Raw genomic sequence first — 60948 nt, 5'->3', positions numbered from 1 at the left:
TTATGTTTAGCACTCAGCCAGGGATAATCGACAAACCAGGGCGGGCTCACAAACTGCTTTTTTGTTTGTTTGTTTCTTTTTGTCAGTGGTGTATTTTGACAATAACACACACACACACACACACACCGGCACTTATAACACTTCAACGCCCCCCCCCCTTTAACGTGAGGGGAGCGCCTTTCCCGCCGCTCCTCCCTGAGGGCGGGAGCGCCCGGCAGGGGGCGGTAACCGCGGGGCGGGGCGGCCGCGCCGGGACCGGGAGGAGGAGGAGGAGGAGGAGGGGGAGGAGGAGGAAGAAGAAGGAGGGAGGAAGGAAAGAGGGAAGGAAAGAAGGAGGCGGCGGCAGCAGGAGCGATGGTGAGCGGGGAGTGCGCGGGCAGAGAGACACACAGGGGTGTCCCGGCGCGGCCTGTGAGGCTGCGAGGCCGGGGCCTTGTCCGGCGCGGTGGCGTGGGGGCGTCCCGGTCGGGCCTCGGCGAGGCCCGTGCCCTTCCTCTAAACCTGGATTGTCCCTCTTGTCCATGCACTGCTTCCCTTATATCCCACAGGTATCTAGTTTCAGGGCGGGGGGGGGGGGTTAGGAAGGGCGTTTTCGCCTGTCTCTGTGTATTCGCTGCACCCAGCTGGGGTGGAAATCGTGTTTTCCTCTGAGATTTTGGTGAAGATGCCTGTCTGGCTGATAGACATCCTGTCTGCTTATTGATTATAATTTTTTTAGAGGCCCTGTTTGCTTACTGACTCCTGTTTTTTAGAGACTCTGCTTATTGACTATCTTTTTTTTTTAGCTAGAAGCAAACTTCACGGTTGCTTGGAATACAGCCGGCTCCGGCACGCCGCGGCATGGCATGTGCCTTCCAATTCCTCAGACCTGGAAAGGGCACTAGTTTGTGTTTTTTTAAATCCGTCAGGAGGGTACTTTGAAATCACAGCTGCTGCCGAGTGATAGATGAAACAGCATTATCTGCGTCCTGCTGTTTTTTCCCGCTTGGTCATGGGAAACAAATTCCCAAACACTCAAGTGCTGCTGCTTCTTCCCACTCTGGCGTGGAGCTGTGCCTGGGACAGCACGGCTTGTGTTCAAAATTTGGAACTGGGTAAATGCTGCGCATCTTGTGCACGGGGTGGTCCAGACTGGCCTGGGGCTGCTGGAGCCGTGCTGTGTGGTCAGGCTGTTCTCCTTAGTCCCTCCGTGCCAAGGCTTTGCAGGGAAAGCTGCTACTTATTGCACCTGGAAGACCTGCTCGGGTCTGCTCTTTTATTCATTAGATTGGACAGTAGCTATTGCACGGGATTCCTGGTTTCTGGAAAGCTAGGGAAGTTGGCTTTGTACTCAGGGGCTGAGTGTTTCTCTGGAGAGACACTAACACATAACATTTTTCCTAAACTGGGGTTTTACTCTGCGATCCTTCCCACAACCTTAGCAAAACAGAGCACGAGGCACTGGGAATCTTACCTAGGTGGAGAAAAATGTTGCTTCTCCCATGTGCTGCTCACTTCCAGCCCTCTCGGAGTTTCCCACCCTCTTACTCCCCTTAGAATTCCTAGCTGAACTGCTGACCTGAGCAGGGGGGAGGGTCTGCTGAGGTGGCTGACGCCTTGCTCCCTGCCCTGGATTTCTCCAGCGCCGTTTGGTGGTGTGGAGATAACCCCAATCACAGCGTTTACTGTGTGTGGTTTGCCTGCCGTGGCAGCGATCACAGCCTGGCTGTGACTCCTGTGGTAAAAGGGATTCAGTAGGGCCCCTTTCTGTGTAAGGAGTTTGAGGTGCTGCTCGTTTCTTCTTCCAAGCACACAATTCTGGCAATAAAAAGGTGTAGCTTCCATCTGATCTCCTCCTGCACCAGCTGCTCCCACCACAGACCCCTGGCACGCACTGGGGGTTGTCTCAGAAGGCCTGATCTGTTCACACAGTGTTTTTGGAAATGGAATGATGTGTTTTTTACCTAGAACTGCTGAGAAGGACTTGGGGGTGCTGGTGGGCGAGAGCTGGACATGCCCCAGCTGTGTGTGCTGGCACCCAGAACCCCACTGCCCTGGGCTGATCCTACAGCAGGGGCAGCAGGGCAGGGGGGGATTCTGCCCCTCAGGTGAGACACCCCCCCCTGCAGAGCTGCTCCAGCCCTGGGAACAGCGCAGCAAGGACATGGAGCTGCTGGAGCCAGTCCAGAGGAGGCACCAAGATGATCAGAGGGATGGAGCAGCTCTGCTGGGAAGAAAGGCTGGGAGAGTTGAGATTGTTCACCCTGGAGAAGAGAAGCTTTGGGGTGACCTAATTGTGGCCTTCCAGGGCCTGAAGGGGCTGACAAGAAAGATGGAGGGACACTATTTCCAAGGGCCTGGAGTGACAGGACAAGGGGGAATGGCTTCCCACTGACAGAGAGCAGGGATAGATGGGATATTGGGACAGAATTCTTGGCTGTGAGGGTGGGGAAGCCCTGGCACAGGTTGCCCAGAGAAGCCGTGGCTGCCCCATCCCTGGAAGTGTCCAAGGCCAGGTTGGACAGGGCTTGGAACAACCTGGGCTAGTGGAAGGTGTCCCTGCCCATGGCAGGAGTGGAATACTTAAGATAATGAGCTTTAAGGTCCCTTCTAACCCAAACCAGTCTGTGATTCTACGATTCTATTGCTCCAATTCCTTACATCCCAGGCAGTCCAAGACATTCCCTTTCACGTAGCAGCAGACCTTCCTCCTGGGGTGTTTAGTACTGAAATGTTTATGTGCTGGCCAATGGCTATGGCCTGTACTGGTTGGTGTACTGAGAGGGGCTTTGAAGTATGCCTTAGTCCTGTCCTTAGAGCGTGGTGTGGACTGAGATTTAGGATTCTGTCACTTGATCCAGTAGCAGGCGTGCTGGTCTCTTTGCTGTCGTTATGGTGATACAGTTATTGTTTCTCAGGGAAGATTTGTGTTTCCTAGAAATTCACAGGTAAAAGCCGCTTGGAATCCTTTGTGTTCTGAGCGTTTCCTTTGCCTCTCTCATGGAGATCCACCTGTGCCACGTGAGGAAGGGCATGGGGTGAGGTATCACGGGGTCAAAAGGTTCTGCGTGTTGGTGTTGATGAGATAATTTTTGAGGATCTTGCCCTGTGGCCAGACTTGCCCAAGAGCAGGGCCCTTAACGTATAATAGCAGCATTCAGTTTGTGCTGATACTGGGGGCTTTGTCAGAGGCTTGCATAACCCTGCTGGGAAGCTGTGCCAGGGCTTGGTGCTGCCTTTGTTCGTGGATGCCCGTCTCCAGAACAATTGCCATGCCATGCTCTGCTTCCAGACAGCTCCCACCAAGGCTTTATCCTTTAATACTGCGTGTGGCCCTGTGTGGCACTGGGCTACTCGCAAAATGTTTCCAATAAACACCCTTTTTTATTCTCCAGAAGTGATCCACAGCTGAGAGGATGCCAAGTGGAGGGATGAAATATGTCCAGACGAGTCCCAGCACGCAGGGAACCAGGCTCTTCTTTTATCCTAATTATCACGGGTGCAGTGAGAGGACGTTTCCTTGCACATTCTTGGACCTGGTGGCCCACAGAGATCCACGCTGGGTTTATGACTGTGTGAATCCTTGTCTCTTGTGAGGTCTGTTCTGCCTCCAGCGTGCCCAGATGTTTGCAGGAACTTATATAAATTGATTTGTTGTAGTGAGCAAAGAACACACACAACACCACCTTGTGCATCTTTTGTGTTAAATGAAATTTGAACTGGCACTGATTTTGGAGTCCTTTGGATTACTGTAGAACTGTCCATTTTTTGAGCCTCGAATCAGCCTTGCTCCATCTTGTTTTGATAGTTTTACATTCCTTCTTTGCAGTGGAAGCTGGAATGCTGCCGCTCTTACTCTGAGCTGCTGCCTTGTTTGTTTATGTGCTGAAGCTATAATTAGCCATTGTTTAGCCACTCCTCTTGAAATCTCAGGGCTGGTGGGATAGTATATACATACCTTCATTTTGCTGACACTGTACATGGCAAAAAAAACCCACCCCAAATTGCTGTTGTTCTGGAAGAAGTTTCAGTATGGCAGTGGTGGAAATAAATGCAACACAGACAAAACTGGTGGTATTGGGGAGCTGTGGTAAGACATTAGCGTGTCCTGACTATGTTTTTCTTTCACTTAGTTCAGCCCATACAACTGAAAGTTCATGATTTTTGATTCCTGAGAGGTCCTGCATCCTGTGTTGCTCCGTGTGCCCACATCCTTTGGTGACGGTGGGGGGGGGGGGGGAGGCAGCACGTGGTCCAAACCTCGAGCTGTAATTAGGAGCTGACTAACAAATATTCTCTGCCTGGTGCTTGTGTAAAGATATTTGTCACGGTGGGGGTGGCGGGGAGGGAGGAGCAGAGTCATTACCGGGGTGCGAATCAAAACACTGCAGGCACATGCAGCACCCTCCGAGGCTGGGGTTGCTCAATCCCATTCCCTGGCTCTCCTGTAGGAAGCTGCCAGGCTGGTGGCTGTGAGTCCAGTCCCTCCCTGCGGCCAGGCCACTTACACCGTGTAGTTACACCGTGTAGTTACACCAGCCTGACGTGCCTTTTGTGGCCAGAGCACGTGCAGGCAGCAAGGTGTCAGCTCGGGCAGGGCTAATTGGGCTCTTCCTTCTACTTAGAAGCAGAATAAATAAGTGAAGCTGCTGTGTGGTTGCTGGCTCTGTGCAGTTTGTTTCCAGTCAGGAAGCTTCTCCTTGGAAAAACTTGTTGTATTGGAGCAGAGGCTTTAATTACAGTGGCAGTGCCAGTATTCCATGTGTTCCCATCCTCAGGGTTGACCTGGCTGGTGCTGTCTCTGAGCCATCTCTCTTGGCCTTGATTTACTATGTACTGAGTAGTGTGACATGTCACCTTCTTCCTTGGCTCTGGTGATGTGAGGGAAGACAGATGGCAAACACAAACATTAAGGTTCAGCATGGGGAGGTGTTCAGAGTGTCCCTGGCTTGGGAATCTCTGTGGATTCAGGTGAAAGCTGAGAATGTGCTGTAAACTGACAGACAGTAGGTTTAGGTTGGATATTGGGAAGAAATTCTTCCCTGTGAGGGTGGGGAGGCCCTGGCACAGGTTGCCCAGAGAAACTGTGGCTACCCCTGGATCCCTGGAAGTGTCCAAGGCCAGGTTGGATGGGGCTTGGAGCAACCTGGGCTAGTGGAAGGTGTCCCTGCCCATGGCAGGGTGTGGAATGAGATGGGCTTTAAGGTCCCTTCCAACCCAGGCCATTCTATGATACTAGCAGTTCCTACTTGCACAGTCAGCCTGAGACTCATGATATTGCATAAAATAAACTTGCCTTTAAAAGCTACTTTTATTCTGTGGCCCACGTTAAATGCTCTTCTGGTGAAAGGAAGATTGAGCTGATAAAACCTTTCTTCCTGCTCTTGCCACAGGTAAACTTCCACTTTACAGTGTCAGAAACAGGAGGCACTTGTAACAAAACTCTGGGGTCCTCCAGTTTATTGCCTTTCTGTTTCTCTCTCTCTCTTTCTTTTTTTTTTTTTTCTAAGCTTATTCGAGTCCTAAAGCTCGCAGCCAAGGAAATGCTGTTCTGGCAAAACTGCAAAATGTGCTCTCATTAGCTTTGGCATTTCCCCCCTCCCTCTCTTTTCTGTCATCTGGGACAGAAGAGCATTACTGCAGTTAATTTGTCCTCTTTTGTAGTGGCATAAGGGCTATCCCTGGAACCAGCTCAGCAAACTAATGGCTTTTAGAAATAAAGTACTGAGGATGTATTTCTAATCTGTGGAGCTAAAAATTCAATATGTAAACTGCTTGGGTTGCTAAGTGCATTAATATCAGTACAAATGAACACTGCAAGTCCTAATGATAGCAGTTAGTATTTTATCTGATACCTGGCTCTGTCCTGCTGCTCTCAGAATTAAAAACAAATCCTCCAGTGGAGGTTTTTTTTCCCCCCAGCATTTTAGTGTGCTCATAAGTTGGGTTTTTAAACTGCTTCTGAAATAATCCTGTGTCTTGTGAAGCTTTTGAGCGGGGAAGGTTCTCTTGTGGAAATAAAACCAGCTTATCTACTCTCCTGTAATGGAAAGGGAAACATATTTTTTGATGCCTTCACAAATAAGCAGGTCACTGTCTTACATTAAATGCTGTCCTGTAGGCAGCTTTAAAATCAGGTCAGCTTGTTTTCTTTAGGCCAGCTGAGGAAGCAGTAGTAGTTTTTCACTCTGTTATGAGCAGCACCTCCAAGGCTGCAGGGGAAGGGATTCCAGTGGCTGGGCTAAACAGAGGCTGTTTATCCCCCCTGCCTCCTCCCTCTGGAATGAGGAAGTACTTTGGGACTGCAATCCTATGGAATCCCAGAATGAGTTGGGTTGTGGGGACCTTAAAGCTCATCCAGTCCCACCCCTTGCCACAGGCAGGGACACCTCCCACTAGCCCAGGTTGCTCCAAGCCCTGTCCAACCTGGCCTGGGACACTTCCAGGGATCCAGGGGCAGCCACAGCTTCTCTGGGCAACCTGTGCCAGGACCTCCCCACCCTCACAGGGAAGAATTCCTTCCCAATATCCCATCTATCCCTGCCCTCTGGCAGTGGGAAGCCATTCCCCCTTGTCCTGTCACTCTGCCTGTGTGAAAAGTCTCTCCCTCTTTTTTATAAGCCTCTTTAACCCAGCATGTTCCTGGATGTAATAAAAACATTTGAGTGCAACCTTCTGGTTTCTGCAGGATTAAGTTAATAACTGAGAAAGTAGAGGTCTCTTGTACCTTGCTGGTACTTTGGGGCAAAGAAGCACTTGGAAAAAAACTGAGTTCATAGTTAGCTGGGGATCTGGGGAGTTGTATTTCATTGCTAACTTGCCTTCCATGCCAATTTTCACTGGGTTTTTTAATCCCTGTTTTTAATATCCTCCTAAATTGATCAATCTCATCCTTCAAACTCTTGTAAGTATGAAATGACTGAAGAAGGAAATTGAGAAAAACAGAGAAAATTACCTGGTCAAACTGCATTATTTAGGGATTGATTTCAGATTATTTTTTTTAAAGCAAGAAAGAGAAAGAAACTCTTCAGTGGCTTGGAATTAACATAATTCAATTCTTCTCTTATTTGTTCAGAAACTTGGAAGTACCATTGATCTACCATATATCAGTGCTCAGGGGTTTCAGTGGGGATTGTGTGATTTGACAACAAAATATGCTGTCAGCTGGGATCTTCTGCCCAGAACTTTCTCCAAGAGCCACATCAATCTCGTGCCAGATTTATTTCTTTTAACGTGGCCATTGACTGAAGTGACTTTTGTCTCGAAAATCATGTTCCATTTTGATTTGAGGGCTTACAGCTCACAGTATCCTCCATATTCAGGAAAAAAACCAGCACAGCCCACTTTATATTTGATGCCACAGCATTTTCTTGCCATCAGCTGAGCACAGCTCTTGAGACACTAGTAAATTAGTGGCTCCATTTCCATCCTTTAAGTGCAGTTCCAAAACTGAATGATATTCTGGCATCTAGCTCCCAGGCAGTGAACCAAAGTCATTGTTGCTGGCTTTCCAGGGATTTGCCAGAGAAGATTGTTGCAAACTCGCTGAAACTTAAGTACAACCTAAGTTAAGTTAGCTGGAAAAGGTGGCTCTTCCCTTAAATTCTGGGGTTAAATCAGCTTTGTGGTGAGCGGATTGGAGGACTGGGCATTAGCTGGGACGTTGCCTAATTGCAGTGGTTGGTGTGGCTGCCTTGTTTCGGAGGCTGAAGTGCCTGGTGTGTTTTTAAATTGCCCTTTGCCAAATGAATAGGTGCTAATTTGCCTCCTCACAGCTGAGTGCTGCCTGGTTTTGCCTAATTCTGCCGGTGTCCCTTCAGCCCGTGCTAAGACGTGGGTGAAATTATTCCTTTGTGATGGGAAATGCTGTTGTTTTGCTGGAGTTTACGGTTGGGTTGCCTAAATTCTTTTAAATTCTGTCACGTTATTTGCATTTTGTTGCTTTTCAAAGTAGTGAGTATTAATTAGTGTTGTTTTTTGGTAAGGAATCCTGCCTTTCTCCTTTGATTATTTGGAAAAACGTGGCTCCTTTTAGGCTGTTAGTAGCCTCTCCAATTGTTTTGGAATGACACCTTACCCCCTAAAAAAACCCAATTAAATGCTGCTTCTGTTGTTGGCTTGATCCAGAAGTGAGATCTGAAAAAGGTCCTGAGAAGGAAAGTTTTAGCAGTTTTTAATTTAGTGGCTTATTTATATTCACCTTTGCAAATGGCTCTAATCCCACCCACAGTCCAACAGCACAGCTATCAAGGATCGATCTGTTCCTTCCAAAGTTTAGTAACAAATCTTTTGAAAGGTCCCATGTACTTTCCCTGTTGTTGGGACAGTGAAGCTTTGTGGTGCTGGAAATCTCCCCTGGAAAACTGGGCAAAGCTAGGCTTCAAGGCTGGTTAAAAGAGAAGAAGGATTTGGAAGAGGGCTCTGAGGTCAGCTGATAAAGCTTTAAAAACTGAAGTAAAATGCACAAGCTTTCATTTGTAGCATGCAACACTCCCCCCCAAAAATTGTCATTATTAGTCATAGCTCCAAACAAAGTGTGGGTTCTTCTTATCTCTAGAAGCCTTTTTCCAGGGAATTGGATGGAAGACTGCTGTTTAGATCCCTTTCCTCTTGTGCACACCTAATTTCTTCACCCTGTTCTGATGCTCTTGAAGAGCATCTGGTTTGAAGCTACTGATGATGCACTTGGGTTTAATCCTGATGGTAATTCCTGTTTTGAGGATGGAATTGTTGTTGCATCACTCTTTTCTGGGGTTTATTTTGGTGGAAGAGTGTTTCTCCCTTCCGTCCTGCCTTGGTGTGCAACGTACTAATTAGACTCTAAACTTAAGGAATTGCTGAGTGTTTGCATCTTCCTTAAAAATCCAGCCCTAGGTACTTAATAGACCTGTTTTGGTGGTACCTTCACTCAGCACCTGATAATTCCTTGGCAATAAATATTAACATAGTTACTTCTCTTGGGCCATGGTGAGATCTGGTGGTTCTTGGGACTGTGCAGAGAACCATATTTTACTCATCTGCTCTTGGCACTTCTCTCTCAATATTTGAAGTCTCTCAAGGTGTGTATTTTTATCAGTGACTCTTAACTGGAGGTGGCTGAAAACTTATCTCCTGCTTGCAGGAATTAAGGAGAGCATTGGGTCTGCATGCTGGAAAGCACCTTTTTAATCAGCAGTAGACTTTTTGATTTGTGTGCATTTAACCTTTTCCCAATGTCATTGTGGTTTTCCTTTGCACAGGATGCTGTTATTCCCTACAAGGAAGTCCTCCAGATGTACTGGGAGAAAGCAACAGGCTTTGTGAATGCCCGATGTGCTGGACTTGAACCCTGGCAGCTCATTGGCTTGACCTTTTCTTCTACCCTTCTGAGTGTGTGGCTGCATGGCTTCCTCTTCCAGCCTGAGAGTGAGTATTTGAAAATGAGGGATTTTCCTTTGTTTAGAGGGAAGGAAGGGGCATCAGAGTTGTTCCCAGGTAGTAGAAGGGAAAGGGGGTGAAACAAGGACAAACGCTTATTAAAACAGACTCTCTGCTGTCAACTAATATTTACAAACCCCTCTTCCAAATTAAGGTGAAGACCTGTCTGATCAATGTAACACCTCCATTCCTTCAGAGGGTGCAGCAGCCCAGCCTGGAATGTGCCTGTGTCTCCTTCCCTTTCCCTTGTCTCTGTTTTTCTTTTGGCTGGACCATTTACTTGTCGCAACACTCTTGTTGCTCAAACCCTGGGGAGGTTTATCCCAGAGCCGGGTTCCTGTGAGCTGAGTCACTGCTGCAAAGTGTCTGGATAACCCTTGGTTGCTTCCCTTCCTGCTGGGGGAGGAGATGTGGTTTTGATTTGGCGTTGGAGGCGTGTTTCATCTTCAAGATGTTCAAGATAATTGCATGTGGTGGTGTGAGTTTTGTTTGGGGGTTTTTTGCTTGTTTTTTTTGTTTCTTTTTAAATTTTATTTAATTTCTGGACCCTCTTCCTGTTTTGAGTGATTTCTGATGTTGACAGTGGGATCTCTTCTGGTGAACTTGCAGTTTCCCCTGGTTGTGCCATGGCCAGAGATCACTACCTTGCCCTCAGAGAACACAGTGCTTTTCATTTCCCACAGGCCTTAGGGATACACTCCAGTGGCAGCTTGTTAAAAACAGCCAAGTTTGTAACTTGATGTCAACCTCTGTGTCTCTGTTTCTCAAGCAGGCCTTTGTCTTTCAACAGTGGGAATGTCTGTAAGGAACAAATTGGTGTGAAGCTTTTGCTCAGGACAGGGTTATGTTATTTTCTTGGCTAGTATTTGTACTGTTGCACAGTGTATTTTTTTAAAGTATTGACTTAAAAGGTTGTCTGAATATTTCAGGAGTTTGAAGTCTTTACTCACTGAGAAAATTGATAATGAAATTGTGCACAGTGAGATGTGCAGCAGAAACAGTGTCAGAGCATTGAGTATTTGCTACAGGGTGTTCCAATTAGTGTCCTTAGGTAGCCTTTCAAATTGTGCATATGAAGTGAAATATATATATGAAGTGGGAGGGGAAAATGTAAATAAAATTGCCAAGTCTTGAAAGGGTCGATTTTTTTCATCTTTTGTTGAGTTATTTCTTGGTGTAAGTGTCCTGTGGGCGTGCAAGTGAAATGCCTGCAGGACTTGGCAGATGTTTTTGGTGGCTATAAAGCATCTGTGTCATCCTGATTTCATTCCTGCCTATAGAGCTACCCTAGGAGTTTTCCAGTGCTTGTCATCAATGGCTTCTCTCGTTCATGTGGTGCAATTTCTGCTTTTCCCTCTGTCCATCCCCTTTCCCTGAGTCACCTCCCATTGCATCATGTTTCCTATCTCTGGTGGACACACATGGGGCAAATCTGTGTTGTGCCCCAGCTGACATGGTCACAGATGTCACTCTTTCCTCCTTTGGTCTGGGAGCCTGTTTCACATCTTAAGTGTTTTTGTTTTCTAGTACTATTCTGGTTCGAAGAGGCAGAAGATAATTTCAAAAAGTACTTTCCCTTTTTGCTGGAGACTTTTCCTCTAGCAGACCCTGAAATCCCTCTCTTTCCTGTAAAATTCCACAGGTGGGTGTGAACTGCTTTGTAAGAAAGTCAAATTATGGATTCCTGTTCTGCAGTCCAGACGTTTCCATAGCATGGTCCACTCCTGAGCCTTGTTCTTCCATTTGCTCATCTATCCCCTTGGTCACTGAATTATTTTAGCTTGGATCAGTGATGCTGAACCTGGATCATGGTCTCTGTAAGAAGTACTGTGCTCAGAGTCCCTTTTTTTTTCTTGACTCATTACAGGTTCATTTTTAACTTTTCTTTTTCAGGTTTGACATCCCGAACTAAAAAACAGTTCTTTAAACTGCTGAGAAAAATGCCACTTGTTGGAGCCATAGTAAGTATTGGAACAACTACTTCTGGTATTATCCCAGGTCCTTGTTTCAGCTGTCTTGGAGAATATACAGTTCTGTGCATCTTTTTCATGTCAGTGTGATCATAATGATCCAAGGATATACATCTGGGATGTCTTCTGCTGCCACCTGGTTGAATGACAGATTTAATTTCTACCTATTCTTTTTGTCATAATATCACCCTCATAAAATGGAGGTGCCACCTTCTTTTAATTTTCTTTTATTTGTTTTAACCAAGAATCAGTGTGGTAACAGAATTTTCCAGTAACGTTTCCTCGTTGTTAGATTTCAAGAAAATAATTTTAAGTCTGGGAGAAGGAGGACAGGATTGAACTTGAGTTGCTCTTCTGAAACAATGTGAAGTGTGAGATAGCTATGTTGTGCAACTTGGAAGGATATTTATTTTAATCAGGGAACTGGCCGTGATTAGTTTAGGGTTCAGATAACTATTAGCAGTAATTAGCATTGTAGCACAAGGCTATCAGAACTTTGTGTAATCATTAAAATGACATGAGCTGTGGTTTGGGAGATTCTTTTCTTGCAGGGAAACTTGCAAGCACAAATGTCAGCATGTTTTAGCACGTTAACAACTTAGTGATGAAGAAATGCCCAGCTGGGTTTGTTTTACCTGGTAAATGATGGTATCACACTTGATGGCACTGCTTTCTGCTTAATGTGTTGGCATATTTGCACATTGACTGAGGGGTCAGATCTGTTACAGATAATTTTATCAAGAGAGTAGGGCAGAGGAACTCTTTTTCCTTTTGCTGTAGACACAGAAGGAGTTCTCCAATTCTCCCCCAGCCCTCTGGAAGGGAGTAGCATCCCCTCTTTGTTATGTAAAGTACCCCAACTTTCACCTTCTCACCTGAGTAGCCCTTGATCAGATGAGTTCTCTTCTGCTTGTATTTTTTGCCTACCTCTTAGAAAAGGACACCTTGTACAATTCCTGTTGTGTCCAGGCTTTCCCTCCTTGGGGCTGACACTGCTCTCCTGTGCCAGAGGACTCCTGCTGTGCCCTATCTGTGTGCTGTCCTTGCTCTTTGGTAGGTTGATAGCTGATAACCTGTCAGTCCCTTACTGTGAGGCCCTGACTTTGAGGCATTCCAATGTCCAAAAGTCACTATCCCAACACCTGTGTTGCCTGGAAGAAGAATCTTTACTTTGGAATGTTCTGTGAGAAAAAGTCTTGGGTTTCTTGGGTGTAAGGTGTGAGTGAGAAGAAAGAAATCTCTGAACTGTGCCTGTAGTGGAGATTTCTTTGTTGTGTCTCTGTTTTCATGAGTTTCTAAACTCATGTGTGTGGTGGCAGAGGAGGCAAGGTACAGACCAGAAGGCATCTGAAGGCTTCTGCAGATTAAAAACTGTGACTTAGAGAGGTTTGGTGGATAACAATGCAGTTTTCTCAAGCATTAAGGGAGGGTCTCAAAGCTCCTACTGCTCTTCCATACCCAGCAGAGAATGTCCTGTGTCTGGATGTTGCAGTGGTGGTGTCGAGCAGCTGAGCAGGGGCCCAAGTGCCACTCTGCAATGGCTTAATGGGCACAGTTCTGGGCTGTGCCAGCCACCATTCCCACAGGTTTAGAGCCTGGTGTATGGCAGTTTGCTGTTCCAGGCAGCTTGTTTTCAGAGGGAGAGGTTGGCAGGAAGGAGGCTGTGGCTCTTTGATCACAGAGCTGAGGCAATTCCTGTTCTACTCAGCACCACTGATGTAACCAGTAGGTTCTGTCCTGCACACACTCAAGTATTTATAATATGGCCAGTGCCACTGTTTCATAGGTTTTTCCTTTCTCTTCAGATTCAAAAGAAGATTGATGAAGCCTTGAATGATGTCACGTCCAGTTTATCCTTCCTGAAAGATGAAAAGGATTATATCAAAGCACTGCCAGAACAAGGCATGAGCCAGCCCCAAGTGCTGGAAAAGATGAAAGAGTACAGCTCCAAAGGTGAGTCTGTGCTGCAGCAGAAGTGGGTCTGTCAGACACCTGATATTACACTTGCTCTCTTCAACGAATTCTAGTGACTCCTGCACATGGCTTCCCCTTAAATATTTCATCCCTGATGCTCTTTGCTTGCAGGTTTTTCTGTTTACCTTCTGGAAGTGACTAAGGTCTGTGTTTATGACTTTTAATGCTGTATTTGGGTATTCACACTGAAATTCCATTCCTTCTCCAAGAATTCTAGACTGATGGAGAGGTGGGAGAGCTGAGGAGAATAGAAATAGGGAGGAAGGTATCTGAATGCATTTTGGTTTGCATTTCTGAGCAGTTGCCTTGATGTTCGACTTTTACCAGAAATGTGTTTTCTGTGAAGCCCCAGGAAATACTCATAATCAAAAAAAGCAACTTCCAAGTGGGATTTTTAGGGAATTTCCGAGACTGTCTCTCTTAATTGCAGTGACCATAATGGTCTGCACCTTGAAAAAACCTTTTAAGGAAGGAAAAGTCATACTGTTGTTCTGCTGGCTTGAGCCCACATAAGCGGTGTTTGACACTTGATTTGAGTTGCCTCTCTCCTGTAAATATCTCCACCCTGATTTGTGGAACTCTTACTCCTAATGAGCAGATCTGGGTGACTTCCTGTCCAGAGGAAAAGGTAATGACTGCCCTGCTCCTATCCCAAATTTGAGAAATGCCTTGAATTTTCTGTTACAACAGTGCATCTGCTCCAGATTCAGAAGCAGATTCACAGCAGAGTATCCTGTAACAACTTCCTTCTTTTCTGCTGATGTGTATTGCTAGTGCTGCTTCTGTCTGTGTTTTCCCTTAAATTATTGTTTCCTTCCTTCACTGGGTTCTTTTTTCTTTTCCTGAGGTCTCCCCCTTCGCCCCCCACATGCTCTCCTTTGGAAGTTGCCTGGAAATACTGGTTGAGGTGACATTTGATTGAGGTGCCTGGTGTGCTGTAGGTTTTAGCAGTGTAAACTTGGCCTTTCCATCTCTTCTCAGCTTACAGTGGTGGTGGGTGCTCTTTGAAAGTGGCTTCAGTTTTGCCAATTTAGTGTTCAGTTGGTTGAACAGCAGTTTGGGGAGACTGATGGGGATTAAGTGGATTACATATTAGTATAACTGCTTGCTTGCTATGTGTTATGTGCTGACTCTTCAGTCATTGTTTACTTGCTGTTTGCCAAGTTCACACAATGCCAGGGGCTCAACCCGACACACAGCTGCCTCTGGGGCACAAAACCCAGGGAAATCTCAAAAGCTGAGTCCTCATCTGTAGAACCAAGGGTGGAACTTTTCCATGCACTTTTCCACACTCCCTGAGAACGGCTGGGTTTGTGAGCAGCGTGCTCTTCCTTCTCTTTCAGGAGACGTACGCTGGCAGGATGGGAAGGTCTCTGGGACTGTGTACAGTGGTGAAGAGAAGCTCACCCAGCTGCTAGTGAAGGTAAAGTGCAAGCAGTCCAACTTTGCAGATACCCTCTGCACCTTCAGGGTGACCAGAAACCCCTTAATGCTGTTCCAGCACCTCAAAAGAAATAAGGAAGATGAAAAACTTAAGGCTGCCCAAGTTTGTAAACAGCCTGGACTAGATGTAGGAGGAATTAGTAGCAAAGCATTTGAGCAGCATAAATCTGGCCCCATAACTGTCCCTGCAAAAACACCTTGTAGAGATAACTGGGCCAGTCAGGTGAGATGTTTTGAGTGAGAAGGTAAGGAGCTGGTTTCAAGTGAACTGGAAACTGGTACTGGAACAACTTTCACTGAGCAAAACTAAATTCTTCTTGATTTAAATAAAAGAGAAGTTTGTAAAGTGTTGCTTTTTTTTTTTTTTTTTTGGCTTGGCTGAGTGGTCCAAATCTTAAACAATGGAGCACTGGCATGTTTCAGTGGTGTCTTTGTTAGGTCTGTTTACCTGCTCAGGAACTTCTCCCTTTGAGGAGGCTGGAGAATAACCTGGACAGCCTAAAGGTCTGTTTACTAGTACATTTCCTACCAGAGTTCTTTTGCTAGGAAAGGAAGTTTTACTCCTGGGAACAGCTTTTGTAACAAGTGTAATGAGCTCTGTTTGGTGGTTTCTATTGCTGTTTTCTTCCTCCTGTTGACATTTTCTTTGCCACTTCAAGGGAAACATAAAGCTCAGAGCAGCCTTTCTGGAGGGGCCTCAGAGTGTTGTGGAAACATTCCCTCTGTTTGTGCTGATTATTCTGCTGTATTTCTTTTAACATCCCTGCAGTTGCTTTTTGATCTGGACTGCAGGAGATTGGAACTGGCCTGTTCCAGCCTTATATCCTGTAAGTCCACAGTTGCAGAAAAGCATGAAATACTGGTTTCCACATCCACTTTTGTTGTGGTGTGGGTGGCCATTTGTGCTTTTTTTTTTTTGTGCTTCAGAATTCCCCCTTAATAGTAAACTTGAAAACTAGTTCTGCAAAGGAGGTTTTTTGGCCTGTTTTGTGTAAAGCGATCTCAGAGTGCGTGTTGTTCTTTTTTAAAAATTGTCTTTACAGCAAGAGCTATTGATATGTTATAGAATCAATTCAAAGGTCAAAATGCCCTAGAAAAACGTTGGTTTTTTTTAAATTTTTTTTTACTCATCAGCTTGTGGCATTTACTTGCAGGAGCAGTTAAGTCCAAGGAGATCCGCAGTGTTCTTATGGTTAAATGCAGCTAATTTACTTATACAGTGCACATGGGGAGTTCTCAAAGCTGCATTGATAATCCAGTGCTCCATCTGCAAGGCTGACTTTCTGTCTTTGTTTCCTGAAGGTGTATGAAGAGTTTGCCTGGAGCAACCCTCTCCATCCAGATATATTCCCTGGCCTGAGGAAGATGGAAGCAGAAGTAGTGAGGATTGCCTGTACACTCTTCAACGGGGGCCCCAAGTCTTGTGGTGCTGTAAGTAGCCTGTCTTAACTTCCTGGACATTTTGGATATTTTTAACTCTGATAAGTGCAAAGGCACCTTGTGCTCTGCAGATGAGGCTGAGGTCGAGCTCACTCTGGGATATTCCATGCCGACATATCTGTGTGATGGAGGATGGTTGCTTTATTCCTCTTCTTGGTGAAGCTTTATGAGAGACAATTTAACTCAGGGAAATAGTTTTCTAGACAAGACTATTTAGATCAGCTTTTTTTTCTCCACTTTTAAATGACACAGGCTCGATGGCAGTTGGAAAAGAGAAGTGGTGTAATGCAGCCTGGCTGGTGGTCCGTGGGGGATGGTGAACAGAGCAGTGTTACTTTGAGTAGCTCCCCTCAGTTTTAGTCTCTGGACTGGAAATCTGTAGCCTGGCAGATTGCTGGGATTGAGGGCAAGGCCAGCTGGTTGGCTGGTCACCAACAAGCAGGCATGGCATGTATTGTCAGCTGTCCAGCTGGAAAGCTGTATTTCCAGGCTTGTGTGGCCTTCCAGTGCACTACAGCGGAAACCAGTTTTACAGCCTCGATAAAATTCCTAGCAGGAGTCCAAATGGGTGTTCTTAAACTGATTCTTTCAGTGTTGGTCAAAGAGCAAAAGATAAGAAGTTGCACGGTGAAATATTGTTATAAAAATAAATCATGTCTTCTTCTCTCTCCTTTTGGTGAGGATCCTGAACTCCTGAGGGCAGGTTCTCTCCCTGTTTACATGGTGTGTGGGACAGTGAGGTCTTATCTCCTGGCATGGTGGTTAGGTGCAGCTGGCAGACAATATTTGAGAAGAGTTAGTTGAGTCTGTAAGAAGAATCCAGATGAGGTTTTCCAGAGACTGGCAGAGGTGCTTGGTGTAAAATGTGCTGGGGAGGGGAGAAGGCTGGCAGTGGCTGGTCACTTGGGAAGGCAGTGTTGACACAAGAGCTTAGGAGATGGCCTTGAATGGGCTTGAATGGGCTTTATCTGTCACTTGGAGGCTTGGTTGTGCTAAGGAGTTAAGTACTGGAGTAGCCTTATAGTAGGTGTAGTTGGGATCAGACTCCAGCTGCATTGAAGCTGAAACTCAGCAGTGCACTGCATGGGAGTATAAGATGTGATTACCTTTGATAGGAGGAAGTGACACCCTGTGACCTGACTTGTCTTCTCAGGACTGTATTCCTTGTGCCACCTTCAAGTGTACAGAAGGAATGTGCCTCTTTGCTTTTATAAGAAATGTTTAACCTCACCTCAGCTGCCTCCCAGCTTGCAGCGCTGAGAACGGGGGTGAGATTATCCCTAGAGTGGGGAGGAGGCTGGGGATCAAGCTGTTGAAACTGGTTTTTATCACCAGTTGGGACATCAACTGATAAAACAGGCAGATAGCTGTGTGCTGCTGATGGATGCTTGGAGAACTTTGCTTGCTGAAGCCTGCAAGGAGGACATTCGGGGTTTGTTTCGTAAAATGTGTTGTAAAAGCGTCACCTCGGCCCCGTGTGCTCCTCCACTGAAACTGAAAAGTGGAATTGCTGGAGAGGAGGTCAGAACAGGTAAAAAACTGCTCCAAAATAGGAAGACTGTGACACAGCCAGTGTGAGACCTTCTGCTTTTCCCTCAGTCCTCCCCTCCCTCCTGAGGATGGTGCCATAAAGCCAAACAAAGGAGCAAAGCAGACACACAACCTGCCGTGGAGTTACATCCCAGCTGGATGAACAGTCCCATTTGCAGGGTGAAGGGGAGGGCTGAAGAGTTGATTGGCTGGAAACAGAAGATTAATTGCAGCCCTGTAATTATCATGTCCAAACAAGTGTCTCCAGTGGACTTTTTGTCTTCCTCCCACGTGTCCCTTCCTGACTGGGAAGCATCCAGAGTTGCTAATCATTGACAGAGAGATGTGGGTAGGTGTATGGAGGTCACATGCTCTTTAAGTAGTTGGCCTCAAAGACTTCTTATTTTCTTCTTTCCAAAGCAGAATTAACATTTCACAGTAACTTCTGGAGACTTGGACAGTTACAAAGTCATTTAAAAAGAGCATTTTTTCCAACTGATGCAATGGTTTCTCAGGAAGGCCCTGCCGTAGCTGGTGGCTCAGACTGCCACAGTTACACTTCAGTAGCTGGTGAGGCTGTAAAACAGAGGCTTTAAGGCTGAACCAGGGAGGGTGCAATGCCCTGAGTTATCTTTAAATTGATCTGTTCATGAGGGGCTGCTGGTGTGTTCTGCTGAGAAGGCTTCTGGTTTACTTGGTTCCACTTTTGCGGTGTTGAAAATTAATTTCTCTGAATGTCACCACTGCCTTCTCTGAGAAGCAGTGTGTCATAGTGCCAGGCCCCCTGGCCACTGGATTTAAACAGCAGGGACTGCTTGGCCAACTTTTTGGTGCCTGGTTGTGGTCCCTGAAGGCAAATGGAGCTTGCTGGTGTTTCTGGATAGTGTGTCTGTGCTGCATGCTGCGTGGAAAATGCCAAAAGTTTCTGTCTGGACTTCTCAGTGAGGCAGTTTCACTTACCCTGTGCTCTGATTTCCACAGCATGTTGCAAAACAGCATTTTGTGGGACTGATAGTCTGCTTTTCAGTCTGGGAGGAGCAGCACGGTGCCACATTTGTGCTGTTCCTGAGGTTTTCACACATCTCTGTGTGGACACCTTCCTCAGCAGGATCTCTGGGGAGCAATCCCCTGCTCCCTCTCTGAAGGTTTTTGGTGTGTTTAATAAATGCTAAGATGAAACCTATCTTTTTTAGGTTTCTGAATGTTAAACTAGATGAGCAGGCTGCATTATTTACAGGAGTTGCCTTTAGCTGAGCCACGTGGGCTGTAATTTTTCCTCTTAAACACAGGCATAAAACCTCTAACAATGCCCTGGTGGTGGGGGGTGCAGACATGCCTTTGCCTTAAATTGCTCTGAGAGATGTTCCAGGTTTTTAGGCAGTTTTAAAAGCAATCATTTTCAGCAGTGGATGGATGTTTCCTATTTCTCACTAATTACTACTATTGTTCTTACTTTTAATTGTGTTAGGCAAGAGCAAAGAGACAGCAGTTGGGGAGTTTTGGCACCTGGGAGATTCTAATCACATTCTTGCAATGATTTGGAAGGACTAATTAAGCTCAGCACTGAGAGGAGGAACTGGGGGATTCATTCCTGTCTGCTGTGTGCATGTGTTCGTGTTCACAAGGTGCTTTGTTTTGCAGTGCTGGCTCTGTGGGTTTCACCTGTAATTTGGGGAGAAATCACCTCTTTTATGCAAGCTTCAATGATTTGTGTGTTCTAGGCAGTTTTTTGACCTTTAGAAAGAAAGGGCAGCTTTGAAGTGTAGGGAGAAACTGTGTTTGGAGGTGTACATGTGTGTCTTTGATGTCAGTCTCTCTGTGAATTCCACTTTTTCAACAGCTGAGGGCAGAAGTGGGAGACGAAATCAGCAGACACAAACCTAAACCTCCTGTAGAAACCCATTTTATCTCTTCTCCCCAAACTCCAGGGCTTCCAAACTTTGTCCTGTTGCTGGCTGCACATTTGAAGTAGGACTTGAACAGTGAAATGTAAGTGATGTGTCTTGAGGGGAGGCTTAAACTGTGCAGATCCGTCAGATTTTATCTGGAGTGATGAGCAGGTCACCTTGAGACAAGACACAACTAGTGGAATTTACAACCTGCAGGTTTACAGGGGTTTTATGGGAGGCTACCACAACATTATGACCATGCAGTGGGTCGGGGTGTATTTTTTTATTCTACTGCTACCTTAGAAATAAATTATAGTGTGCTTTTTTATTCATGGGGTAATTCAGCTCAATGAATTTTTTTTCGTCAGCTTTGTCTCCAGGGCCCGAATGGAGGCATTTCTTAAGGTGAAAATGCAAACAAAACTTGAGAGCCCACGAACCAAAGTGGTTCTTTTAATGTCTGACAGCTTAACAGTGACACACCAGGGAAATCCTTGAATAGGGGCTGTACCTCTTACTGCTGTTTGTAATGTCGAGGGTCCAGAGCAGTGGGATTTGGAGGGAGGGAGCAACAGATGCGATATACCTGGTTGAGAAAGCAGGAGGGATATTTATTCCCTGTGCTCTCTCCTCTGCCCTCCCATTTGGAAAACAATAAATAACTCAGGAACACAAAAAGTCTGTTTACTCGCCTTTTCCCTCACACTTTGCCTGGCTCTTGAAGATAGCACAGGGTTGGAAAGGCGCTTAAAACAATGCCTGTCTCCAGCCCCTTTTTCCCATGGCACGGCTCGAGCCTGTGGACTTCCTTTGGAGGAGGGAGAGGGATGTGTGCGAGCCCTGGGTGGTGCTGAATCACTGCGTGCTGGCGGGTGCCGGCTGCCCCGGGGCTGGGGAAGTGCGATCCCGTGACAGCGATTTGGGCTCTGGCTACAGCAGAACGGGTTTGCTGCGGGTAGCTGAGCTGCCAAAGTCTCCTTACAAAAGAGCAGGCTCCATCCACAGGTACAGTCTGTGGGGACCAGAAGGACTTGGCTGTTGCAGCTGTACTTGGCTAAAGGTGCTGCCTCCAGGTCGAGCTGCTCTGGGACTTCTCTCTGGCGGAGACTTGTGATGTGCTGGCTGTGGGCCAGTTTAGGAAGCTGAGCTGGCTGAAATTTAGCCTTTTGGGTGGATTTTCAGCTGCTTGAACAAGCTTTCTGTGTGGTTGTCTGCATGCCAGTCCTGCTGCCCCGGGGGTTAGGATCCATCCTGGATGTTGTTCCTTATCCTGCACGTGACCGACTGCTGACAACTGTTGACTGACCTACCAGAAACTGAGTATGGCTCAGCCTTTCCATGCAGGTGATAAGCCAGGCTTTGAGGAAAGGTTTGTTTATGTATAGAGGCAAGATGGTGGTGTTTTGGTGGAAAGACTGAAATATGAGAATAAGGCTGTTTTTTTTCAAGAACAGATTATCTAGATGAGAGTAGGGAATGCTTGCCCAGCAAGGAGCAGGCCTGATAGCGTGGAGTGCCTGGGGTTCAGTAACATGAATCCCAAGATCCCAAAGTCCTTCCTGGCAAAGTTTTCACAATCATTGCAATATCTGTGTTGCAAGGAGTGTTACAAGTACGCAGTAATTCCTCTTCTCCCACCCAGTAGGAAGGAAGGCAGTCCCTGTTATACCAGCTGGGCTTTTTTCCCCAGTGGTAATAGCTGACAGCTTGACAGATCTTTTCATAAGGAGAGTTGAGAAGTGAGTGACACAGCCCATAAAAAACTTAAGACGTTGTGTTCCTGCTACCATCCATTTGCTTCACAATTAATGCACTGATGTCTTTATCCAGTGTGAGGCTCTGTTAGGTTTTATCTGTGACAGCTGTTGCTTTTAAACTACCAAAAAAAAGCAGAAGTTGTCTGTGGTGTGACATTCACTTCCACACTTGCCTGTGCCAGCAGCTGCTGCTGGCTTGGGTCCTGTTAGGAACAAATGTGGCAGGCTGGTTTTTGTGCCCATGAACTTTGTTCCTTGTCTCTGTACTTAATGTTTAGTCACTGTCACACAGTCACACCTCTTTTTATTTTGGGGGTTTTCAGCTATGTCAGCTGGGAAAAAACCCAAGGAAACCCCAAACTTAGAGGTGTCATAAGACATAAAAATGTGATTGCATCCTTTTAATGTTTATTTCTGGGAGGAAGAGGTTAAAAGGGGAAGTTGCAGTTGGTTCAGCAGATCAGAGGATCAAAACTAGTCCCCCATATGCCCGATAAGCAGCTTTTGATTCCTCTTTCGCCTGCACTTCTGTGTAACTGTCCCAGGTACCCCCTTGCCTCAGGTTATGGTTCTCCCAGTAAGGGAGTCCAGCTGGCTGCTGGAGAAACCAACCTCATGTTTTTCCAGGTTAAAATTTTACTGTGGAAGGTTTGTGCCCAGTGTCCCCTGTGTGTCAGGAGTCATAAAGCCTGGCCAAGAAGAGACAGTCCTCCCACTTGAGGAATCGCTTCTTGTAAAGAGTTTAATTTATGTATTTGCAGCAGCTCTTGAGTTCCAGTCTGCAGCAATAAACCTGGGTATACCTTCCCCTCTTCTAACTCCTAATGCAAACCCCCTTTGTTCTCCTCTGGTCAGGGTAAAGAGGGCTGGGACAGCACAGCTGGTGGGTTGTGTGGATACTGAGGGGCTTGCTGGGGAGAGGAAGACAGAAATTCCTCCTGGTGGGTCCTTGAGGACTTAGAAGCCCTGGTGTTGAGGAGGCCTAGGCTGGGCTCTGCAGAGAGAAGGTGGGAGAGAGCTCTGTGTCCTGCAGTTCTCCAGGTTATGGGAAGGTTTTGTAGCTCGGGAGCAGTGCCAGCTCTGAGCCCTGAGCTTGACTCTGTGTCTCAGTGTGGCACTGCTCCAGACCTAATAAACCGTGCTGGACTGCAGTTGACTTAACACAGAGTCAGCTTTGTTGTTTCCGTGTACGTGGCATAATTAATCTGTAACCCTGATAAACAATCCCCAGGTAATCAAGAGCTTAAGTACGTACTTGCAGTTTTGTGAGGTGGAGTGTGTTTGCCAGCTAGTGACTATACAGTGTGGTCCCCTCCTGTTGGGGAGGTCTAACTCCTGTTAGACTTTGGAGTTGAATACTTTATTTTGTTTTCCCTTTCCCCCACCCCATTTAAATGGAGAATTCAACATTTAAATGTGCATTTTCAAGCTGAATGTCAGAAAGCTGCCTTGTGCTGTTCAGTGGCTTCTGCTACCTTGAAACCCCGAGTTGTCCTGTGGCTGAATCCCTATGTTTTTGCTTTTCCCTTCTGCAGCATGCATGTTAAGCAGTTGTTTTAACTTGTTTACTTCTTTCCTTCCTGACAGATGACATCTGGGGGGACTGAGAGCATCCTGATGGCCTGCAAGGCCTACCGAGACCTGGCGTACGAGAGAGGCATCAAACAGCCAGAAATGTGAGTGGTACCTCCACAGCTCTTGGCTTTGGGGGCTTGTGGGATTTACTGTTCCTCTTGAGTTGAGGTGGCTGATGGACCTCAATGATCCTTCATTTCATAGCTCATTACCACCTCCTCCTTGTCCATCTCTGTCTGGAGGAGAGAACCCTGGGTGGAAAGGAGTGGTTCAAAAATGGCTCAAAGGGCACTTTAAGCAGCCTGGGGGGCACAAATGTTGCTGGGGGGGTTGTGATGAGCAGATGTATTTTGACAATACCTGTCTGCTGCTCTAGACAACCTGTCCATACCAGCTTTGGGCCTCTCTTGAGCAGAGATTGTCAGGCCCTTTGAAGTATTTGAGGGTTTTGATTTATTCAGATCAAAGAGGGTTTAGCCTTAAAATGCTCGGACTGGTTGGAGCTCAAATGAGGAATTGTGCTAATCATTACACTGCTAATAGAGGATTTGCTGTCTCTAATGTACTGCTTCTTTTCTAGATGGTGCAGCAAAACTATTTCTCTGGTTAATTGCTGATGAGGGGAAAATGTAAAAAGAAATTAAACACTGGTGTTCATCTTCTGCTGAATTCCTGTGGTTCTTTTCTTCCCTCTCTGACGTTTAAGGCCCTGATAATGATATGAGGCCTTAGAAAACAAGGTTAATTAAAGCTGTTCAAACAGCCTCTGCCATTTGAGATGGGAGACACAAATGTTACATTCATTTGGTATATTTATGTTGCTCCTTCCTTTTTGTATCATCTCCTCTCGGGGAGGGTGGCCGGGGGAAGATGGAGATGGTACAGTACTGTTTGATATGACAGGAAAGTAGATTTCTTGGGAATTCTAGTTCCTGGTTGACAGAAGGCCATGCAGAGGGTTGTTCAAGATGGAGTGTCCATCATGTTAGTCCAGACTAGGTGTTGCCTGGGTTGACACACACACTCTGTTACTTTTCCAGGTTGGTCCCGGTGAGTGCCCACGCGGCATTTGACAAGGCAGCACATTACTTTGGGATGAAGCTGATTCAAATCCCATTGACCAAGGCTATGGAAGTGGATGTCCAGGTATTGCTTTAGGCAGCACGTTGCTCTTTCTGTGAATAATTAGCACTGTACAGCAACTAGCAAGAAATCTACCAATCCAGGTAGCAAGAGGGATGAATGCTTTCTGGAAACAAGGAAAAAGGGCATGAGGGAAGTGCCTGTCACTGCACATGAGACTTTAAGTTAAAATAACTGGATGTAAACCATCCCTTTGCCTTGTTTGATTAATTCAGGATCAAGTAATTTACATATTTCAGAAATAGCTCCAGATTTCAGATGGGGGTGAACAAAAATGTTCCAGGATTTGTAGGTGGATGAGTTAATGCCTGCTGGTGCTTGTGGCTCGTTGCTTTGCTCTCTGTCTGCTTTTTGTGTGTTGGTTTTTGGGACCAGACTCTGCATGTTTTCACTTTTTGTCTTTTTTGGCAGGGTGGCACTTGGTAAATGGAATGTGAGCATCTTCTCTCTTTAAATCTTCAGGCAATGAGGAGAGCTATCTCGAAGAACACAGCCATGCTGGTCTGTTCTGCTCCCCAGTTCCCACATGGAATTATGGACCCTATTGAAGAGGTGGCAGAGGTAGGATACCCCTCCCTCCAGGGACTTCTGTGTGTTGTAGGAATAAAGCAGCACAAGAAGAGCAGAGGGGGCTTCCAGGATGCCAACCAGTGAATTTGGTGGGAGAAGCACACTGGTTGAAGGGTAGTACTGTCCTCAAATGAGGTGTTGACCAACAGCAGAGTGTGTAGGATGCAATTTGGGAGTGATATTCCTGATATTCCTTGATACCTGAAACAAAAGAACAGCTAAGTAGTCCACCTGGTGAAAAGGCTTTGTTTTAGGGCCTGATGGTTGTGTCAAAATTGGCGTGGAAGTCTGAGAAATTGTGTGGAGGGAGTTAGGAGTCAAAGGGCTGAGATTTTATTTTTCAGACACAGCTCTTGATTTCTTCCCTCTCTGTGCTCCAGTTATTTATTTTGTGTGGAACCAGCCAGGGCCTTCTGTTCGTTTGGCTCACGCCCTTATCCTGCATCGAGGACACTCCTTTCAGACCGTGTTGCCATATCCCTTTGGCAGACACAACAAACTACCAAAATGCCTTGTTTTTCCTCTGTGCAGAAGGCAGGAAAAGGTGTCCCAGAGGTAGCCAGCCCTTCCAGATCTCCTGTCCTCTTGAGATAGGCTTGAGAATGGCACGATGCTCCCAAAGGCTCCAGTGAACATTTATTTGTGAAATGGCAAGTATATCTTGGTGACTGGAGTTTGGGTGCCCCAGCCACATCATTTTCTTCCCTGGTCTCTTGTTCACACACAGCTGGCAGTGAAGTACAAAATCCCCTTCCATGTGGATGCCTGCCTGGGTGGATTTCTCATTGCTTTCATGGACAAGGCAGGGTTCCCTCTAAAGCATCCCTTTGACTTCCGTGTAGAAGGTGTGACCAGCATTTCTGCTGATACCCACAAGGTAAGAAGAGGGTCTTCCAGTGCTTTCATTTTTGGGGTGTGATTCCTGTTGCCATCCCTGCCTTCAGGCATTTCTTCTCTGTGGGAGGGAGCACTGAGGTGCAGGGGTAGGGGCTGCTCTGTTCATGTGCTTTGTACAATGGGCCAAAGTACAGAATCACAGAATCATTTAGGTTGGAAAATACCTCCAAGACTGAGTCCATCCTTTGACTGATCTCCACCTTGTTACCCAGACCAGAGCACTGAGTGCCATGTCCAGTCATTCCTTGAACACTTCCAGGGATGGTGGCTCCACTACCAACCTGGGCAACCCCTGCCAATGCCTGACAACCCCCTCTGTGAAGAAATTCCTCCTGATGTCCAACTTAAACCTCCCCTGGCACAGCCTGAGGCCGTTCCCTCTCCTCCTGTCCCTTGTTCCCTGGCAGCAGAGCCCGACCCCCCCCGGCTCCCCCCTCCTGGCAGGGACTTGCAGAGCCAGAAGGTCCCCCCTGAGCCTCCTTTTCTCCAGGCTGAGCCCCCCCAGCTCCCTCAGCCCCTCCTGCTGCTCCAGCCCCTTCCCAGCTCCGTTCCCTTCCCTGCACACGCTCCAGCCCCTCCGGGTCTCTCCTGTTGAGGGCCCAGAACTGGGCCCAGCCCTCGAGGTCCCTCAGCGGTGCCAGCACAGGGATGGGCACTGCCCTGGGCCTGTGCCCACACCATGGCTGGCACAGCCCGGGGGCCCTTGGCCTTCTTGCCCCCCTGGGCACACCCAGCTCGTGTCCAGCCGCTGTCACCAGCACCCCCAGGGCCTTTCCCAGCTTTGCAGCCCCTCTGCCCCAGCCTGGAGCTGCAGGGGTTGGTGTGACCCAAGGGCAGGACCCGGCACTGGGCCTTGGTGTCCCTCAGCCCACAGATCCAGCCTGTCCAAATCCCTGTGCAGAACCTTCCTGCCCTCCAACAGATCAACAGTCCAGGCACATGGTGAGTGCTTGGCTGTGTTCCTGTGCCCTTTTGGTGCCCTCTGACACTGTCTGTGCCCCTTGCAGTATGGCTACGCCCCCAAGGGTTCCTCGGTGGTGCTCTACAGCGACAAGAAGTACAGGAAGTACCAGTTCTTCATAGCCCCCGACTGGCAGGGGGGTATCTATGCCTCCCCCTCCGTGGCAGGCTCCAGGCCTGGTGGGATCATAGCTGCATGCTGGGCAACTCTGCTGCACATAGGAGAGTCAGGCTACGTTGAGGCCACGAAGAGGATCATTAAAACAGCCCGTTTCCTCGAGTCAGAGTACGTGTCTTTGCGTTTGGGTTGTGCTCTTCAACCCTGTGCTGCACTCCTCCTCCCAAACTGCTCCTGTTTCTGTTTCCCTGGAGGAGCTATGGCATGGGACCTGCTGGGTAGGGACCTGCTGGGCAGTTCTGGGAGAAGATGCTTTGTTTGTGCCCAGAGAGGAGGGGTGCAGGCACCTTTATTCAGCTGGCTTTGCTTGGAGAATTCCTTCTGCCTCAACCATGGCTGAGGAGGGAATCTGGAGGGAGGACAAAAGAAGGGTTATACTTTCTCTTGTTTGGGGTATTTGTGTGGCTGCATGAGAGAAGCTGGTTTTCTCTGATAGTCTGTCTTCCCTTGCCTTTCTGTCTTCCCTTTTTTCCATTTCTTCCTGAATTTACTTGACTTTAGGGTATGTCATGACCTGGGTCCTCTTGCAACTCCCACTGACCTGGGCTGGCTGCATGATTTTTGGGTGGGAATGTGCTGTCATCTGTTCCCTTCTGTAGCTTTTCCCTTAAGGCTCCAGCTAGGTGGACAGAGTGTCTGAACCCTGATCAGTCATTTCTTTTCTCCTTTTTCCATCCAAGGTTGAGAAAAATTGACAGCATCTTCATTTTTGGGAAACCAGAGGTGTCTGTGATCTCCATTGGCTCGGACACTTTCGACATTTATCGATTATCCAATTTTTTAGCTGCAAAAGGATGGAACTTAAATGTCCTACAGTTCCCACCAAGGTGAGTGTGTGGAGGCCAGGATATGCAAGAGGGTGTGCAAGATAGGCATCTTCAGGCCACACAGCTATTATGATTTGCTGAGTGGTGTTGTCCATATCTGGTAAATTGTATGTAGACTTGTCCTCTGCAGAGAAAGAATTACTTCTGTAACTGCTGATATACAGCAGTGAGGATAAAGCAATAGTAATTTTAATGAGCATGGCAGAGGAACATATCTGAGGCTCGCTTTCTATTTACCTCTAATGCAAGCAGAAAAATATAAATAACCAAGGCTTTATCTCACGTTAGTTAACTGAGGGTTTAGAGATTTATTTTTAGTATCTTCCTGCTGCCCATTGGAGATGAAGGTAATTGAAAGAACAGTGAAGGGCTGATCATTTTCAGTGATGTAAAATGAATGTTTGCCAGAGACTTTCCTTAAGTGGGTAGTTGGGTTTTTGTGGGTAAAAGGGGCCGGTGCTGTCAGGTGTAGCTGCACTGAAAAAATTTTTGACTGGCCACACGAAGCAAAGTGTAGGGAGCCTGAGGTGATAGCTCAGAGGTGCATGTAGCCCTGTTCCTTCTGGTGGATGCCAGCTTCCACTCTGGGGGATGGTGATGGCTTGAAAGCTGCAGAGGAAGGAGAGGGAAATGATGGCCAGGATTACCATCCTTGCAGGCAGCTGCATTTTTCTCACCAGAGGTCCCTGGAATGAGGTGAGAAAATGATAGGCCTTTAATGTAATGGTGAAGTCAGGAAGGAAGGGAGGAGGAGCTGACATTTGCAGAAGAAGAGCTGAACTCTCCAAGCTTGGTTCCTGTAAGTATTTTGCAGGGATTACCCTTAGTGGTGCTTAGGGAATGCTTTTTTAGGGAGATACACGGTTATCACTGCTCACAGAAGGACTAAAGTGCTGTCAGTTGCTTGGAAAATAGGGAGCTGTACGTTCTGGAGGTGGTTAATCTGTCCCTCTGCCCTGCCTACCCAGCATCCATCTCTGCATTACTCAGCTGCACACGAAGCCTGGCGTTGCTGAAGAGTTCCTGAGGGATGTCAGAGACGGCATCGAGGACATCGTGAAGGACCTCAACGCCAAGACCACAGGCATGGTGAGGAGGCCAGCACACAGTGAGGGGATGTTCTTGGGGGTGGGGGCATGTTTCTCCTTTGTAACAGCCTGCTCTTCTCTGCTTAGGGAGCTATCTATGGAATGGCACAGTCTGTCCCAGACAGGAGCTTGGTAGCAGAGATTTCCCAGGCGTACCTGGACGGCCTCTACAGCACAGATGTTCCTTGCAGTGAAAAGCACATGAACGGCTCTCCCAGCCACCACTGACTGTACAGCAACAATGGATGCCTTGCCAGCTGGCACTGGAGTGGATCAAAAAGTTTCCTAGGGAAGAGATTGCAGTAAGCCTTTGTTCCTACAACTGCAGGTCTGAGCGTGGCTTGATCTGGAAGAATTCCTTCCCTGTCTTAGTCTGTTCTGAAATCCACATTATTTTCATGCCCAACTTCATTTTTAGGGATTTTCTTCCCCTCCCCCTGCCTGTTTTATCATGGCTGTTGATGGTCAGTTGAATGTCCATTCCACAACTCCAAATTCCTCAGGTATTCTGCGTGTCACTTCATTCCTTGCTGTTCCTCCTCCTCAGACCTGGTATTCAGCCAGTGTCCAGCCAAGTGTTAGATTTGAGTTCTCATGTTGTGTTCCAAAGCTTCAATCTTCCCAGAAGTTAAAGGTAGAAAATAAATTGAAAATTTTGTTTTGGTTTCAGTATTCCTCTAAGCTACTGCATTTAACAGACCGTGCTGGGAGCCTTATATCTGTGTAATGCAGAACTGATAAATTGGGAAAGGGAAGATGGTCACGGACTCCTTTTGAAATCCCCTCTGGAGATCTCAGTGAGACTGCAATCAATATCTGCTGAGGGGGAGAAAAAAACAACACAAAATCCTTTTCTGGAGCCTCTTGAGTAGGAGCAGAAATAGAAACCCAAGCGGGTGGTGTAGGGAGAGGAGCTGGATGGTACTGAAAATCCCGGGTACATCGTAGCTGTTTTGCTTCCCTGCCTCTTCCAGAAGACGTGCATTTACCACCTGGAGGGCTGTTTTTTACCTTGCACAATTCCGGAGGGAGGTGCAAAACCAGTTTCCCTTCTCCTAACTTGAAGGTTTTCCACTGTCCCCTCGTGATGCTGTAGCAGAGCTAGCCAGGCCCTGGATGTCACGTGCAAACGGACGGTGCCAAACCTGACGGTTCTTTTTTTTTTTTTTACCACGATCTTTTAGTATCAAAAAGGTGACTTTTGTATTAGCAGTAATCTTTGCACTGATTCTTTTAAGGCACATTCTCAAAAGGGCATTCACCATTGTGCCTTGATGCTTCTCTGGCTTTTTTTTTTTGGTTTGTTTTTTTTTTTTGTGGGATGCCAGGGGGGGCTGGAGGGTTCAGCTGTTGGCCGTGACCTCGGCTGCGGTCGTCTCTTTATGGTACTATGCTGAAAATAAACTGCAAAGGCAGGCTGGCCTCAGAGGAAGGACACCTGCCTGTAAGGTAGGGTAGTAGTTGTATTGAGCCAAGTCCCTTCACAGTATTACAAAGATGCTGGGAGAGCTCTGCAGCAAGTTGGAGGTGCTCAAGCCTTGGGCATAGGGCTCAGCCTTCCTATTTTTCTCTGTTGTTTTTATGGTGAGATCATTTTCCCAGTGCAGCTTGTGAGGCAGTTGTAGCCTCAAGGCCAAGCCAGAATCTCCTTAAGTTATTAAATACCAGTGGAGTTACTCCTGCAGGGCTTTCCCATGTTTCCTCTGAGCTTTTTGCTTGGAACAGAGAGTTTTCCAGGCAGAATTCCACACGTGGGCAAAGATTTCATGCCATATCTGCACAGGGGATCAGAAGACATTTCTCTGCTGTAGAGGGCCTGTTGCCTGAAGCTGACCCTTGCTGAAGCACACACTTGCACAGTAATTTTACAGAATGAGAAAGTCACCAGCTACTGCACAAACCAGTGCAGCCCTGGGCCCAGCCACTGTGGCAAGAAAACTGGCTTTCCAACAGCTTTATTCTCAGTGCTGGGAGACAAAAGTATTTTGGCCATCTGCCCTGAGATTGATGACTTGATGCGTGTCTCTGGGCCCTTTCGAAATCACTGAATTGCTTGAGAGTCTCTTGATGGGGTTATCAGCTCTGGCAGTTTGTACTGGACCCATTTATTCTGTCAAGGTCTTGCCAGTGTGACCATTACTGCATCTCTGAGCTTGCAGTTACTTTGGAGACAGTCTTAAGTGTCTGGCTACTGTGATGGTTCTCTTTTGAACTGAGATTTAACAAAACAAAGCAAAAAAGGGAGGTACTCTTTTTTTTTCTGCTTTAAAAGAAAGAAGGGATGGATCAGGGGTGGGCTGAAGGAGAGAGAAAATCCCTTCTCTTCCTTCCCTAGTTGCATTTTTCCTCCCAGGAAGTAGATGGATCTAACAGATCAGTGCTCCATTTCACATTTCTGGAAGTATTTGAAGATGTTATTTGTAAATCAGTGTATTCTATTCTGGGCTTTGCTTATTAATAATATTTGTGGGTTTAGTTGTTTCATGTGTGTTTGTTCTGTACTGTAATGTAATCCTGTGGTCAGGAGCGGGCCACTGTAATTTACTTGTGTGTAGTCTTTATTCATCCTGGTCACCTCACATGTAATCTGCATCTCCTTTATCATGCCAAATGGTCTTAGAAAAATGGATTAACAGGCTGTGTGATTACTTAAAAGACAAAAAAAGAAGAATTTGATGAACTGGATTATGATCTGAGACTGGATGGTACTTTCTACCTGGAGGGATTTCCATGACTGTTAATTCCCGTGAGATTTCCAGCTGTCAGGTTTTCCCAGCTGGACAGTGAATTTGTTGCTTGTACAGAGAACTTCCAAGGGATTTGCCTGCTCTTAGGTACTAGACTGAAGAATATCCAATGGGATGGACCAAGAAGAGATGTGTGTCTTCATGCCATGGATTTCATCTGCACTTTTCTGATGACGTGGAGGAGAGGGGAAAGGAAGGGTTGCGTACAACACAATAATATCCTGCCCAGTAAATCCACATGGACTTTTTAATGGACAAACAGGATGAGTTCACCTGATGGCAGTATTTCTGTGTTTCTCTGATTTGCCACTGTAAAACTGGAGGCTGAAATAGCTGAAGAGATGGTGAAAATGGGCCTAGTTTGTATTAAAATGGTGTGTTTAGCTATCTAGGCTCCTCGAGCTCTTATTTTCCTGTTTCAATAGTCATTTGAATGACTAGGGACCTGTTGTTCCTGGTCTTTGCTCATGCCCAGCCTGGGCTGTAGCAGGTAGGGATGGTTTATGAATCTTAACAACTCTGCCTGAGGTCTGCTCTGTCATTCTGACAAGATAAAGAGTGTCTGTGGCTACGTCTTGTGTGTGTGATGTTCAAAGATGCTGAAAGCTCTCATTTAAGAGCTGTGGATTTTCTACTAATGCTTTGTAGAACTTTAAAGGGTTAAAAAAAAAAGAGGAAAAAAATCAGATCTGAACTGGGTGTTTGTAATGTTTTTCCCCAGACTGTTGTGCTGAAAGCAGCTACTCTTGGTTTCACATCAAGTTGATCATTGTATTACTGAAGATCTTGTACCACCAAATCCACCCCCACCCTCTTTTTGGGACATAAGCAACCCCTGGCCTGTTGCTGTGCTGCTTTTGTACCTTTTGGTTGTCCCTTCCCTGTGTTTGTGCCTTGGCTATGGCACACATGTGATTTTACACGAGCAGTTTTTACCTGCTCTGGCTTTGATCATCTGCTTTTTCAGACCCTGATCACTTTGAGGCCAAGGCATGTGCTGTTTCTCCGTGAAATTTTCCCATGGCAGAAGCACCTTTCTGAGAGCAGTACCTGCCTCGGGGAGACCTGTTGGTGTCATTTGATCAGTGAGGCCTCTTTCCAAGCTGACATCAGGTTAACCAAGACATTTATTGTAAACATTATCACTTGGTATCTTACTAAAGGCTGGTTCCAGTTGGGGTGAGACCACATGCCTGCTTGTAACGCTCTTGGAGAGGGGTTACAGGGATGACAAACTGCACATCACCTTGCTGGTTTGTTACAGAGAGACCAAGGGGTTCACAAAACATGTTTTAGGCAGAAAGCATATTCTAGAAGCAACAACACAGTGGCTGGATGGAGTCAGGCTTGGGAAAGATTTACTGGTGCAATTATGTAACATGACTCTGGAAGGACATGGAGCTGTTGGAGCAAGTCCAGAGGAGGCCACCAAGCTGATTAGAGGAATGGAACAGCTCTACTATGAGAAAAGGCTGGGAGAACTGGGATTGTTCAGCCTGGAAAGGAGAAGGCTTTGGGGTGACCTAATTGTGGCCTTCCAGGACCTGAAAGGAGCCCACAAGAAACATGGAGAGGGACTTCTCACAAGAGCATGTAGTGACAGGACAAGGGGGAATGGCTTTACACTGACAGAGAGTAGGTCTAGATTGGATATTAGGAAAAAATTATTGCCTGTGAGGGTGGTGAGGCCCTGGCACAGGGTGCCCAGAGAAGCTGTGGCTGCCCCATCCCTGGAAGTGTTCAAAGCCAGGCTGGATGGGGCTTGGAGCAACCTGGGCTAGTGGAAAGTGTCCCTGCCCATGGCAGGGGGTTGGAATGAGATGATCTTTAAGGTCCCTTCCCACCCAAACCAGTCTGTGTTTCTGTGATATGACAGATTCCTGGTGAAAGGCTCAGCACTTGGTGGGCTGGGAGCACGTGGCTAAGGAAGGTTTTAAGGGTGGAATTTGCAAGCTCAATATATGCACCCTGAGCAGGGCCTCCATCCAGGTGAGCTGGGGCAGGGGGATGGGTGAGGTGTCAGGCAGTCTGGATCCCAGGATGTAGCCTGGAAGCAGGACAAGGCTCTGGGGGCAGCTGTCTGGACACGGGTTGTGGCAGTGGCACAGTGGCTTTTGGGCTTCATGTCTCTCCAGAGGTCAGGAGAGGGAAGCTGCGACCTGCTCGATGAAGCTGGCCAGGTTGATGTCCCGCTCCGACAGCCCTCCACACTCGTGGGTGCTCAAGGTGATGTGAACCTGAAGCAGACAGACAGACAGAGTGTTGCTGGTTTCCCCCAGTGCTGTAGGTGAGGCACAGGTGGCTCCAGACATTTCCTGGCGTGGGAGAGGTGGCCTGGCACTTTGCCTGGTTTTCTCCTTCCTGCAGCTTATCCTCTCCACAAGCTGTCACTGCCACCCCTCCCTCGGTCACAGCAGCCACTGTGCCCGCTTCTCAACTCCCTCCTTCCCCAGAAGCTTCTCCCCTACTACTCCTGCTACTTCTGATATGATTTAAAAAAGACACCCCCTGGGACTGGCCAGGGCAGCTCCTGCTCAGCTGGACAGGGAAAAACAAGGAGGGAAAGGATCTGTGAAAGCTGGAGGCTGTCTGGGATAGGGGAATAGCATCTGAGGGAAGAAGTCCTGCTGATGGGAACAGGACTTGCTGCTCCTGTTTTATCCCTCAGAAAAGGGATCTGCTCACTGAAGAGCTCTGTTTTGCCCCCACCATCCCTGTTTCTTACCTTATTGTACACGTTGAACCATTCAGGGTGGTGATCCAGTTTTTCTGCCTGTAGAGCCACTCTGGTCATGAAGCCAAAGGCCTGTGAAGTGACAAGGGAAGTTAACTGTGAACCACTGACCCTGCAGTATATTGCTTTTCACCCCATTATTGTTAATTTTACACCACCTGTTTTTAGATAACCCAACCAAATGCAAGGCCTGGGATGTTCTGTGTCTTTCTTGGGGTTTTCTGTGGGTTTTCCTTTTTTTTTTTTTTTTGAGGAGTTTTTCTCCAGACAAACTGTGTGCTGAGTTGACCACTTTGGTGTCCTGGGGGAGGTTACCTTGCCCAGCCATCACATTTCAGGAGACACAGGGAGGGGTTTCTGTGGCTGAGCCTTGCAGAGGGGACTCCCTGCTCTGCAAACCAGGTCTCCCAGTTTGTAAAACGCTGGTGCTCCTACCCGGTTGAAGTCCTTGAAGTGGAACTCCTTGAAGATGGCGTCTCTGCCTTCCACCTCATTCCACCCCACAGCTCTCAGGTTTGGCAGCAGCTGCTCCCTCTCCTCCGTGCTCAGCCTGTGGGCTTTTCCTGCCTGGCACCACGGGAAGGGAAGAAAAGCGAATCAGTGTGGCACAGGTATGATGGAGCAGCTGTTCAGAGCAGCGAGGCATCCCGTGGATCCTGGAGTTATGGGAACACAGAGGCAGCTGCAGGGTGGGTGGGAGGGGTGGGATATCAACACTGCCCTCTGCTCCCTGCCTGGGATACATCCTGCATGTGTCCAAGGTCCAGCTGGTCCCTTCTGTCCTCTCACCTGCAACACCTCCCACAGTGTCTGTATGTCCTTGTTACAACCTGATGTACAAAGAAATGATACCTGTGTGAGGTTAAGCTCCAAAATACATTACAGATAATTTTCAGGGGGTGGAAACCAAAACCTGAAACTCTGTGATGGTCTCTGCATCAGAGAATTGCTTTATGTTTCCCTATTTTACATATTTATTTATTTATTTAATATATTTATTTACTGGGAGCCTGCTTTAGAGGAAAGAAGTGGCGTCAATCAGAGATGAGTCACACTAAACTGCAGTTCAGCTCCTTTTCCTTTTCTATCTCTCTTCTATTACAATGGAGTTCAAGAGGCTGCTTCTGTCTGTGATGAAAAAAGGGCAGAGGGAGAGACTGTGAGTGAGCCTTGTCTTGGACAGAGCTGCTGTTACTTGGTTTGTAAGGGGTGGTGGTGGGGAAGCAGCAATTCCTGGCTTTGGGAAATGATTATAGGCAAAGATAAAACTAAAATGAAGCATCTATTCTGGCTCTGGGGAAGGCAGGAGTGAGTGCAGAGGGGTATTGCTCTCTCTGAAAGGTTATGTTCTGGCAATTAAAATTCTTTCACAGAATCACAGAGTACTGTGAGCTGGAAGGGACCCACCAGGATCATCAAGTCCAGCTCCTGGCCCTGCACAGGATACCCCAAGAATCCCACCATATGCCTGAGGGTGTTGTCCAACAGCTCCTTGAGCTCTGACAGCCTTGGGTGACCTGATCCTTGCAGTTGGTGATGACAAAGATCAATATCTCTTTGCAATTTCTTTTCCTTTATGTGCTGCAGAGCAAACTGTGGTAAGTTAGGTGTGAGTCCCAACAAATCCAGACCACTTTTTTGGGGGTGTTTGGGCAGCAGGGCCTTGAGACACTGTGCTTGGGCATCGATGCTGAGAATTACCACCTTAAACAACTAAGGCAAATCATCCTCTCCTGTGGTTTACCTTCTCCCAGGCTGCACAGAACCAGAGAGGCAGCCGTGAAGCTGATGAGTTTGGGGGTGGTTCTTGCATGTTTTCAGGAAGACTGGAAAGATGATGCCCTATTCCCATGGCTGTGTGGGTGCCTCCCTGTCTGTGGAGCTGTGACCCTTATGCTTGGAGAAAGCTGCCAACTGCATGAGATGGAGAGTGCCAAGGTGTGCCCTGAACCTCAGCGTGGGGTGGCTGGGGGTGGGATGGTTTCTGTCCCCCTGGCATCGCGGCTGTGTGATTTTTGGGGAAAGCCTTCCTTGCCCGTTCATGTTTTGGCCTTGCAGCATTTTGGACGGCCCCCTGCCAGCCCCGGCTCTGTCACCTCCCTCCCCATCCCCCAAATGTCAACCCTGTCCTCCTCCGAGCTCTGGGCTCGGAGGGAAGGCAGTGAGTAAACATGACTTAGCACAATAAACCTGGAGCCGCTGCCCTTCCCCGCATGGCGTGATAAGCCGGGCGCAGGTAGCTTAGCAACTGGATGAGGTGGGGACAGAGGCAGGGGGGCACCCCTGGGAGCTGCCCTGGGGACTGATGGGAACGGGGCAGGATTTGGGATCGGGGCTGAAACCTGCTCGTGCATCGGTGCTAAAGGCTGAGTAAAGCTGGAGCTGTTGCTTGGAGCAGAGGGATGTGGATGCCGGGGCTGGTCTCCAAACCAGCCTCCCCTGTGCAGAGCAAGAAACCAGGCTGCTTGGGAGGGCCGTGGTTTAATTGTTCTCTTGAACGCTTTTCTTTGCTGTGGGAGGACAGGCCCCGGGGCTTTTTCCAGGCCCAGCTCCTCTGCCAGAGCCCAGCACCAGTGGGAAGCATGGCCAGGCTGAGGTTTGGTCCACTGAACACTGTGTCTTGTGATGGCAAACCCTCTGCCTGGAGCACCCCTGTGCCCTCCAGCCTCCTCCAATCCCTCCTTCTCCACCCCAGCACATTGCCCAGCCCGCTGGTTTTGTCAGTATGACACGTTAATGCTTTCAAGTGCACTTAGTCCTTTAAAACACACTCTTCTCATTAGGGAAATTAAATTATTTTGTTTTCTTCTGCTGGCTCTCAACTGCCGAGGAGTTGGGATTTTTATGTTTTGCCAGCAGGAAACCAAGCAGATGCATTGTGCAACTGAGGGAAAGGAACCAGCATGGGAAATTGGGAGAGCTGTCAGGAGATGAAACAACCCTCTTTGCCCTAACTGTAAGATTTTTAGTTAGGGAGTCACAGTATGGTTTGGGTGGGAAGGGACCTTAAAGATCATCTCATTCCAACCCCTGCCATGGGCAGGGACACCTTCCACTAGCCCAGGTTGCTCCAAGCCCCGTCCAGCCTGGCTTTGAACACTTCCAGGGATGGGGCAGCCACAGCTTCTCTGGGCACCCTGTGCCAGGGCCTCACCACCCTCACAGGGAAAGGATTCCTTCCCGATATTAGTGGTGACTTGTCACCTGGGAGAAGGTAAAGGGCACGGCCCTGGAATGATGTCGCAAGGCCCACGGTCTCTTGCTGCTGTGGAAAAACCGATTTCCAGCTGGCCCGGGGTGTGTTGCACGGGCTGTGCAGACGGAGCACACACGGGGGTCGTCCTTGCCCTACAGAACTGGAGGGGGAGATCATCGCTGACGGCCTCTTTCCCTCCCCCTCGCAGGGACCCCTCGGGGCGCTGCCTCCGGTAATTCAGCAGCGGCCGCGGAGCTCCCGCGTTACTGATTAACCGCAGCGCTCTGCTCCTTTCTCCCTTCCCTCCTGCCTCTGCTCAGGGTCTGGACCTGCCGCCGAAACCTTCCTGCCTTGGAAAAGGCTAAAGAAACAGCCGGCTTTTCCCAGCAGGGACTTACCATGGCCGCGGTGTCCGTGCCCTCCGTGCGCGGTGCGGGCCGGGCGATGCTCGGCGTGCGGAGCCCGCGGGACCCGCGGCGTGTCCGGGGTGTTGGGAGGCGTGGCGAGGGAGCCGGGTCCTCCCCCGGCCAGCAGAGCCTTCCCAGCGCTGGGCACCCGCCTGCGGGGCCCCACAGGGCCGGGGGGCTCGGGGGATGCCCAGCCGGGGGCTCTCGGAACCCCTGCCCGCCCAAGCGATGCTGTGTCTGCCCCGAACCCACCCACCCCTCTCCGCGGGCTCGCTTTATTTTAACCTGCTGCCCAAGGAAAAGGTGGGACAGGATGGAGAGGGCCAGCTGAAGGAGGTACCACCGGGTGCTGCTGGCCACACGTGTGATGAGCGCCACGGTGATCCCGGCTGAGTGTATCCCCGTGCTTCCCGGCCCTCTGAGCTCCGGGCAGCGCGAATCACAAAATGCGTTGCCTGGGACAGCCTGGATTATATCGCAGCACGTGGACTAAAAGCCATGGAAAGGGGAGAGTGTGTGCAGCACAGCCCTCCTGAGCATTTCCAAGGTGTTTTCTCCCGTTGCCGAGGGAACGGGGTGTGCAGGATGCCCTGTGCTGCTCCCTGGCATTTTTGCTCTCCAGGCCCGCCGGCTTTGTGCCCATGTCCTGCAGCTCGTTGTCTGCTAAACCCACTCATGTGATGGGCAATTTTCCAGTGCTGACAACAACTTTTTACTGTGCTTATGTACGTGGCAGACAGGAATTCAGCCCCCTGCTATACCCTCGTGGCTCCTTTACTCTTGAAGCAACTAAGTCTGGATTTTTTTTTTTTTTTAATATAGTGTGATGTACATCCCTTATATATACTCTCATGCACATTTTGTTTTCTACTGTAAGGGTTTGTGGGTACCACAGAGATGATTTGTTTCTCCAGCAGGCAAGTTAGAGGGAAGCAAATTCTTCCCTTCCCTTTTTCTTTTTTTCCCCCCCTCTCTATATGTTTCCTTTCCAGGGTAATGGAAAGGAAAAATGAACATCTTTTGTGTCCAGGGAGACCCTGAGTGTCTGTCCAGGGAGAAAAGACTTGGAGAGAAATACAGCACCTGAGAAGAAAATCACTGTGTGTGGATGTGAAACTGGAAGCTCTGATATGGCTGAAAGGAGGGAGTGTGCTGTATGGTTTCCAGCAATGAAATCGAGAGGTGGGATTGTTTGTCAGGTTGGGAAAGGCTAGCAGAATGTTTCCTTGGCATAAGCTGGAAGTGCAGGACAGGCAGTTTCATCAGCACAGCCCCTGTAAATATGGGCAGGTGACCTTTGGTGGCCCTGTCAGGGCCCCGAGTGCTCCTGGGCTGGGTGACAGTGCCTCTGTTGGCCTCCCTATTGATCTGGAGATGTGAAGGAAACAAATCCCCCATTTCTCGTGCTACCCCTCTTTCTCTCTGTTGGATTTTGCTCCAGCCTGGCTGGAGCTGATCCTGTTTCCCTTGGCAATCCGTGTGCTGCCAGTCCAGAGTGCCTGCCACCACCTCAGGTGGAGAGCATCAGGAGAAAAGAGGTCACTTATCCTGTGTCTGCTGATGGCTCAGCTCCTTTGTAATGGCATTTTCTCTCCTGGGTGATAAATCCAGCTTTAACTGCCAACCTTTCATGGGTGGGATCTCTCTCAGAGGGATGAGCTTGTCCAAAAAATGTCAACGGGGCAGTTGTGATTTTCCTCTCTCTGGGATGTGGAACTGTGTGCAGGGGAATCCTTTGGCTGACTTCAACTCCTGAACCTCTGAGTGCATGAAACTCTCCCTCTGCACTGCTTTAATTTCTCTTTTTGAGATGGGACCCTTTAGATCTGCTTTTAATTATTAATTGAGGGATGTTGGGCAAGGTGTTTACTCAGAGCAGTTTGCACCCTGTGCCTGTTTACTGGGAGCAGATTTTTGCTCTTTTTCCTTCTCTCTTTGTCTAGTTTAGAGCTGTGCTCCTTTGATGAGGTCAGTGGCAGCTAAACCCACATTGCTGTCACAGACCCACAGGGGATTCTGGATATTTGAGGTGCACTTCAGTATCACTCACCTACTATTATTTTTATTTTGTCAGTAAGTTTTTAACAAAATATATCTGACCCTGAAATCTGCTTCGGTTGAGAACCCTATTCTGTCTCCCATTTCAATTTGCCTTTTGAATGTCTCTCCCTTCTCATTTCACTCTCCCTGAAACATTTTGATGGTCCAATAGAGCAATGAGTGTTGTTTGGATGTGTTGATTTCTTTTGTTGTTTGAGTTTCTTTCTTTTTCTCTTTTCTTTTCTCTGTCCCCATAGTCTGTGCTGGCTCCTCACTTAGGAGTATGAAGAACGTGCTCAGTCATCTTCCTGCAGGTCTGCTTTTCCAGGTAACCCTTGGAACCCAGCTCTCAGACCCCCTTCAGGAACTGGAAGAGGCTCTCAGGTCTCCCTGGAACCTTCTCTTCTCCAGGCTGAACAATCCTGGCTCTCTCAGCCTGTCTTTGTGGGAAAGGAGCAAGACAAGAACAGGGAGACCTGAGAGCTCCTTCCAGTGCCCAAGAGAGCTGGAGAGGGACTTTGGATAAGGGTCCAGAGTGACAGGATGAGGGAGAATGAATTCACACTGACAGAGGCAGGGTTAAATGGAATATTGGGAAGAAATTCTTCCCTGTGAGGGTGGGGAGGCCCTGGCACAGGCTGCCCAGAGAAGCTGTGGCTGCCCCATCCCTGGAAGTGTCCAAGGCCAGGTTGGATGGGGCTTGGAGCAACCTGGGAACTATGGAAGGTGTCCCTGCCCATGGCAGGGTGGGTGGAACTGGATAATGAGTAATGTCCCTTCCAACCCAAACCATTTTAAATCCTGTGGTTTCCCAGGTTCAGTTCTGGCTGAGGCTGGAGACAGGGTGTGAAGAAGCCCCTGTGTCAGGATGTCCCTGCTCCACAGAGAAGGCCTTTATGAAACCCTGGGTGTGCTGTTCATTTGCTTCACCTTTAACTGATGCTCTTGTCTCTTCCTCAGCTCTGGGACCCTCTTCCCATTCCCTCCTCACTATTCAGGAGGGAGGAAGGCTTGATATGCCTGACTTCTTTTTCCTAAATGAGGAGACCCTGGGCAGGAGGATTCTTGGTCACCCACAGATTGGGGGAAGACATTTTTGCCTGGTGGGCGCTGAACTCTCTTTGTGTTTATGGCTTTGAGGTTGCTCCTGTGATGAGACTGAAACTCATGTGTGTGGGCAAGGAGGGAACAACTGCTTATTCAGCAGGGAAACAATTAACCAGCTGCAGTGCCTCAGGAATTCACTGGGAGTGCATTTTTGGAGTTGCATCCATGCTAATGGCATTAGAGGAAGCAGCTTGGGACAGGATCCCCACCTCCTGGAGAACCTCAGCCCCCAAAGGGTGTTTTAAGCCAGGGTGGGCCAAACTCCTTCATCATCTGATGTCTGAAGCATTGGTCTCATGGCACAAAAGATTTAATTAAAGAGTTTGTTTAGCACTGGAGGGGATTTATGGCAGTTGTGACAAGTCTAAGTTGACAAAAGGGCCCAATAAGCAGAGATGAATCGTTAATTATTCCTGTGTGAGGTTTCCTCTTGTAGCAGCGTTTTATCAAAGTCAGCAAGGGCCTCAGAGCATCCAACAAAATAAATTGGAGGCTGGCAGAAGCTGAGGCTTTGGTCTGCTCACACGATGCTTTAGGTGAAGGTCCTTTGTGTCAGGCAGAGGGCAGCTCCCCTGGAGAAGGCTGGGATGAAAAAAATGGCAAGAAAGTGGCATGACCACTTCTGATGTGTAGAAAACTTGAATCCCAAAGTGGGAGGTGACTGCTTGCAAGGATTATCACAGTATGAGGGAGTAAGAAATGTTGCACTGAAGGGAGGTTTCCCAGAGGAGGATGATTCAAACCTGAGTCCAAAGTACCTGCATGCACTTTGCCAGGGAACACTTCCCCTGGATCAGACTGGTGCTGGAAGAGGCAGCCCATTCCCACCCCATGCAGGGAGAAACCTGGCATGATTTAGATGTGAAGACTCAAAGTGGGGCCAGAATAATCCTGGTTTGACTCTCTGTTTGCCCTTGAAACCCAGTGGTGTGACAAAAACGAGGGCCCTGGGTCCTGGCAGCCGATGTCCCATGTCTTGTCCTCCAGCTCCCAGGAGCTGCTCCACGGTCCATAGCAGGCAGGGGTGAGATCATGGATTTTGTGGTCTTGCCAAGGTCACTCAGTTCCCTGCACCAGGATGCATTTGCCCCGGGGGAAGGTAATCCATCAAAACTGCCTTCTCCCCACCCCTTGTTTTGTCTCACCTGCTGATGGATTAGCCCTGTAGCTCGGCTTCCCTGGAGCCTGGGGAAGGGAAGCTGCTTGTATTCAGCTTGTTTCCTGACTTTCAGTCCAAATTTGAGTGCCTTTGCTAAACAGGTTGGATTTTCTGGCAAATTTGCGGGGGTTGCAGAGGGTGAGTATCTTGACAGATCTGGGAACCTTTCTCCCATGTTAAGGAGTGAGTTTTGTTCCTTGCTTATGCGGGGAGAGTTGGGCGCTGCATGATAAGCGGCTGCTGTACAGCCACGTCTTGTCACTAGGGGTCAGGAAAATGCTGGAAAACGGGAGATGTCCCCGAAACCGCAGTCCCTGCAGGAAGGCACAGGGTGGGGGGCTCTCAGAACCCCCCCTGATCCCGAAAATCGGGAGTGGATGCTGGCATGGTCAGCTCTGCGGGAGCGTGGCTGCGCTCAGGGAAGCAGCTTCTCAGCTGGACCTTCCTGATCGAGTGGTTTCTCAGGAGAAGCACCTCCAGATCCTTCGGTGTGCTCCAAAGCATCCCACAGCTGGGACATACTGGCATTGGGGTTATCTCTCCAGCCAGATTGCTGGACATCACAGAGTGGTTTGGGTTGGAAGGGACCTTAAAGCCCATCTCATTCCACCCCCTGCCATGGGCAGGGACACCTTCCACTAGCCCAGGTTGCTCCAAGCCCCATCCAACCTGGCCTTGGACACTTCCAGGGATGGGGCAGCCACAGCTTCTCTGGGCAGCCTGTGCCAGGGCCTCCCCACCCTCACAGGGAAGGATTTATTCCGTATATCTCATCTAAATCTCTCCTGTTAGTTTAAACCACTCCCTGATGTTCTATCACAACACCCCCAGCTAGAAGTCTTGTTCCCCAGGTCATTTGGCTGTCATGGCTGTTTTCAAGTCCTGGAAGTCCTTGGGTTTTATTCCCAGCTTTCCAGTTGCAGGAGTTTGCCCTGAGGTGGGGACAGGAGGGGCACCCTGAGTGCATATGCAAGGGCAAGGTCTGTCTGTACAGACCTTTCACTGGGCAGGATTATGGAATGTTGGGAAGCTTTGGGGCATCCAAGCCCTTCTCATCAGAACTATAAAAATCAGGCTTCAAAGCCAAATGAGTTGAGAAGAATTGCTGTGAGATCAGTGAGCTATTTAACACACGTGGATGTTTTAGAAGGAAGGAGTGACTGTAATATACAGGAGGTGGTGAGAGACAAGTGGAGAAACAATATGCTAAGGCAGCAATTTCCTTGGAGACAGAGAGGCAGCTTTCGGGCTATGGAACACAATGAGGTGCTAGAGCAGACAGTGGCCAACTCCAGGAGCTTTGCTCTATGGTAGAGTGGTGAATTTTATTTCCCAGATCTGCCTTTGGGAGGTGTTTCATAGTAGTTTTATTTTTTTTTCTCCAATCAGAGCTGAGAGAGCAGAGGGAGTGAATTATTTTTTTTCTGGGTAATAAATGGTCACCCCACTGGCTGCTGGGAGGGGCTTTTCTCTCAGATTGTCTGTGGGAGTGTGTTTGGGTGCTCAGGCTCCATCTCCTCCTTCCCAGGAGGGCAATAGGCCAGCTGGGAGAAATGTGGAAGCACAGGGTCATATCCAGGCATAGAGTGTGGTGTATTGGGAGCTGCTGGAGACACACTGGCAAGTTTTGCATCTTTCTTAGTGCAGTACCTGACATCAGAAACTCGTGATATTCCTGTCAGGTGCAGCACTGATTATTTTTTTTCCTTGTTAGCATTAAACAACCTCTGGTGATGAGGTTACTCTCTTATTTACATTATCACCTCTCTCTCTCCTGAGGCTAATGAGTCTGTGCTGCTTCTTACAAACTGAATTTGTCTACTTTGCTTGCTCTTGCTATTAGTGGGAAGGACCACTGGCCCCCGCTCTCTGCACTGTTTGTTGGAAGTGGGATCAAAATTAATGGGAAAATCGTGGGCATGGCAATCTTAAGAACTCAAAATGCAACTGTGCCTCACCCACGGGGGCAGCAAATTAGATAATGTGGCAGCTTGCCTGAAAGTCTGGGGATGAAGAATTTCTGTGGCAGGCACAGCAAGGAGGGGAGAGACGAAATACTACAAACTGTCATGGATTCACAGCCTGGGCTGGGAAGTCTGTGGATGTGCTACAGCCAAATGGGGCTGTGTGTAATTCCAGCTGCCTCCACTCCCCCCTGTGACAGCTGTGTCTTGCTTGGAAGGGGTTTGGGCTCAAAAGGAGGGACCTGTCACTCGTAGTGGTTTGTCTCTTGGACCTCTGCTGACGTGGCCCTGAGATGCTGTTGAAGGTTGTCTGAGCAGTACCTTGCACTGGTCTGGGACGTTGCTTCTCAGTGCAGGCTGGGTTTGTGACATCAAGCTGGAGGGCTGGAGCTGCAGGGGAGGAAGGAGAAAGGGAGGGAGGTTGTTTATGACCTGAAGTGGAAAGTCACTGGTGCTGTGAGCTCCCGGGGGACAGTGCTTGGTGGCACCAGCTGTCCTGTGTTATTATCTCAGAGCCAATGTCCTGGGACAAGACAACTGTCACTTGGTGCTGCTGCTCGAGGCAGTGAAGATGTTGGTGACAGAGCTGGGAAGCAGGATTTTTCTGGGAAAGAACATGACTGCTTTCTGGAAGAGGGTAGACTAGGAGGAAGATTTAGTTGGGATTTTGGGAAGAAATTCTTCCCTGTGAGGGTGGGGAGGCCCTGGCCCATGTTGGCCAGAGAAGCTGTGGCTGCCCCATCCCTGGAAGTGTCCAAGGCCAAGTTAGACGGATCTTGGAGCAACCTGGGCTAGTGGAAGGTGTCCCTGACTGTGGCAGGGGGGTGGAAGTGCAAGATCTTTAGGGTCCCTTCCAACCCAACCCATTCTAGGATTCAATGTCTTGTAGGACTCCTTTCAGCCATGAGCTCCTCAGGAGGTCCTTGTCCTTGGAGAGCCTGGTCACACAGAAGGGAAGGTGAGGAGCAGGAGTGTGCTGTAGCTGCTTTCCCCTCCTCAGCCATGGTGTGCTCGTGGCTTTGGGCAAACTGCCTGCAAAGTCAAGGAAGAAGGAACAGTTGGTTGAAGTGGAGCTGGGACAGGAACAGACCCAGTGGCCCAAGGGCAGAAGAAGAGGGAGAACAAAATAGGAACTTTTCTCCCCAAACTCCTATTTCTGTTGTGATTATAAACAATGAACAGCTCCAGGGCACACAGGAGATGTGACCTTGCCCTCTGTGGCAGCAGGGACTAAAGTCAGCGTGATCCAAAGCAACCTCTGGGCAGCAGCAGCAGCATCACTCAGCAAAGAGAGAGTTTTTCTCCAGCTATTGATCAACAGTTTGCAATGAATTCCCAGCATGGAAATAAATACAGGGGCTGGGGTGGTGCTGCAGACCTGAGGCCACGAACTCTGTGATAACTCAGCTGTGTGTTCTGATGCCCAGGTGAAGCTGGTTAACTCCAGCCTGGTGACCACAGCTGCTCTGCCTCCTTCATCAGGTTTTATATAAGGGCTTATATAAGTGTCAGGTGCCTTGAATCAGCAGGGATAGTTTATGAAGGGTTTGAGGGTGCCTTGTCCTAGGAGCTGCTTGGGACTCCAGTCTTGGTTTCCCAAGAAAATTCAGCATAAGGAGGGAAGAAGAACTGGGATATTTAAAAGCACTTGCAGTTTTGGGTGCCCTCCTGGTGCTGCTGCAGTTCTCCAGTGCACAGACTGTCTTGGGGGAAAGGAGTGAGAGCCCATCCATGGAGCAGTCAGGTATGTCTTACCCAACCCACCTGCACAGTAAAATTTGGGATCTGAGTTGTTCCTTCTGGAGCTTGGGTGTGGGCTGCAGCATCCTGCTGCCATCTGGCTTAGTGGTGTGTGGCTTTCATTAATTAATGCTGTAAAATACCTGCATTATGGGCTACCCACCAGAAAAATCTGACTGTAGGGGCTGTGGTTTTGGGCCATGTTTTGTGGGGGGTTCATTGACAAAAGTCAATGGAGAGAAGGTTTTTTTTACTTTGTTGTACCATCTTTGATGAAATTTGAGTCGTGACCTGGGATCTACTTCAAGTTTAGTTTAAGAGATACTAGATTGGCTTTTATTTCACTTGCTTTCATTTGCACTGCTGGGAGATTTAGCTCTGCTTTAGTGCATGGAGTTGTGGTTTTCCCTTGCAGAGCTCCAGAAATGGTATTTTAGAGCTTGAAGGAAACTTCAGCAAGCTGGGGAACGGGCCAGGATCTTCTCCCTCTTTGCCCTGTGCCTCTGTCTTTACTGTGCAAAACCCACCTGTCTTATTTTCCAAATCACTGTAGCCACTGATCAAGTCTGCCATGTCAACAAAAAGCATGAAGATCTCTGCTTTCTGCTGAGGCAGGACAGTAATTTGTGGCTCAGGCATTACTGAGATGTTAGACGTGGAAATTATGACCACTCTGTCAGATTGGCCGGATAATTTTTACTCCTAAACCTTCCACCAAGATGATTTTTTCAGTGCTTGGAAATCAGTCTTACTCTGCAGAGCTGTCAGTGTCTCCCAGCTGTGTCAGTGTGTGCTCTAACAAATGTGTGTGTGTATGATACAGCTATTTCATCATCATTCCCTGCACTCCTCCAGACACCTGGGAAGCTTATCTTAAGTGCAGCTCTCCTCTCCCCGGGGTCACTTTTGTTAATTCATTTTTTTGGTTTGTTTTCCAGTAGTGTAGAAAACCCCTATAACAAGCTGTTTGTTGTTGTGGGTTCGTTTGGGTTTTTTTCCCAGGCCTTGTAGACACACAGAGAGGGAGAAAATTTTCGTGTTCTGAGTAGATTATGCTGGAAATGGATGGGGGGGATGGTTTTACTCGTAGAAGTACAAAACTGAATCAAGGAGAAATCAAGAGGTGTTTAAGACCCAATTCTCAGCAAAAGTTTGTATCCTCAAAAAATCCCACTGGAAGAGTTTTTGCCTTTGTTTCTTGCAGTGAAGGTGAGCTGTGAGCCTACAGTTGCCTCATCTTTTTGGATCCGCTTCCTGACTGATTTGGGTTCTATTATTAGTAGCTGATGTGCTGGTAGAGTCACTCTCCTCCTAACTCTGCTAATTAATCAATGCCCCCCGTGACAGCTCTTGACCATTAAATAATATTCATTAGTATCCAGACCCCAACAGTATGGATGAACCCATCTATCTTCATTAGCTCTTGGATTTCAACGTCAGGAGCAGGAGCCAAAAGGGACAATAAAAGGGCGATTTCCTTCCTCATCCCAGTGAAAACTGACCTTGATATTTTTCTTTCTTTCTTGCTTTCCCTCCCTGCCCCTTGTATGTTGGTTAAAGTAGAAAATAAGCAGTAGCTTCAGCTCCTCTCCTTATCCAAAGTGACTACCCTTAGGGAAAAAGGAGACAGGATGCTCTTTAAAGGTAATAAATAACATGAGATTATCCACATCTTGTAAGTAATCTGAGAATGCCTCTTGGGTCATGAAGGAGAGAAAGTGAAGATCAATACTTACTGATGCCTGAATTTCCTTCCTCTGTACTAAAAATTAACTTTGCCAGTGGTGGAGCCAGATCTGCTCACAGGTAACCCAAAATTGGCCCAACCTGTATGCACGACTCTGAAACCAGGAAGGAAGAGTTACACTTCTTGGAAGTGTTTCCTGACCCAGCCAAACATCTGGTGTTTTCCAGGGAAGCCACCTCTGTGTGCTCACCCTTGCTCCCCAGAACGAGATGGTATCGCTGTCCTCGCTCATCCCTGAGGTTATTTCCTGAAACATTTGGTCATGTTGGGAAGTTGTGTCATTCCCTTCCTGCCAGGTGAATCTGCTCTGAAGCAGATTTTGTCAGATTAATGTGATTTAAAGGACTGGAAGGACTCAGTGAGGCCTCCTGAGGTGCTGAGGTTTGTCCCCCGCTCTTGGACTCTACGATGTGGTCCATCCATGTGGTGGATTTGGCTCCTATCTAACAACTCCTCTTTCTCCTTTCTTTCTTCATGGAAAGGGTGGTCAGGTGTTGGAAGGGGCTGCCCAGGGAGGTTTGGAGTCCCCATCCCTGGAGGTGTCCAAGGAACGACTGGCCGTGGCACTCAGTGCTCTGGGCTGGGGGACAAGGTGGGCACCGGGCACAGGTTGGAATGGTGATCTTGGCGGTCTTTTCCAACCTGAGTGGTTCTGAGATTCTGTGTAACATGTCCTTTCCTGTTGGTGTGGGAGAAAAGAAGAGAATCGAGGCCCAGATCTGAAGGACTGAGCTGGCTGAGCAGCTTTGCTGCTCCCTCCAGGGGCTGTGTGCCCTGCCCAGGTGTGTGTGTGGGGCACAGAGACCCTCTGACCATCGCAGACCATGCCAGCCTGGAGGGCAGGGAGCACAGGGAATCTCCGGGCTCCTTTGGCCTTCTGGGGCGTCCTTACCACACCCATGGATGGCCCAGGGAGGGGTTGTGGGGCAGATAATTTCATGGAGTGTCTCAGGCCTGCTGGGGCCTCGCCCCCCAGGGCACTGTGGGGGTTGGAGATTAACAACAGGTCTTATTTTTGCAGCTTTTCTTTTTTTTGGCTTTTGTGATTCGCTCTCTTGTTTTCCAATAGTGTTCCTGAATTTGTTTTTCCCCTCCTCCTGTAGATCTTAGATCCACCTCCCTTGATACATGTGTGTGTCTGACGAGAAGCCGAAAATCAGTCATTTGCCTGAAGCCACCACTGTAAGTTATTTGTACAGTGATTAGTTAAAGCTTCAGATATTTAATGCAACCTTTAAATCACATGTCCCCCACCAGTTCCTGGTCACATCAAACTTCCCTGAGTGGTATCTATCACTTACTGTTGTTCTCAGTATGTGCATATATTTAATTTTCTACAGGCCTCTCGCACATATTTTTTTTTTGCTGAGGAAACAGTAAATTGAGGGGCTTCAGAAAGTGTTTTGTCACATGGCTGTGAGTGAATTACTTGTCAAGGGAACATGGGATGTAAAAATTCATCTTACAAGAAAGTTGTTCTGTTGTATGAATCCCATCTCTATGTCAAAACAGACTCAAACCTTAAAATTAAATGTATTTTCACAACATGAGTAGGTAGTAAGGGCTCTTCCAACCAGCAAGCTTTGAATGTTCAGCCTGGTTGGGTTTGCTTCTGGTTTTTAACTCTTCTGCCTCAGCTTGTGAAACAACACGTGCTTTGCACTGGGGGTTCAAAACTGTACCTGTAAATGCTTGAATTGAAAGATACAGTAAAAATTTAATGTTTTCAGGTTGGCTCAGAAAGCCATGTTCTTAAGCTTAGCAGAGGAAATGAAACTTGGAAGAAGGGTAGTTAGGAAATTTAAAGCTGAAGTCTAATGAACTTCATTTTTGGAAGGAGTGGGAATTAAAAGAAGTGAAACAAGATTCTATCTGCAAGTGAAGTGGCAAGAGAATATTCCAGCTGTGGGAGCTGGGCTGAGCCCAGTGAAGCATTTGGGAACCTAATCTCGCCTCCTGTGGTTGAGAGAAATGGTTTGAATGAGTCTTAAGGGATGATTTCAGGTTGAAAACAGCTCCATGAGGGTCTGTCCACGACCTCAGCTGGACCTGACAGTGGCTGGGTCTGGGAGCAAGGAGCTTGGAAATTTGGAATTGGGCAGGCTGAATGGCTGGGGAGTGCCAGGCTGGCATTTCTGCCACCCTCTGGGAAACAGCTGGCAAATTTGGAGCCCCATCTGTTTGAGGGATTAAATGGAAAGAGGGAGTTGCTTGTGAGTTTGCAAGGGAGATTTCAGAGCTCACGAGGTGCAGACACAGCCTCACTTTGGAATAGCCCTTTCCCAGCCCAAATATGGGGTCACCACTGCTTTCTCTTGCTTTAACCTGGTCATAAGGAGGAGAGGAACAAGAGGGAATAAAAGGGAAAAAGCAAGATTGGGGAATGGCAGGAGAGAGCTGTAGGTGGGCAGTGTGGGTTGCTGGGCCATGGGTTGACAACCCACCTGACCCTCACCTGGGCTAATAATGTTTTCTTCGGCTCCTGCCAGCTCACTGCAGTTCATTCATTGATTTGGCAGAGCAAAACCAAAGGCAGGAGTGACTGAGTGAAGTGAAACTACATGTTTTAAACCATCCTCCTAGATCCCAGCAAGATTTCCGTCATCCTCTTTGGAGCTGGTTGCTGTGTCAGTACCCTGCTGCTCTGCATTCCCCTTGCCTGAGGTTTGATGGATGCTGAGGTCTCGTCTTTGACTCAAATTTGGGATTTTTCTCATCCTGGAGGCAAATTTGCTACTAGTTCCTGTGGCAATAAGCTTCAGGCAGAGTTAGCTGTAGAGTCACTGCAGCAAAGGCCTCTGTCTTAGCCTATGCTGTAATTAGATCATTAATTAAATAGTCCCTGAATATTTCCTGTTCCCTTTTTCTGAAATAAGGATAGGGTCAGACTTCCATTTGGCTGAACTGTACTTGGTGGGGTTGAGTAATAAAGACACAGTGGCAGGTCAAGGTGATGCAGAGTCCTACTTCTGTGTCTCCCCACACAGCTCTGAGTACTTTACTTCAAACCTCATTATAAATAGGGCCTTGACCTCTTTTTAACTGCAGTTAAAAGCAGCGTAGCCCCTTCCCAGCACTGCTATGGCACAAGGAAAGGGAAAAAACCTCCATGAACTTCAGAGAACCCTTTCCAGGTGAGAGTGAGCTCCTGCTGTATCTAAAGTTCAGAGTGAAAGACTATCTCAATACACAGTATTTAACTTTGCCCAATTCCATTCCCTTTTTCTGCAGCCATAAAACCACTATTGCTCTTTCATCTCTGCCCGTTCCTTCCCGAGTAGGTTCTGTGAAAGTGGTGTTTGGGGGCAGTAAATCACAAAACGGGAGCCTGCATTCATAAAATGCTTTATGCCTCCCTCCATCAATATTTCAACGTGCAGCACAGACACCAGCATTTCATTTTAATTACGCTGCAAATTTCTCTGTTACGGAAGAAAGCTGAACTCTGCAGGGCAGCCCAACCCCGTCCCCTCCTTGCCATGGGATCGCTGCAACATCCAGTAATCCGTGGGGTTTTTTTTTCATCTGAGTTGCTGTACGTGTCTCCCACAGGAGGAACACTTCCAGCCAGGCTGAGTCTGGCCTGGCTCATCCCTTTCTTGCCCTGGGGTGAAGGGAGGTCTCGGATGTTTCTGTGGGAGCTGGCGCATTGCCCGGAGCCTCCGGCGGGCAGGAAGGGTGATCCAGCACAAACAGAAGGTTGGGGAAGATAGGCTCTGACAGTGATTAGAGGCAAGGGAAGGCTTCCCTGCTGCAGCAAGTGTCACATTTTTTAAAGCTCTTCTTCCTGAGGTTGCATTAGTTGCAAGGACTGTTTCCATTTGCAGGAGAGACAGAATGTGACTGAGATGTGCAGGTTGCTGAATAACACTGGGAAGTCAGCCTGTGCCCTCGTGTAGGTGTTTTGAGAGGCTTAAGGGATGCCCATTTGCAACTGAGTGGCAATACAGGGGTCAATGTGATGTTCACTCAATTAATGTGCCAAACTGTGAAACTCCTTGCCAGAATCACTGAATGGTTTGGGTTGGAAGGGACCTTAAAGCTCATCTTGTTCCATCTCTCTGCCATGGGCAGGGGCACCTTCCGCTAGACCAGGCTGCTCCATGCCCTGCCCTTGAACTCTTCCAGGGATGGGGCAGCCACAGCTTCTCTGGGCTTCTCTGGCCCTGTGCCAGGGCCTCACCACCCTCACAGAGAAAAATTTCATCACAATATCCCAGCTAACCCTGCCTCTGTGAGTTTAAAACCATTGCCTGTTGTCCTGTCACTATATGCCCACACAAAAAGTCCCTCTCTCTCCTTTTTATATACCCCATTTAGGCATTGAAAGGGGCTCTGAGGTCTCCCTGGAGACTTCTCCAGGCTGAACACCCCCAGCTCTCTTAGCCTGTCTCCAGAGCAGAGGTGCTCCAGCCTTTGGGGCATTTTCGTGGCTGATACTGCTGAGTCTGTCCAAAAAAACCCCAGCAGATGTTGTCAATGTACAGCATTTACAGGTATGTGAGCTGGGATAAAAATCCACATGACAAAAAGCTGCAGGAAAGGAGGGGGTCCCCTAATGCAAAGGAAATATGTCCCTTGTGGTGGTGCTGTTCCATCATTGTCAATTAGCAGGAGTGTTAAATCCGTAGCAGCTGGTGTGGGGTATGATAGGAGAGAGGGCACCAAATTGGATGGTTTATCAGTGTAATTCAATATGACAATTTCTGTGGTCGTATCCCGAAGACACTGGAAAAGGTGGGGAGAGGGAGCAGTGCCCGTGACACACACAAATGCTAACTGGAAGGGAAAGAGGCATTCATTTCTTGGTAGCACGTACAAAAGTGAATGCACTGATTTATGTAACTTCCCAAAGCCTGGCTGCTCACAGTGTTCTTAAAACACATATCCAAATTAAGATGCCATGTAGCAGATAAATTGCTCTGCGTGGAAACTTTGTTTGCAGAGTCAACGTTTTTCCAACAGCTTATTTAAAGCCCTTAAAAAACCCCAAACAAACTGGTGTGGAGAAACAAATATCTCTGTGTAGCTGGTATCAGGGTTGAAATGGTTTTTGAGGGAACCATGTCAGGATGTCACAGCAACCCGGTCTTGCAGCAACAAGGATGGGCACCTTTGGATATGGACTCCTTAAAATTATTTCAAGTCCAGACAACGGCAAAGAAATGATTTAACAAATGAATTGCCGGCCCCAGCGCAGCAATTTGGGATTCTGTAACAGAGGGCTACACGTTTCAAGCTGAGATGGGGAGTGTGGGATGTGTTATGCTTCACCCAACATCTTGATGCAGTATTTCCGCTGTGAGGGAAGGTGTGAAGAAAAAAGTTAAAGCTGTGAGCTCTGGTTTTTTTCCTGTCCCTAGGACTGGTGTCTCCCTTTTACTCAGAGCCATGGCAGACTTTCAGAGAGGAGCTCTCAGGTGGTGTTATCGATGGGGTAATGGGTATTATCCTATTCTGGATGGATGTACAATGCTCAAGCTGTGTTAGGGCAAGAATAGTTGCTATTTTGGAGAACCTTTCCTAGGATCTTCTTGAAGTTCCTCCAGAAGAGCTCTCCAGGAATCCCACTTACACAGAAACTACTGTTTGTAATGACAGAAGATGGGAAGGTACGTGCAAGGCAGAGGGCCCTGAAATAAGGTTAATTTGGAGAAAAACTGTAATAGGTCAGGAGGCAAGTCTTCACCTGTAAGGCCTGGAGAGAGTCATGTGAGCTGGGAGCTGTTAGGAGGATGTGCCTTGGGATCAAAACTAGGGACAGCACCAAAAAGCATTTCTGAAGAGGTGGGAATGGCAGACGATGGGTTAGCAAGGAAGATTTCCTTGCATTGTGTTGAGATGACACAGACCATGCTAACAACCAGTGGTCTTGAACAGGAGAGTTTAAAAAGGGCTGGAATTTATCTGTCCTCACAGGAAAGGAGTGCTGGGAGGTTTGGGTTGAGCTGGAGGAGAAAAGAGGAGTGTCTGGATGGGCAGAGTTGTTTGCCAGTTATTTCCCTCTGTGTGTGGTGCAGCAGTCCCTGTAAATCAGTCTTAAAGAACCTGTGGCTGATGAGCATGGCCTGTACATGTGCAGTCAGCAGGGCTTTTAGGGGTGAGACCTTTTTATCTGGACCCTGAACAACAGGACTATTAGAGAATGGAAGAAAGGAAAATGGCAGTGTTTTCCCAGCACCTGCTTCCCAAATACACACCGGTACATCCCGATGCAGCACAGAAACAAGCAGGAGGGATCAACTCTCCTGGTTATGGGTTTGTTGTCCTTGGATCCTGTTTGAATACGCTCTATCCCAGAGTTGTTCTGCATTTCACCGGGGAGTCTTTTGTCCAAAGGGCATCGCTGCTGCAGCAAAGCGGAGCTGTCCCTTCCCCTGCTTTCCGCGGTGGATATCACATTTCATTACCCTGACGAGCCCCGGCGAGTTCTCCCGATCGTGTTAATTTGCCCACGAGCCAGCCCGTGTCGCGGCTGCAAGAAGCTGGTGACATTTTCCAACCTCCCCCATCCCTCCTGGTTCCGAAGCCTCGAACAGTAATCACAGCCTCGTCCCTTCCTCTGCTTATTGCCTTGAAACAGAGGGGCCGGGACCCCCCCGCACTGACCCCTTCCCGGCTGTGCGGCCCTGAGCGGGGTGAACGTGGGAGCCATTCGGCTCTCGGGGCTCTGTGTGTGTCCAGTGGAGCTGCCAGGGCTCATGGCAGGGGAAACAGAGGGGGGGGCCTTTGGACGACCTCAATCTTTGCAGCTTGGAGCTCCTCAGTGAAATGGAAGGTGGGTGGTGGAGAGTGAGGCAGCTATTCCAGCATCGGGGTCCTTGAGGGGCAGGACTGATCTCTGCTCTGTGGGGACCAGTGACAGGACCCGAGGGAGTGGCCTGAAGTTGTGCCAGAGGAGGTTTAGGTTGGATATTAGAACAAGGTTCTTCCCCTAGATGGTGGTCAGGCACTGAACAGGCTCCCCAGGGCAGTGGTCACAGCACCAAGGCTGGCAGAGCTCAAGGGGTGTTTGGGTGATCCTCTCAGACCCATGGTGTGACTCTTGGGGATGGTCCTGTGCAGGGCCAGGAGCTGGACTAGATGATCCTTGTGGGTCCCTTCCAGCTCAGTAGATTCTGTGAGAAGTACAGTGGTCTTATGGCTCTTGCCCATACTTTTTTTTCCCCCCAAAGCATGGGTGCACCCCTAAAGAAAGGAAAGGACCACATAGCATTGGACAACAAATGCTTTAAGCCTGGGATCTGGACGCTGCCCTGTTCCCGAGTGCCCTGCAGGCAAGGCACAGAGGAAGGATTTAAAATTAGATGCGTGGGGGCAGGTGAGAAGCAAACTATTTGTGTCTCCAGCATGGTGCTGCTCCTTCCCCATGTCTTCAGTTTGATCTGTCCTTTGGATCTGTTTTCCAAAATGTTGGGATACAGGAGAGAGGTGGTTAGGCACTGGGATAGGCTCCCCAGGGCAGTGGTCACAGCCCTAAGGCTACCAGAGCTCAAGGAGAGTTTGGACAATGCTCTCAGGCACATGGTGGGATTGTTGGTGTGTCCTATGCAGGACCAGGAGCTGGACTGATGATATTTGTGGGTCCCTTCCAGTCTCAGGATATTCTGTTAGCTGTGCTTCTGCATGTATCACAAACAACACTGGGGCACATTCTTTTTACTTTAGATAATGAAAACTCTGCTTTAACTAATGATACCTTTACATGACGATAATTTTGCTGTTCTAGTAGTGCCAAAGTGGAGCCATTGAAAAATTGGTGGCTCTTGTGTCAGCCTAGGCTTAAGGACAGGTATTAATTTCTCAAGAAATCAGACAAGCTCCAACAGGACAGAGAAAATTTAGCTACTGCTTATTGGTACTTCTGAGAGAGATGGAGTCACACTCTTTCAAAACACTTCTGTGCTTATGTCCCTCATCAAAGCATCCCAAGAAGGCAATTCAACATTCTGCAAGGTGCTCTCCAGAGCAGTTATTAGGCCTTTTGGGTAACTGCAGTTCTCAGTACTCAGATTTCTGAGAGGAAAGGTTAATGCACATTGGCTCCCAACCACCACTCTGGAGCCACTGAGAGGCTTTGTATGGAGCACACGAGAGCCTTGGTCACGTGCAGACAAGGGCACTTGCGTGTGGAGAACCAGTGACTGACTGATGGAAAAAGAGTTTCAGGACAAGTGTGTGAAGGGGCCTCTTGAATGGGTTTGGCTGTAACACAAGGAGCTGGAGAGCTCTTTGGAAGAAGGAGAGAGGCTCCCAGGAAGAATCAGTTGTGTGTTGTATCAAAGATGAGGGGTCAGGGATTGGAGTAAGTGGATCTCGTTGCAAATGGATCAAAGAAATCGGGATATGGAAACCAGAGGGAAAGATGATGGCAGGTGTGAGTGACCACTAATGAAACGTGAAGCCCTGAGCACTTCAAAGGTAGTGAAGGTCCAGGAGCCTCCCTGAGCCCTAAATAACCAGGCAACTGAGGTGAGTCCTCCCAGATGGAACCGGTAAGGAAGGAGATGTCAGTACAGGTGGGGACTTGCAATGGATGCCCAGATACTCCTGGAGAAAAGGTGCCTGTACGACCTGTGCACAGGGGGATGACCTGTTGCAGCAGGTGGCTGAATTACAAGAGGCAGGTAATGGGCTGTGCAGTGTTAGAGGGGCTGAAAGAGAGACAGATAATGTGGCTTTGGAACCAGCCACCTCCAATGGATCCCACTGGCACCTCGGACTCCAGTGCCCCACAAAAGCAGGGCTCTGATTCAACCTCCACCCTCCAACACTCAGACCAAAACCAGATATGAAGCTTTAAAGGCTTTAGAAGTCCATGAGCAAGGCCAACAAGGAGAAAGTGGTGACTGAGGGAGGATGTTTAGGGCGTCCTGACTGAGGCCTCTTTCGGGGGTGTCTGCTTCTCCCTCCAGGATCCTGTGACCACGACCTCAAACCTTCACCAGCTGCTTAACACCTGGGGACATCAACATACCTTCCTGGGACAAAGTAAGACCTATCTCAGCCTCAGCAGAGGTAGATGATCTTCAGATGCTCCCAGCCTGGCCAGAAGCTGCTGTGGTGAGTGATTTCTAGTCCAAAGAGAAATCTTTTCTCCCACCATCCCTCTGAGACGTTTTCCTTTGCCCTCAAAGCCTTCCTCCCTGCGTGCTGAGCCATGCTTGAAGCAGTGCTTGTTAAATAAGTGCTGCTCAGCTTTGCTTTAAACAAAGGAAGCTGATTTAACAGGGCTGTAGGACGGCCAGGTATCTGTGTTATTTCAGAATATTGGCACTTCCAAGGCTGAGCACTAAAAGCACTTAATTTTTGTTTCAACTCTTAATTGAAAATCAGCTGGTTTGTCATGTTCTCTCCACTGCTGCCCCCTCCCTGCTTCCTCTCTCCCCCCACGATGGGATAAAAGCTGTTAATGTGACACCCTGCACAACATGTTAGTCAAAAAGTGGCACAAGGCCAGGCTTTCACTTGTGGTTTATTAGTTTAATTAACCAGGGTCTTGCAAATGCTTTTTTTGTGAGGCAGAAATGAGAGGATCTAATGTTTCTTGGGCTGGATCCTTCCCTCATTTTTAGCCACCTGGTGAAGGCACTAAGGTAAAAACTTGGCTTCTGTGATTAACCTTGAGTGAGTTCAATAATACCTCGGAGTTGCCTTATTGCTGACCTTGTGTTTTGCTACCTTCTCATCTTTCTAATTTGTCTTTTCTTTCTGCCTTTGCAATAACATTCAGAAGTGTTAAAAAAAAAAAAACAAACTCCTGCTGCCTCCTGGGAGAGCTCCTCTATTTGCAGTGATTTTTAAATTGTTTCAGTTTTATTTTTCAGTATATTTCTTGCTATTTGTGTTTTCTTTGCACTTGTGCACACAGACATTTGCATGAGAATAGCTACTTGAGAGTTACTTGGAGGTGACCTTGTCGTTGTTTTCAATCAAATTTGGGTGATGATTTGCTGATAGTGCCAGTCATCAAGGAAATTTGACATTTGTTCACTCAAAAAGTAATTCTTCCTACGTGCCATTTAAGGAGATGATCTTGACGTGGTTTGTGAGAAAAGCAGTGTTGAAGCTGGGATTCCACAAAGAAAAGTCCAGGTGCTGTATGGGTTTATTTCCAGTGATTTGCCATTATTTTTTTTTTCTTTTCCTTTTTTTCTACCCCCCAGGTTCTTGCTAATGTGATGTTCTCTCACGGTTTCAGTCTATGCTCCTGAAGGTGTGTGTATTATTTTGGGTGAGGCATGAAACAGATCTCTAAAGCATCTGGCATTGCTTTAGAATAAACTCCAAGGTCTTGTTCAGGGGTATTTGTGGGGCTGCAGCAAAAGTCTTGTAGATCAAAGGTCAATAATTCCAGATCTTAAAATATTTTAGGGATTTTGAACACTTTTTTGCCCTGTTGCAATTCCAGTTTGGGGTTAAATACCATTTTAAAATGGTACTTACTACTGAAATTTCATACTCTCCTGCTTCCTTGTCCTTTACTCATCCCTAACATCAGTTCCTGTGATCCATCCTGGAAGGTGCTGGTTCGTGATCCTTTCTTGTGACTTTCTAATGATCTTGAGGGCAACACTTGGGTTTTGAAAGGGAGAATATGGACTATCATTTTAATTGACAGCTCTCCCCTGCCAGAACCTCTCCAAACCAAGCCCCTGGCAGGTCACATTCCCATGGGCTATCCAAAGCATGGGGTTCATTTCGGGAAGCACCTGATCAGGTGGGTAAATAGTTTATTAAGATTTGCCTTCCCGCAGTGAGCTTTCCATTGGAGTTCAAGATTCCTTGGGTTTAGGTGTGGGCAGGCTGGGCTGCCAGGACCAAGTCATTGGCTTCAGCCCCCTGTGTTTGTGGGCAACCTGAGCAAATGTTGAGTCTGGAAAGGTTCTGGGAGCTTCTGTTGTCCACAGCAACAGGCACTGGAGCTGGACTGGCTGCAGGCAGTGACCCATCCTTGCTTATTCCAACATGCTGAGTGATCTGTCTGTGAGACTTGCAACTCACTCAGAAACACCAGAAAGCATAAAATTTGGCAAATGCATCACTCTGGCTTTTTGTTTTTCCCTCTGGAGCATGTTGAAACTGTCCTGTTTATTCCTGTTTAAATTAAATCCTGGTGTAATTCAAGATGCCGGCTGGAAGTGCAGCATCCTGAAGTGAGGTACTGCTGGCTATCCAAAATGTTACATCTCTGCTCGCATAACACCTCTCCCCTGCAAATCACAGTCTTGGTGGAGTTCATAGTCTGGTGGGTTTGTTGAGGATCATCTCATTTAGAAAGAGATTTAATCCCTCAGCAAACACTCTGCTGGACCTGTCTGGGGCATCGCAGGTTGCAGACATTTCTCTGGGACGTTGGGAGAGGGGTGTTTGCCAGATGGGATGATTATCTTTCATTGGGAGTGGGTTTAGTCCAAGAACATATCAATGCAGAATTTTCTACCTGCGGGTCAAGAGGAAGTCTTCGTGTATTTTTAGATACGCGGACAGTGAAACCATTAAATTAATTTGTCTTTGCTTTAATAAAAGCACTCCTTGCCTTCAGAGAGTGATAATGGCACTGGATTAATGTATCCAGGAGTACCAGTGTGAGTGGCAGCTGGAGAATGAGAACTTGATGGGATCTAAAATGAAAGAAAAATGTTTGCAATCAGTTTCGTGCTTCATTCTTCTCTTACCCCGGCTACCTGAGATGTTCAACACACAATTCTACAATTATGTGGTGGTTTGTGGGGTTTTTTGGTTGGTTTTTTTTTTTTAAGGAAAGGCATTGTAAGTCTTCTGTAAGAACTCTCAAGACGCTATTTTCATGCAAATAGCTTTGCGTGCTAAATTGAGGAACTTAAGAACCACGGAAAATACAGGAAATGTGGGCAGAATGCATTCCAAACGTAAAAGTTTCCTGGGAGTTGTCAACAGCTCTTTAAGAAGTCTATTGCCCGCACCTTTCAGCAGCTTTTCTTTGTGATTGCTGGGGGGGGGGAACCGACAATTACTGAACTGGAAAGATTGTTTGTAGCTTGTTGCACTGAGGAACAGCTCTGGAGAGTGGTAATGAACAGAACGATGTTCTACCGTTCTCCTTTCTGCCTTTGAGGAAAATCCAGATGACAACAAAGCCCGATTTTTTTATTATTTTTTTTCCTACTTCCCAAATTTACAGTAAGAGGATGCCCAGTTTTCTAGGTGGCTTTTCTTTAGGGTTTCTCTGACACCTACCTTCGTGCCTGTGCCTTTCCTTCAGTGCAGCCCCAGCAAAGAACTCCGAATTTCTGGCTCACACGGGCTCGTACAGAAGGTGGTGAGTGTATCAGCTTTGATTCCCGAGGGCCAACCCAGCCTGGAAAGCATCCTCCTGAAATGGAGTGGGGTATGAATAAAGCCAGTGACTTTTCCACACCACAAAGATGAGCACTTTCACTGCTGCGGATGATTAAGGAAAACAATTGCACTCTGACAACACGCACTGACATTTTTAAAATGAAAAAGGAGTGAAGAGCAGACTCTGGGAGGCTTGCCATTGATGAGAATAGATTTCCCTGGATGGCAGCCTCTTGGAAAGTCCGATTCTGGGGGGTTTTTTGTGGGTTTTTTTTGTTTTGTTTTTGTTTTTTAAATTTTTATTTTATTTTATTCTTATTATCTTAGAATGCTGCCCAGAACAGGCAATCCTGTCACAGGGGACAAGTGGTGTATCAGAGGAGTTCAGAGGGTAATCTGGGGCATGAAAATGGCTCTATACACACACTCATGAACCCACTGAAAGGCAAACAAGAAAAAATGCCTGTGAGTGAAGACAAAGAGGGGAGGGGGAGCTGGGTTAATGCTGATAAATGAATATTTGACGTTTAAGTTCAACTTCCATTTGCTTGCAAATGAAAACTATTGTGTCAACACTGCAGGAGATGGACCTTGAGGGTTTTTTTTAAATTATTATTCTTTCCCCCCCCAAAGGTTAATTCTTCTTTGATTTAAAAGAAAAAAAAAGTGAGAAACGTTGACTTTAAACGACAGGCTCCTCATGGGCAGCACAGCCCTGCTCCAGCATCTGGCAGGGGGCTGTTGGTGTCTGTGATCCCATGGAATCCAAGGAAGAGCTTTCCAGACAGGTGTAAAGTGTGTTGAAGTTACATGTCCCTGGAGGAAATTTTTGCTCCTTGTGACACTCACTTGGTTGAAACTGGGACGTTTACAGCCCCACCTTTTTATAGGCAGCACGTGATAGGTAATTTATCTGAAAAATCTATTTAGTCCCCTAATGGAAGAAGTAAACTTGGGTGAGGCTCCTTCTCCCGTGAATTCTTGGCAAGCCATAAAACCCCCCTGTTGGAGCTCTCCAAAATATTAGCTGTAAAACTTGCGCCTTGTTAAAGTTACAATCAGCAGATGTGATAAAAGGATTTTTCAAGCACACGTTACCGTGGAATGCTCATCTCGGGGCACTCGGATTTTTGACTGTAGCAGTACCGT

General features: G+C 47.8%; 2 protein-coding genes across 2 annotated transcripts; one reads left to right on the top strand and one right to left on the bottom strand.

The window, feature by feature from the left end:
* Positions 1–280: 280 nt before the first annotated feature.
* On the top strand, positions 281–31959 carry SGPL1 (sphingosine-1-phosphate lyase 1). Its single transcript, XM_051800315.1, has 14 exons — positions 281–357; positions 9219–9384; positions 11290–11357; positions 13172–13319; positions 14684–14763; positions 16086–16214; positions 22987–23075; positions 24015–24120; positions 24580–24678; positions 25415–25564; positions 26592–26830; positions 27403–27549; positions 28518–28638; positions 28725–31959. Exons 1-14 carry the CDS (start codon positions 355–357, stop codon positions 28863–28865), a joined length of 1686 nt encoding a protein of 561 aa, XP_051656275.1. The 5' UTR covers positions 281–354; the 3' UTR covers positions 28866–31959.
* Positions 31960–32493: 534 nt separating this feature from the next.
* On the bottom strand, positions 32494–37995 carry PCBD1 (pterin-4 alpha-carbinolamine dehydratase 1). The gene is made up of 4 exons (XM_051800354.1): positions 37713–37995; positions 34554–34685; positions 34110–34190; positions 32494–33621 (listed from the first exon to the last, which is right to left on the bottom strand). Exons 1-4 carry the CDS (start codon positions 37713–37715, stop codon positions 33523–33525), a joined length of 315 nt encoding a protein of 104 aa, XP_051656314.1. The 5' UTR covers positions 37716–37995; the 3' UTR covers positions 32494–33522.
* Between the last annotated feature and the right edge of the window lie 22953 nt (positions 37996–60948).

The sequence above is a fragment of the Manacus candei genome, unplaced genomic scaffold (genome assembly GCF_025592945.1).
Source record: "Manacus candei isolate 608988 ecotype Guabito, Panama unplaced genomic scaffold, ASM2559294v1 h1tg000050l, whole genome shotgun sequence".
NCBI classification, from domain to species: domain Eukaryota; kingdom Metazoa; phylum Chordata; class Aves; order Passeriformes; family Pipridae; genus Manacus; species Manacus candei.
The sequence above is the reverse complement of the archived record's forward strand: the minus strand, read 5'-3'. Positions and strand labels throughout refer to the sequence as shown.

What these genes read in the sequence shown, in the direction of transcription:
- PCBD1 (XM_051800354.1), bottom strand. An exon ending in ACTTCAAGGACTTCAACCGG is followed by an intron (nt 34,191 to 34,553) that starts GTAGGAGCACCA and finishes GTCACTTCACAG; the next exon opens with GCCTTTGGCTTCATGACCAG. An exon ending in GGTTCAACGTGTACAATAAG is followed by an intron (nt 33,622 to 34,109) that starts GTAAGAAACAGG and finishes TGTCTGCTTCAG; the next exon opens with GTTCACATCACCTTGAGCAC.
- SGPL1 (XM_051800315.1), top strand. An exon ending in TGCCACTTGTTGGAGCCATA is followed by an intron (nt 11,358 to 13,171) that starts GTAAGTATTGGA and finishes CTTTCTCTTCAG; the next exon opens with ATTCAAAAGAAGATTGATGA. An exon ending in GCCCCAAGTCTTGTGGTGCT is followed by an intron (nt 16,215 to 22,986) that starts GTAAGTAGCCTG and finishes CCTTCCTGACAG; the next exon opens with ATGACATCTGGGGGGACTGA.